A 72,089-nucleotide genomic window follows, 5' to 3' on the forward strand; every position below is an offset into this window, starting at 1 on the left:
TTTCAGGGACACCCTGTATTGAGTAATCTACTCTCGGATAAAACAAACCCATATAATTTTTTATATTTTCTCATGGATTACAACATATTGGAGATGCACGCTGTATTTGATGGTGGACATTAAGGTTATTAATAATTTTAAACTGTTGCGATTTGGTCATTCACAGCATCTTGCGAATGGCATTGCTCATTTCATAGCGAACGTGTAAAATAATTCAAATATCACAGATATATTTGGTAGGTCCTGTGGTTCTTGAGTTATGTTGTAAAGAGGGCTTGAAACAACAACACTTTTGTAAAACGTACATAACTCATTAACAACAATAAATTAAGCAAGTTTTCAAGGTATAGGATTTGTAGAATAATGTTTTGCAAAACATCAAGGTGTTATTTTTCAATAATATATGGATCTAGATAATGAAAATTGATTTTTTTAGTTGCTTCGACCAACAATACCTCGTCTACCCTTAAAACACGTGCACTCACCACTATCTTATCATAGTATTCATGCTATTTTTTCATGATAATGTACTTGTAAGTAGTTGCCAATTTCTTATATGATAAGTTCTGATAATAACTTAAGCCTAGTGATGTCTCTTAGATGATGAGTTTCAACATACGCTTACCTGTATCTTCATATTGCTTTCAATAAACACGGAAATACTGTAAGAATCGAATTGGTTTTACTAAGGTGACTTGTACATGATCAATTTCATATCCTGTTGAACTGCAGAGTGCAAATAATTATTTCAAAATGATAATCAATTTATAATTATGATCAAATACGGGAAAACCCCAATAAACTTCCGACTAGTCGCTTTGGAGTTTATAGCTTAATCGCAAATTATTAGCTAATGAGGCGAGTCGTTTTCTCCAGTACAAAAAGTATTGCTTTATCTCATTGGTAGTTATTTCTGGCGTGCCAAGTATAAATAACAGCCTTATTGATAGTTCTTATTTGTTCTGCCAAGTCTTTTTGTTCTGTTAAAGACTTAGCAATACAAAACATATGGTATCAAATTATATATGATAAAGTTCATTCTGAAGTAGGGTCCGATTAATAATCATTATGTACACAGTCTAAATGCCAAATTCTGTCCAACCTTTCAGATATAGTAAGTCCTCTGACTGATCTGCTAAGAAATATAAATGCAAAACTCATTTGGTCAGAGCAATTTGAAAATGCTTTTCACAAAGTCAAAACAATACTCATGAGTTAACCAGTGCTAGCTGCGCCTGATTGTCAGAAAGTTACCGTTGTTGCCAGTGACATAGGCTGTGGAGGTGTTGTGATGCAAGAGCACTGCAAAAACAAGTGTTAATAGATTAACACTATTTGAGCAACACTTTTTAAACATGTTAAACCGTTAATGTGTTAAAATATTAACATTTGTGTTAAAATATTAACAATTATGTGTTAAAATATTAACACTTTTACACTTTTATTAACACATTAAACTATGATTAAAATGATGATGTTCATTTTTAAATGCTTTAACACGTTAACACCACTTTCCAAAAACAAGTGTTAATATATTAAGTGTTACTTTTTAAACACGTTAAACCGTTAATGTGTTCAAATATTAACATTTGTGTTTATATTTTAACACACATTGTTAATATTTTAACATAAATGTTAATATATTAACGGTTAACATGTTTAAAAAGTGTTGCTCAAATAGTGTTAATCTATTAACACTTGTTTTTGCAGTGAGAGTGAAGATCAAATTGATCACCCTATTTGTTACTTTTCAAGGAAGTTTAACAAGCACCAGATAAATTACTCCACAATTGAAAAGGAGTGTCTGGAATTGCTACTAGTAGGCAAAGATAAGCTGGATCAGCGTATTACTAAGGACATCTCCAACACGGAAAATGAAACGTCTAAAACTGTAATTATTGGAACTTCAAATTCAAATATATCAGTCTTGATGACCTATTCAAAGAGTACAAAGACTTCAGTTATCACCCTTTCATATATATTTATGATAAGACCGGTATAATAGTATATGGTGTTGTTATGTTGAGTGTGTTGATCTATTTCGATATACCTATAAGTTCCGTTCTCCACTGCAATTTTCTTCAAAACGAAAGGGCGCCTCGCCTGTTCACCGGGAGAGGCAAGGATAGTATCGGTACAACTGTTCATTGTTCTTCACATCTTAAAATCAGTCATCTGCTAGGCACACCTGTCGAAAAATATCAAAAAGGAAAAATCTTCATAGCAAAATTGTTGTGAAGATAATTTATTTGCATAATTAAATACTGATATTTGTGTAGTACTACACCCCTAGCTAATTATTTGCCCTTTTTGGCATTTTTCTCAAAAATTATAGCGCGTTGGTGACAAGTAAGATATGTATATTATAGGGGCAAGAACTTCAACTACTGCACTGGAAATTCAGTAACTCAAGGCAAGTAGTTATTGATCAAATATTGGTTTTCCCTCATTTTTGACTATAACTCCACAACTGTTGCCTGTGTTGAAATAAAAACTTCCAGTGCAGTAGTTGTAGTCCATGCCCCTATAATATACATATCTTCCTTGTCACCAATACGCTATAATTTTTTAGAAAAACGCAAAAATGAAAAATTATAAATTTGCCAGGGGTGTAGTACCACCTTAGGCCATGATACCCGTTCATCAAGTGAACGGTGTATTGAACCGCGCATCAATTGAACGCCATGGAGGGAGCTATTGTCCGTGCTTTGATAAATGAATCACTTCTGGTTGGCTCTAAAACCCGTACAGAAGTAGACTTCTCCGTCAACTTGCCCATTTTGCATACTCTGGCTCACACCACATTTCGCCATACTGCATTTTAGAAACGCTTAATTGTAATTTTAATTGTAATTATTGCACGGGTCACGGCAACCCTGTGACCTTTCCGGAAAAAGCCGAGTGGCAGGTTTTTCAAATAAATATTTTCTGTATATGAATATTAACTGTACATCTATCATAATAATTTGCGTCACAATTGATCTAGTATAGAAGGTAGAGAATTTATTTCAATCTTTTTTTGGAATTAAGTGAAAATGAATTCTGTAAAAACTGTAATTTTTTATGTAATTTTCACATTAGACATTACTGTTTTGTTGTTATGATAATCTAATCTTTTGATTAAGTAAACAAAATGCGGGGTCTAATGTGGATTTTGGACGCAAACTGGAACAATCCAATGCCTTGTCAAAAGCATTTACTTCAAAATGGAGTTCGGATCAGGTGGATGTCAGTTCATAAGAGCAATGTCGGGGATTATAGATCACAATTTTTCAATCGATGGGGAGAGATGAGGTCCCACCAGGTCCGACCGAGTCTCCTACACAGGTTACGCTCCCTGTGGAGGGGCGGAACCAAACTGGCTGATGTGGAGACTAAGCCTGCGTCGGTCTGATACTCGTCTATCCTCGTCTTTGACCATGCGCAGATCTGGCTGGTCAGGAAGATATTTAATATCCCGAATTTATAATATGCCTACCAGTTCCACCGTATAACCGATTTGCTAGAGAATATTTGTTACCATGTTTGATAAATTCGTATTAATCGTATAATAAAATGTGGCCAAATGTATATTTGTGTACATAGTGTGTGGATCCACTCTTCTACGGACTTGGCTACTAAGCATGTCGGGAAGGATATGGCGGTATGCTGACCTGGGTCAATATGTTCTGGGCAGATGAGGTCCCACCAATTGCCTACGACCTTGTGTGCGATCATGTGTGACAGGCTATTCCCGATAATAATAGAGGTTCCCTGTTCGGATGCAGTTCGTAATACAACTTCCGTCAACTTGCGGGAAACCACATGCACAGCAGAGCACGTGGCCGATATCAAAATCGATTTTATGTATTGTAGCTTATTGTGTATGTAGGCCCAGGCGGCGGATGACATGATCGAGCCGGCAACTCGTGAAACCGCCCGGCCGTATGGCATTTTCCATATACTCAGTTAGTTTTGTGGGGTTCATTATCGAACCCCAACGGTATAGCTTGTATTTATATTATTTATCATCATAGGCCTATTTGTTTGTGATATTTCAAGCGTTTTAAAATTTCAAAATAATCCCATTCAATTACACGGTTGACGATGAAAATTTACTGAATTTAGGGACTGCACGTCATACACCACCTGTGTAGGCCTATTCATACATGTAGGACCCTCGTATTAATTGTCTCTATGCGCTTGAGAATTCAACAATATAAAAAATATAATACACATATATCTTTTAAGCAGATGAAATTCTAAGATGATCACCGTGTCTATAACACAATGCATATGTGAACTTTCTTTATCTGTGTCAATAATAGAGTATTGATTTCAAGAATTGAATACATTTTGAGTTTGTTCTTTACCAGTGAGCGATCTAGCTATCGATTTCTAGCCAATCAGATAGGACTCCTTTTCTTGCGTTCGGTGAAATACCAATCACCCGTCGCTCACCAACGGAGTATGGAGCTGTATGGAGAAAATATTTATAATATAGGGTGTTGACACACACCCCTGTACACACTGAAGTTGATTCGGAAAATAACATCATGAATCATTAGCACCTCAGCTGCTGAACAAGTCGCGTAGTTATTATTGTCTGTCCAATTAACTTAGACACCCAGTTTTTGTTACTTATTTGAAAAAATATCCACTTTCAAAGAAAGTCATGAAAGAAAAGTGTTAACATTCGCCGAGACCTAACGGGATTTGTGTGTTTCCAAATCATTGAGTGAGAGTTTACCAGAAATTCTATTGAAATTGGAAGGTTTTTCTCAACACTTTCAAAATAATCCGGTAGAAGTTGGGTACCACTATTTTGGACGGTCTCATTATACAGATATGTAGGTATTGTGATTTTGGATAGTGAATGGATGAATAGTAAATTAATTATACTCCTCACCAAAAACATTTTATAAAAATGAAAAATATAATTCAGTTCATAAAATGCAGACAGTGTTTCTAATAGGCATATTTATTCTTAGTGTATTAACTCAGTGATCCCAGCTGTCCCTCAACCAATTACAACAATTCGGCGCGGTATTTGAATCTTGTTCTGTGCATGCTTTTGGCTTGGCCCAATAATTCCAAGAAAATACAAATTGTATGCCCTATGAATGTTCTGATGTTATTGTTGAGGAGTATAATTCACAATACACTCCAGACGCATAGTAACTTGCCCTATCATTTGTTATAATGCACCAACTGACATCTTTTGAGTTATAGAGGTTGTGCATGAAATTATTGATTGGCTCCAAACAAAGGATTTGAACCGATGTCCTTCACCGAAATCATGGCACAGTGCAGTCCATTCAATCAAATATTGTCATCAACTTACTAGTATTTGATCGTAGTGTATTTGTTATGCGTGTGAGACGACCTCTCGCAGTAGATTGCAAACATGCTTTTGTTGAATGCATTTGACTAGACCGCCATTATTGTGAATTAGTAAAAGGATCAAAGAAAAAAGGGTGGCATCACTGATCAATATGCAAGATTACAATGTTCAAACACCCCTTACTGTAAATAGATTATCCCATCAAAAGTGTCAAGTCATTAGGAATATTCGGCTGGACCCAGATATCTTGCTGTAAATCGGTCAAAATTGAATAAAAGTAGACAAGGAAGAATATTTTTTCATCGCTTTACTAATAATTTCTGTTAGGTCTGACCGTGTTTAGCAACTTTTCTTTCATGACTTTTTGCCAAAGTAAAAACTTCTCGAAATATATCCTAAAAACCGGGTGTCTAAGTTATTTGGACAGACAAATAGCGCCAATATGTCTTGAAAGGTGTGTGTGGGTGTGTGTTGGGGGGCAGGGGCAATCGGCCTGAATTGTCAAAACGTTGCTGAAAAGATCAACAAAAAAAAGGGTCATTTTACATGTTCCCCCTGGGATTGACGCCCATGCGCGTAGTTACTCAAGTATGCACCAGTTCTTTCTTACGCGATAACCAATGGCGCCAGCAAGTGCCGAAGAGACAGTATAGGTTGAGATCACTGAAACAGATCTTGACTAGTTGTTCTCATGATATACTATTATATTTGACATGAATAGGCCTGAACCTAATTCTGAAAGATATTATTTTTGTCATGAGTATTGTGCTTTCAAAAAATATGAAACTCTTGAAACATTTCTTCTTGGTTTTTTACAGGTGCTGCACTGTGCAGGTGCTGTGCACACCGAGCGCCACGAGACTGAAGAAAGTGTCATTTTGGATTTTGAATGTGCTTGCTAAAATCAAGTGTTTTGATAGCCAATACTTATTTGGTAGCTGTACTCCCGGGTCTGTACTTAGTATAGCAAATTAGCAGTTATTGGATATATCAGATACAGTTTGAACGCGTTTCTACATAAATAACAGCAAAATAAAACCAACTTAGACGTTATAAAATATCGCTAGTGATCAAACGTTTCTAGCATTTACATAATCGCTACCAACGTTCAGTCGTGGCTACTAACGAAGTGTCAAAGTTGCTTGGAGTTCAACAGTTGCAATTTGACGCTAGGGCATACTATCTGGTTTCTGGTAACCACTTTTCTCTGATAAGCAACTTAAGTAACGTCACAATAAAAGACACTACGGTCATTGTTGTCTCGGTTCCTCCGTCAATAAACAATTACGTCTTTTCTGATTGGCTGACATTAACTCGGTAAAAAGCAATCAAGGGGTGAGCTTCAGCGCATTCAACAGTTGATGGACAGCCTGCGGTGATATAAATCAACACCATGTGCGGGAGTACGCGCTGCGAGTCGCTGACATGAAAGGCGATATCACACGATTGGGGACTCAGGGGTAGTCTCGGTACCAGCCGGTTTCTGCTCCTCCGTCACCGGCTGGTACCGAGACTACCTCAGGGGATGCAAGCTAGCGTATATTTTGCTTTGCGGCGTTTACAAAATACGATCACATCCATTAACCAATCAGCGATCATCATTTCACGGGTTGTGTTGTGACGCCACACGGTTTGTTTGGTGACCTAGGAGCACAAATCGGCTGGTACCGAGACTACCCCTGAGTCCCCAATCGTGTGATATCGCCTTTCATGTCAGCGACTCGCAGCAATTGCTATATGATAGGGACATAGAAAAATGTAAACACTTACCCGTCCAACATCTATGTTAACAAGCCGTGTCATGCAAAGAAGATACATTCGCCTCTCGTCTGGTAACGTATGGTCCTCATCTGCAAGTTTCAAGACGTGCAAAGAATTGCCATAACACATAGTACCCAGGTCATGTGGAGGTTGATGGGGACACAGGATACCACAAACAAACCACAGTCTTGGAAATTCTTTTCTCTGTATGAATTGCATCTGCTCCCAGAAATGTCGGAAAAAGTCTTCCACCTTGTATTCCGAATCTGCAATAGTAACTGCAACTTCAAGGACAAGTTGGGCGGGACTTGGGCGTATTGTGAGCAGACGAAATGTAAGTGTTTGCTGAAATGATGTAAAGACTCCGCCTTCTCTCCAGATGGTTGATTTATACTTCCCAGATAGATGTGCCATAAGACGGTGTAGAAACATTAATTGTTGCTGATCACCGAAGTCGACGTAAAATCTGTTTTTCCAATTCGTATTGGGAATATGTCGAATTTCTTTTGGGATTGTTGTTGGTAGTTGGCTAGGAACTATATAGCTTACGTCATTATCTGATGTGATAGTGTCAGCGCATATCAGATGCTTTGCTGATAGAAAACGGATGACGTTCATTACGAACTGATCATTCGCGATACAGAGATGTTCCTTTAAGAAATCGAAGTACAGTTGACCTTCATTCCGTAAGATATTTCTCTGCAAAGACATGCGGCCACTATAAGCTTCTGAAAATGAGGTCAGCGAATGGGTAACGTTGACTAAGAATTCTGGATCTATAAAGACCAAGTGCTTTAAATCGTCATTTGTATCGTCATACATTATCTCTCCTGAATCGTTCAAAGTTTTCATCATCTGTCTTATTTCATTCTTACTTACATAGTTTTTGACTACATTTTGTACTTCGTCTATGGTCATTATACGCCGTGTCAGAGGTACCTCATTCAGTGAGAGCTTCTCACGAAGTTTGTAAACAAAAGATAAAAATTGTCTCCATCGTATCGGATACTCTTCCTTCGGAACCACTAGCATTGCCTTTTGGATTGCATTCCTAAGCTGTGACACATCATCAGTGTCTGTTGATGAAGTGTTATCGATAGAAAAAAAAGGTATTTCACCATTGCCATATATCTTACATTCATATCGGCGAATAAAATGTTCAAGAATGGGTTTTATATGATTATCCGCTCTTTGGCAAATCTCTAGATCATCTTGCGTCTTATCAAGATGAGTTCCAACGAGTAAAATTGGTCCGTTTGTGTGTAATTGAACCGAGTTTAACCAAAACCGTAAGCGCTCATCCGCTTGCACACTACTTGTTTCTCCTTTATATGATGATAAGTCGAACACTAATAGATAAATGTCCTTAGTGGTCATAAATGTATGGTGACTATCGTAATAAAACTCTTGCCCAGCAAAGTCTAGGAGATTCAGCTTAAAGGGTAACCTAGGAGATGTTTGCCCATCTCGGACAGCATCTTGGAATAATTTAAGTTCTTTGAGCACTGAACATGACATATGTTGGTAGAAGAAATACTGGTTGATTTCCAACAAAATGAAAAGAATTCCGCAACAAAGTCGAGATAAAACGGTGACATTAGTGTTCGTTATGTTCTCTGTATCGAGCTCCATAATACACGAAAGAATTGGTATTCGGAAGTTGAGCGTATAAACATCATGAAGAACCCAATACGCTGTCACAGCTGCGGTAATTGGCGCTATAGTATCGATGACAAATTCCAACTTAAATCTGATCTTAAAATTTCTAAAACAAGTCAACGAAACGCCAATGATGATTCCGTACAGGCAGTTTTGCATATAGCTAGGTATTAGCAATGTAGCAACACCGATGGAAATCTGAAGGATAAGTAACCATAGTAAAAGCCGCCTGTTTTCGTCTAACTTTACGCCCAAATAGTTGAATATGGAATGTGTATTCATGTGAGAGAGCTCAAAACCGAGGAAATAGGAAACGTAGGCTAAGTATGAGTTGAAAACATCATAGGGTTCAAATGAACATTTCAATCTAATAAACTTCAGGTCTTCCATGATATTTTCTCTAGGAAGACAAGTTATTAACATGAATGTAGAAAGTGTACTTAGTAAGTAGTTGAAGTAATTTGGGTCTTCAGATGTCACGTAGATGTATGTTGAAAGTAGTAGGGTAAAGTATGTGACAAATATGCAATAATTGGAAGTGTTATCCGAACAAGTTTGTGTACAACCCAAAGTACTCACAAATGTTTCAGATAGCACATAAATTAAGGGAAATTTTGCCAGAGATAAACCAATATGATATACTGAAACATTCCGCGTTAAAATGGAGATCGCCATAAATAATGTCATCACGATATAGAATGCTGCGTCAGCGCCTAGATATCTATGTAAGCTAAACACAAACATACCGACGAGAATATATATAACCGTTTCAAGAACATGTGCACTTGTTGTAGTTCGTTTAAATTTCTTTTCATAATTTGGATCCAGTAATGTTGTTGCTAACCGCCAAGCAGCTGTCACGTTAAATTCATCTGAATTTGTTTCATCTAAGTCGTTCCAAGTTTCTCCATCAACTCGGCTCACTTCACATAACTCGCTATCAATTCCAATAGTGTGTGGCTCGTTAGGATCAAAAGTCTTCCCTCGAAGTTTTTTGGAAAGACTTGTTTTTCCAACTTCTTCATCGCCAAGGATGTTGATTTTGAAGGAGGTACAAGGGGCGGAGCCATCTTGAATGACAGTTCCTAGTAGATCCGTGTACTCCCATTTCCATTTTGAGAGTGACGTCACTACACCTTGTAGTCTCCCAGCGTTGTTAACAGACTGTGTATCCTAGATAGGAAAGAGAGAAACAGAGACATACTGCAGTTACTGTCCGTTTTCCTATACACAATACACAGTGCTCTCACCATTGACGCGCGACCTTTACAAATAGTCTATGTTAGAAGTATATTGCATTTGCCTAGTTAACATCACTGTGTGAAAAATAACCGGCCAATATTTAAACTGTTCTCCAAACTTCTAGCAAATATATTTTTCTAACATGACCTAAAATTACAGCTAGGTTAGATGTTCAGAAGGGGTCGCACTTTCGTAGAATATGAGTGAGGGCAAAGCATAGCTAGCTCATAGCTAGCCAACTCCCCGTGTTAATTGAATGGAGATTTGACCGAAAATATTGAGCTATATTGGTAACGGACCGCTCCGTTCTGAAGGATGCCACAAAAAAACGGTACAAGCTACATTTAAACTATTCTATGAAATTCTAGAAAATATAGTTTTGTAACATGTCCTAAATTTTTAGCTAATTTAGGTGTTTGGAGAGGGTCGCACTTTGTGTTTTAGGAAGGATATGTAAACGACAGATAACACCAAAAATATGAAGAAATTATTTCCAAACCGTGTTAAGTCAACAATCATTATGTTGCTCATTTTCAAGAATGCTGGTTAACAAAAAGCAGGCCATTGTCTCATTTCGTGAACAAAGGTCCACGTACCATTGTTTCCTTTCGTTTCCTTTATAATCGGTTACCCAACTGAAGCTATAATATCAGCTTTATTGCGATATCGCACATGTAAAACAGACACATGTGCACAACCAGAGAAGATCCGATTTAATCAGTTGAGCTGTTTCAATGAGTGTTATCTTGGTTTAATAGCTTTTAATGGGGTTTAAGTCCTGCAAAGGTCGAGATGAATTCTACTGTAGACATGACTGCATCATGACAAAGGGATTGGGAAATTGAATGTTAATATTATATTTTATTGTATTTTCTGCACGATACGTTTTGAACAAACACACTTTTGCATGATTACATCTAAGGGTTTCTGCTAGTCTTATATCTCTCATGACAAAGCTTAAATTAAATTAAATTGAATTAAATTACTCGGGCGCATCACAGGTGTATGGATTTAAAGGGAGTCTCCGGCAATCATAACATTATGCCTTATATTATGCCGCATTTGGCTATTCTAGTTTAAAGGATGACTCCGGTAAGCACAGCATTATGCTTCATATGTAAGAAAAATAATTATCAAGCACGAATCACATGGTTTTATTTAAAACAAACTCATGTTGACCATAAAAACGAATAAAAACAGTCGGCTCTCAATACGCGATATTCAAAATTCCCGCACCGAAATTGTCTAAGTGCAATGACGTAATGGTAATTTGTGTTCAATTGTCGTCAGCCTTCATTGTAATACTGGGACGTCATTGCACTCGACAATTTCGGCGCCCGGGAATTTTGAATATCGCGTGTTGAGAGACGGATGTGTTTATTCGTCTTTATGGTCACTATGAGTTTGTTTTGAATAAAACCACATGATTCGTGCTTGATAATTATTTTTCTTACATATGAGGCATAATGTTGTGCTTGCCGGAATCATCCTTTACACTAGAATAGCCAAATGCGTTTGTCCAGAAGTGGGTAAGTGCAATATAGCTGCCATGTATCTACTTTAGGCACTGAACAGCCGATTTGGGATGAGATTTCGAAAAACTACCCGACTTTAAACAAAACTTGACGAAAAGCAAAATTATGAAAAACTGAAGTTCATCAATAAACCAAAATGGCCAGTGGCGTAGATTTCATTTTGAAGTGTAGTGAATCCAGCACCTTTTGACCACAGAATAAGGTTATGGTACAAATGCGCGCCAAAAAAAATTGCTCTATTATTGAAAGCTAAACTGGTGAAATATGGTGCAAAGTGGAATAAATTCGCGCACAGCGCGCAAAAATGGCACCTTTTAGAACGAATAACAGCTAATCTTTACAGGTATGTCAGTATATCAAACAATTTAAATGTCGGAAATTAAAAGCAATATTCTTACCATATTAGAAGTGATTCTACTAAACAGGTCCCTGCATGAGTAGCAAGTATTTTGCCCCAGCTCAACATCACAAAAGGAAGTGATCTTTGAACAGTATTCAGGACTTGAATTCTAGGTGACCTTGTACAAATATGACAAAATCAGAGTAAAAAGGGACTGTACAAAAACTATTTTCCCCGAAGGAGGTTGGTGATTGAGATTTGGTGTGTATAATATCTGAAATTCGTGTTTGGCACAAGTCAAGTTTAAGGTTAGTATCAATTGAGAGGATTATATTGGACACGAGAAAAGAGCGCCGATATTTTTAGTCAATCGATACTCTTGACTCATAATTACCACAACCAATCAGCACTCTACACTCCCATCAGTTGAGGTCACACGTTCACGAGCCGAGCCGTGCGAAAATCTAATCTTTTCAATTTCACAATACATTATTTACCGATAAGTGACTCATTTCGGAATGCAATCGTGCATTATGAAAAGAAAAAAGTTTTTCCGAGGTTTCAAATGGTCTCGAATCTGCGATCCGTTACTTATGAATCCAGGTATTTACTGCTAGGCTACAAAGGCGTAAAATGTAAAACTCGTAATGCTGTGTTGAGCCTTTTGTTTATATAAAAACAACCCATTTTAAAAAAGGTGGAATAGTCGTCTTACGTAATAATTAGCACGAACGTTTAGAGAAGGTGTCAAATAATGAAGACACTGATACAATGATGACAGTCTGCAAATCGTCACCCTCATAACCAAAGTGCCTAAGTCATTATTACATGTTTCTCATTTGCAATTTTGATTTTCTGAGTAATAAACCCATAATTAATAAGATTTCAAGCTGCATTCTTCATTAACTTATGGAATACATCAAAAGAGATTAATTCCACAAGTTAATGAAGAATGCGGCTAGAAATTTGATTAGTTATGGGTTTATTACTAAGAAAATCAAAATTGCAAATGAGAAACATGTAATAATGACTTAGGCACTTTTGGTTATGAGGGTGACGAAATACTAGTATGTGCGCAATGTTTGTTTATGTGTTTTTTACCTTTGACCTTACAATTTAGACTGCATGATATTATCATTCAAAATCATCAAAAGATATTTCAACAGTATATGGCCTTAATCTTTCTCTGGAGAATTTTGTAAATGTATGTGAAATAGTAAAAAAAGGTCAAGTTCATCCGAGGGGAATTGAGTACAGATTGTCGTGAAACTTGGTGGATGCGATCACCATTTGGCACAAAAATAAAGGTTATTTGAGGTCGACTGAGTATGTAATAATTATATTGTTGGATTATGAAAATGTTCAAGGTCAAATGACCATTGATTGTCGGATTGTTATAAACGTGGTGCATGTAATCACAATTAAGGTTCAAAACCATCAAGGTCATATCAAGGTTTTGTTACACTAGCAACTATTTTCCACAACTGACTGGAATATAAAAGTCACCACTCAGTCTTCCCATAAGCTCGCGCCTATCATTATCGCTGACTCTGGTCTACCACTGCCACACATCTTCATTACCCAGTCCCTAAATATGTTGGGAAAACGTCAGGTGCTAGGACAGCACTATATTTACAGTTGACTCTGTTTAATCAACGACAGGAATAATACTATGACATTCTTTGTTTCTTTGTTTCTTTATTTGTCTGTCTTTTAATAGTGATCACTATCGAAGTACGTACATTAAATTGCAGTTGATATTTCCCATATGGGGAGCAAAGTCAGTGAGTCCGGTCAATCCAAGTTAATTTAGTTCATTGAATTTACAACCGTATGACAAAACAGGCGAAAATAGTAACTTTTTGCACAAGATTTGCAATTTAAAGTGACGCCAGTGTATGGACAAAATAAGTGTGCTTTTTCATTTGATTATATAAAATTTGACAAATATTGTAAGGAACACCTGAGGTGTTGACTTTTAAAACCTACATTTTGGTCACAAAATGTGCTTGGATAGGTAGTTTTCAACAGATTTACCACATTCGCCTTGCTATAACATTGAATTGCGTTATCTGTTGACCTAGTGACGAAAAGGGTTTTTAGGGGGAAGTGTTAGTTTTCGTTTGATATTTAAAAAGATCTGATTGGATGAAGGCAACACTCGAGGTTTCGACAAAAACCAATTACAGAGGCCCATTTTCCAGCTAGAATCTCCACAGCTCATACGATGTTATGCGCTCAACCGTGTAGTGTAATCAAAGACCGTGGTGGAGACAATTCACTGCTTGCTGTTCTCTGCTTGAAAGCTCTTGGACGAAAATGTGTGCTCAGGTGTATCGAGGTGGAAACTGTGCGCAAATGGTTTATAAGAGAATCGTTTTTGATATGATTGGGAGAGAAGGTTTTTGGCAAGCCAAATAAGGGCGAGGCAAGAGTTTTTCGAATTCAATCCGTAAATATAATTAATGCACGACACCTTTTATACGAACTTTTCATGAAATGCTGCTGACACGCTAAACTAATGAATTTAAGGAAATTGTGGTATGAGTTCAATCCTGAGGATGTAGTGAAGTTGCCACAACAGAGTGCATATACTTTTTAATGAGTAATGTAATAGGGGTTCTGAGCGATAGCCTGGCAACAGAGGATTTTGTGCCGGGCAACACTGATTTCCTGTTGCTGTATTGGTGACTTTAAGTAAATTCCACAGACAAGGATACTAATGCATGATGATCACGCCATTTACGAGCGGTTGTGATGTCTTACGTATTGGTGCTTGTTTTGTTTGAAGAGGTATTCTCTCGTGTACAATACCTTTATTCCAATACGGTACGCAGTGTCAACACCCTGTATTATAAATATTTTTCCGTACAGCTGAATACTCCGCTGAAATCAATATTCTATTATTGACACAGATAAAGAAAGTTTACATATGCATTGTGTTATAGGACTTGCACCTGGAACTTAACTGAATGGGCTAAACGTGTTCCTTTATACCTATAAAGTATAATTGTAATTCTCAAAATTAAATATATCACAATTTTTACTTTGGATTTCAAAATCTTTACTTATAAAATGCAGTAAAAGATATCCACAGCAAGCTGAAAGGCCCCGCTAATTAGTGTATTGCTTTTCGAGTGAGTGTACTGGAAACAAAACCTGAAAAGAAATCGATTTTTCTTGTAATAGAAACATCATATGGGGTACTAGAGCATGCACAAATCGTAATAATGTGTAGAATATAGAAACTCTTGTGGTATCTCATATGATAGTCATGGTATGCTTAGCCTGAGTCGCTCGGCCTATCTCGAACAAAATCGCCATGCGTAGCTGTTGAAAAACGAGAGGATTCGCTGTACTATCCCGGCAATTTTTGACACGAAGATATAGGGATGGTGGCGGTACTTTATTTTCTCTGCACCTTAGTTATTTCCAATGGCCAAACGGCTGTCTGCCACGTACATATCTCTGTCTGTATACGCGTATGTTGATTTCTTCTTATTTCCTTGCATACTTCTAAAAAAGCTTATTCCCAAAATTTCAGTTGATTCCGATTTTGCGTTTGCGAGTTATGCATAATTATGTGTATTACACTGCTCCATAGACAATGTGTTGTAATTTCGTTCTGGTATATCAGAACGAAATTTAAATTTCACGATATCTTTGCTAAACGAGTTAATCTGCAAGAAATATTTGGTACATAAACATTATGTAGCCATAGGTTTCCAGTGATATAAAAATCTCAACTTTTTTTAGACAAGTGGGGGGATGATGTTGTGGGTCACGAAATGCCCTTTTAATTGAATAGCAAAATAATTATTACACATAGGGGGATTCCGAATTTGTAAAAATTTTTATCAAAAACAATATTTTGCCGGGTTGAAGTTGAACAAAAGAGACAATTTTGCTGCACAATAGTCTCGTGTTGTTTACCGTCGATAAAACGTGCGAAGCCCTAAACAAAGCGAATTACTGGAACGAAAAAGCTAAACTGAAAACGCGACGTTAAATTCCATAGGCTGAGATATAGTCCGACGTTATTGTGGGCGTTTTTCGTTGCAACAAATAACGTCACGTTTAAAATTATTCCCAGTGATTTTCGGTTATCCGTTGAGACATTCAGGCCTTTCCGCTCAAGTGATCAATTTTGTTTGAGACTTTGTTCGTCTTATTGAGTCTTCTGCAACAAAAGACGCTGCTGAACATTGTCCCAGCTCCAGAAGACGCTACGGAAAATTAGTTGCTACGTATGTTACGAAGTCAAAACGCCCACAATACGTCGGACAATATTCCAGCCCTAACATATCTGGTAGAATGCCGACCCTGTTGTTATATAGGAGATGAGAGCTACTGATTTCATTGGCCTGGGTTCATTGGGTAGTTGCCCCAGATATTGGTTGCAGAACGATCATCTTATCATTGTCTTCCTTAAAGTGTTCAGCAGATGTAGTCTCATTGAAATTGTCACTATCTCGCCTTGGAACACTAACGACCTGGAACAGCAAGGAAAAGGAGTAATGTAGAAAAATAAGCAGAACAGGAACGGCGTTTTCATTATATTATACGGTGCATCGCATATATGTCAAACTATTCTTTTCATGAACCTTTATTACCAGGGGAATACGTTGGTGGGGTGTTTAACACAATGAAGCTAAGCACTTAAATGTCTGAGTAAAAGAAAAGGCCATGACCTTCTGCCGCAAAACGGCTAGTCGGATTTTTTTGTTTTCTTAAGCTTTTAAAATCGGCACAAACCTCTATTACGTAATTCGTCATTATTTCCGCCAGCACGTAACATGTCATATGATCTGTGCCATGCATATTATATCCGTCTCGCCTTTTATAACACCACTCTGCGCGATGTGGGTAGGCTACTGTATTTACATTTACGACATGTTTTCGTGTCGGCCAATTTCGTTATATAAAGGGTTGCTTTATTTGCCCCGTAACCTAAAAAACGGCTAAAAATTTGGATTATTAGTTGCTCCGAGAATTACACATATCACCTTACCTGCATGTACTAAATGCTGATGCTGATGCTTGTACGTGGTATATTCCAGTTGAAATCCATACACCCCCTATGGAAGACATGACATTAATCTCCCACACAGGGATTGTAGATTTCAAACGGAGTCAACCATTTCAGGTAACCCCATGTGAAATTTATACTCCCTATATGGGAGATTAAGGTCATGTCTTCCATAGGGGGTGTATGTACTTAAACTGAAATAGAGCATTGTTCAAAAAATAATCTCACGTGTATGAATTGGTGTAATTTCTCTCTCAGTTAGTTTTCAACCTGTGATAATACGCTGTCGAAGTTACGTCATAATCGGATTAACTACCATAGCAATAGATGTATTTGAATAGATCGCCATGCACTACAAACAGGTTGCACTCATCACCTGCGTATGTCTGCAATCCCAGATTGAATACAATACCGTTCTTTTCAAAGATACTAATCTTATAGTTGCGAGTGATTAACATTTCTTTGACATCTATGATTCAATGCATAGCGTTGTAGTGCAGGGCAATCTATTCAAAAATTATTGTATTCATCTACTGTTATGGTAGTTAATCCTGTTAGATCATCACTTGGACAGCGTATACTTACTCTTATAATTATAGCGAACAATATTGATAGTACACAACTAACTATACCATAGCATCCAAACGTTGCCGCACCTCCTAAGTATTCCACTAGATAGCCACTTAGGACATATCCCAGCCCCACCCCTAAGCCAAAATACAGAGCAGAACACAGGCCACATACAGTGACAAACAGATTGGCTGGAACTGAACTACTCATGTACGATACCAACACATTCCACGTCTGACAGAACGCAAACCCTGGGATGAAAGAGGAAACAATAAAAACGAATCTTTGATACAACCACATTTAAAATTTAGGATTAAAGTAGCAACATTTCAAGAATGTTTATATGAAAATCATTAAAATGTTACTTGTTACTTTCTTCCTTAAAACTTGTAATGTGTGTATAGGGGTGGGTGGGGTGTGGGTTAGCGTATGCATACGGGTGGGGTGGTTGTTACTGGTTGTAGTATAGGTGCGGATGTGTAAGCAAGTGTTTATTCGTTATCATTAACATTTAGATTTTGTTATTATTTTGTATTATGTGTGGAAATCCATAAACGAGAAAGTCATCACTCAGTGTAGCAGTGTAGTGAAACATAAGCGGTAGGGCCTACATCATAGGTGCGAGAGGAGGTGTGTGGGGTGTGTTGCTAAGCAGTGTGGGTTGAGTGTGTGTTGGTGCATGCATTATGTGCGTGGGTGGGTTGTGTATGGTGCGTATAGGGTGGGTGTGTGTTTTGTGAGGAGTGTGTAGTGCATATTACTGGTTTTTTAGATTTCTCTACATATTCATATTTTATGACGGCTTTTTGCTTGTCGTTAGTTTTATTAATTCATTTGTGATCTGTTCTTTCTTTTATTTAGCTTACTATAATTTCTTTTATCGTATTATCTACCCAGCAATCACGAAACGTTTTTAAAACATTTTAAACAGGTTACATTTTGGGTTTCTATTGTGGTAAAACATTTTAATAACATTAAATACCGTATCGGGTTATAAAAAGGTCATAAAACGTTTTAAACGGTTTTGTATAAAAACTCACTGCAATTAAGTTAGAATATTTGCATTCAGTTATCAAAAATGTTTTTTAATGTTATGTAAACGTTTTATACCCTTTATATATTCGTTATAATAACTCAAGATTTCAATATTTTCCGGCAACCTTTTCTAACCTTTTGCGAATGATGTCGAAAACGTATTGTGTTTGCTGGTTTCTTTGTATTTTGTTTACATTTAGTCCAAAAAATGCCTACCATTTAGAAATTCAAATGGCGCTATCCACCACGGATTTGTAATTAAGTAAATCCACAGAAAGCGTACAGTATAAATAAGAAATCCCAAAGTAAAGCTGTTCCAATAGCCCAGATATTTTACGGATAAACTGCTGACATAACCTGCTGGTATGTCAGATAGAGCCTCAAAAAGCACGACGAAACCTAGAAGAGAGTGCGATGCACCTGTTGAAAGAAACGGAACATGAGACTCGGTCCCAGCCGATTTGTGCACCTTCGGCTTTTTTAGTGACAAGGGGCACAACTCGGTTGGGACCGAGACTAACGGAACATAAGAACTTGTGATGCAGATTTGTGCACCTTCGCTTTTTTTTTAGCGACAAGGGACAAAACTCGGCTGGGACCAAAACTAACGGAATTTAAGAACACATTTGTGATGTGACCCGATTGTTAAGAAACTCAAGAAATATGTTGGCAAACCTCCTGTTGAGATAAAGACTTTAAGAAATACCTAATATAAAAAATGACTGAATTCCTGAAATTCAGCTTTTCTTTTCGGTTGAGGAATCATTACTAGTGGAATAGCCTGATAGCGAATAGTTTGTGAGCTGCGGTTTTCAGCATGTTCAACATTCATACTTTTCCAATAAGAACCTTGGTTTCACATACCAAAATTATTATTACCTATGTTTTCAAGGTGCCAAAATAGGAATCCCCACACGGCTCCATTGCAAATGCCGAAGAAAAGTATGGCAGATATAATGATGCTATAATGCGGCGTTAATAAAATTCTCAGGTCCTTCCATTGCATCCTTGCGTCAATGTACTGAAAGTAAAGGAAGCACAAATAAATCACGAAGAATGGAATTGGCAGCAATATTGACAATCTCGTATATGATTATATCAGGGTTATATCACCCATAACAGCCCTGTTACCATAGTTTACGGCTTACTCCGTGATTACTCCGCGAGGTCGCCAGATTGCTCAATTTTTAAGTTAATATTGTGACCCTAAACATCAGAACTGGTTTACAAAATTAATATTAAACGTTTCGATTCCAGTCCAATCAATCCATGTACAATGTGGAAAAATTATTTATCTTAAACATCAATTGGAATTAAATTAATTGTCAATTTTCCAAGTACATTCATGCACATATACACAATACACATCCAACAGATTTTCCATTAGCTTAATCATTGTAATTATTACCACTAATTATGCACATCTGGATAATTATATCCATGTTTTATTTTATATTTTAAAACTCCTTTAAATCTCTTATCAAATCCCAAATTCCTGTATGGTAAGGCCCTCTCTATTCATTTGTCTCAGATGCAGTAGCCCAAGCCTGGCACAAGAAGTATGTACACTGTATGCTCATATGTGGCTGGCAGAAAAGTCCGGGGGGCACATCAAAAAATTTGGTGGGTATGCTCCCCGGAATTTTGAGGTGGTGGGTCTTTGGGAGCTGACGGCGTACCGGTAAAAGGGGTCTTTCGGAGCTGCGAACCGGGCTGTGAACAAGTAAAATGGGGTCTTTTGGAGCTGCGAAAAGTCAAAATCAAGGGTCTTTCTTGGCTTTTTGGTTGAAAATCGCCTGAAAAAACAAGAAATATGATGAATGAGCAATTTTGGGTCTTTTAGAGCTGAAATGATCAAAATCAAGGGTCTTTCGAGCTTCATTTTGGTCAAATATAGGGGTCTTTCGAGCTGCAGAAACCCAAAAGGGGTCTTTCCGGGGAGCATACCCGTATGGTCATTTGTGTTGAGTGCCCCCCGGGGAAAAGTCACACCAGTCACATTATCATTAGTTATACATGTGTGCAGCATACAAGTAGTGGAGTGTATTTGAATGGAAAATATCAAAATGATTAGTAGAAGCTAAAATAATGATATTTTAACATGATAACTTGAAATTCACCACAAAAGAAAACATCTTTGCTGGGTCTTTTTCTGTATTGATCAGTCATTGTGTGAATGAGACATGTATATGTAGAATACATGTCATGGGTATGGGTGGCAGTGTGCACAGGTTGCTACATTGTAAATTTAGATCTACATGTGCAGCATTCATGTTCATTTTGTGTAGCCAGGGCTGGATTTATCTTTTTCAGGGCCCTGGACCAGGCTAAAATAAATTTAAGGGCATTTGCTATAGCTTTCCATTTACTCCCCATCCAACCCCATCCATGATGTAGGCCTAGTGGGCCTAACCTATTTGTTTTAATTATGAATTTATGATCAGAGGACTCATAGTGGGATTCATGAGTGGAGTTAACATGCATTTGGGAAGTGAGAGTATTCTATTCTCACTTTCCTGCATTTTTGTGTAACCATGTGCTGTATGGTACCCGTACCCATGGGTACGGGTACGGGTCCCTGACCATGAGTACGGGTACCCCAGGCCATGGGTACGGGTACGGGTCCCAGGTCATGGGTACGGGTACAGGTACGGGTCCCAGTCCATGAGTACAGGTACGGGTACGGGTACGAAGTCAAACTACGGCATGAGTACGGGTACGGGTACGGGTCCGAAGCCACGGGTACGAGTACGGGTACGGGTACGGAAATTGGGACTCGAGTACGGGTACGGGTACGAGTACGGGTACGGGTACTACAAGTCTGTGATGAAGTCGTCAAGCCTACTTCAAAACGTCTTGATGAGCGTACATTTCAATACCACGAGCTCCATCATCAGCAGTCTGAAGAAACAATGGGAAAATCTGACCAAAGCTGGCAGACTAAGTCACAGAGGGAAAACAACCGCAGTGCAGAATTGCACAAGCTCAAACGCAACAGTGATTATTCTGTTGATGAAGTGCATGACATCATGTGGAAACGTTCTCAAGTTCCACAATCTAGGCATTACAATAATGAAACTCAAGAGTTAAATGGAAAGTATTTGCAAGGTCATAAAAGTCTTCAATCGGACAGAAGTTGGCAGTATATGCCTAGCAATGTCCTTGTAGTATTTATTGAGATCATGATATTTGGTAGTCTATTTGAAATTGGATACACGCCATCTAATGCACTTGCTGATGCATCTGCTATGGCAGCTTTACAAGGTGCAGGGAGAGAGGTATCTGAATATGGTAAAACTCGTGGATATGGCAATCTAGGTTGGGATCTTGGGTAAGTACATTTTGATCAGCTCGTAATCGGCGGGCCTTATAGCATTGCGGATTAATATCAATATATTTTATTTGGAGAATTGTCTTGTGACATCTCGCCAGAAATATTACAAATTATTAATTGAAGTCCTGTATTTTGTCTATTTTATTTAACACTCAAAATATAGACCAGGCAAATCAACTATATATATCACTCTTTTTTTTTTGTCTTTCAAAGCCCGTGAGGGTCTTTATTTTTTTTTTAACTCACAAACATTACATAAAATGCAAATACAATAATATCATAAAGTAAATACAATGTACCTTAATATTTCTATTTGCATACAAAATGAAATAAAACACACAAGTTTACAAACAACCATCAAACACGATACCAAAATTATTACAAACAACTTATTTTCTGACATCTTTTGGACAGAACTCATCTTAATATTAATAATAGTTCCCATTTCTTTACATGATAACCATAAGTATCTTTTTTATTTGCAATTTCCTTCTCTACTTTTTCAATGAAAAAAACCCAGTGTTTAAAATCATTAAAGATAGGGTTAATTTCTTGAACTCTACATTTATAAATAAATCTTTTTGTCAATAATAGAATCAAAAACAAAAAAGTGGCATATTTGTCATCATAAATACCAAAACATACTTCCCGATAGGTAATATTCACGGTAATATTTAATTCTCTCAACCAGCCAAAATATCATTCCACATTGCTTTGGCAAATTTACATGACCACATCAGATGCTTCATGGTTTCTTCTTCCTCCTTACAAAAGGAGCATTTATACTCATTAATTAAGCCAATTTTATAGAGAAACTTATTTGTTGGAAGGATTCTATGAATAAAACGAAATTGTAAATACCGTGTTTTGGTATCCAATGTACATCTATATGGCATAGCATAAATCAAATTCCAATTCATATCATTGACCTCAAATTCAACCTTCCACTTCTGTTGTGCTTTAGGGACTGGGTGATGAGCTGTATGACAAAGTAATTGATATGCAAATGAGGTAACTTTCTTTGCATTCTTGATTTGGGACATCAGCTGTAGCTCACGGTTGTGTTTACTTTCTAACAGCTGACTTTTAAAGGCTTTTGAAATAATATCTATCACACTCAGATACTTTAAGAAATTACAATTGATATCATATTTATCTTTGAAATTTTCATATGACATCCAATGCCCATCAATAATTAAATCAGATACAAAATTGACACCTTTACTACTCCAGGACTTGAAATATAAAGTTTTTCGGTTAATTCTTATGTTACAATTGTACCATAAAACTTCATCTGTTTTTTCATGATCCATATTCCTTAATTTAAACCAAGATTTCAACACATCACACAAAAAGGTGTTACAAATTTTGTCATAGCTGAAGTTAATATGACTTTTGGGATTACACAACCAAATCCAATCCCCACCAACTTTTAACAATTCATTTGAAAACAAATATTTCCAACTACTTTTATTCTCATCATCTAAAAACCTTTTAACCCAAGCACATTTTAAGGCATCAATGAAGTTATAAATATTAGTCATATTCATACCACCATCCTCTTTTTTACAGTACAACACATTTCTATTAACTTTGTCTGGCTTACCATTCCAAATAAATTTAAATAAAATTTGCTCAATCTTTTTAATGAATGTATTCGGTGGAGTTGGTAAGACGGAAAAGAGAAGTAAGTCAGCTGTGACAAAGCTAAAGACTTAATTATAGTGATTCGGCCTATTGGAGTAAGATCACGCTGAGACCATATATCAAGAATTGTACTTAACTGTTTTAACTGAGGCTCAAAATTAATGTTAATAAGCTCATCCTTGTTGAGTGAAATCATAATACCAAGAAATTTTACAGGACCTTTTGTATATTGATAGGTCTTATCTGGAAGCGTATGATCATTATCATTCTGTAATGAGCCAATCTTCAAAATAACAGATTTGGAAGCATTCAATTTTAAACCAGAAATTGAGCCAAAATTTTCAATAACATTAATAGCATTCATAAGGGATTCATTTGAACCATCTAAGACAAGAGTGGTATCATCAGCAAATTGTGAAATTTTTACACAGTTACCATCACCAATTTGGATACCTTTAATGTTGTCGTTGGATCTGATGGCAATACCCATCAGTTCCGCGCATAAAATAAAAATATAGCAGCTCAATGGGCATCCTTGACGAACGCCACGGGACAACTGAAAATATTTTGAAACATAACCATTATTTATTACACAGCTGCTTATTTGTGTATAAAATAATTTAATCCATCTTTTCAAATCATTACCAAAGCCAAAATAATCAAGGCACTTTTGCACATAATTCCACTCTAATTTATCATACGCTTTCTCAAAATCAATAAAGAAAAGTGTGCCTGGTATATCATTTGTATCAGTATGCTCAATAATGTCTAGAATTACTCTGACATTTTCACCGATGTATCTGTCTGGCAAAAACCCTGTTTGGTCACTTGAAATTACAGAGCTCAAAACCTTTTTCAATCTATTTGCTATTACCTTAGCAGCAATTTTATAGTCTACATTTAAGAGAGAAATCGGCCTCCAATTCTTCAACAAAAGTTCATCTTTACCATCTTTTGGAATCAGTGAAATGATACCCCTTCTTTGGCTAACAGATAATTGCCCCAAATTAAAAGAATAATTAAAGGATTTGACTAAAACAGACCCAATTTGGTTCCAAAACACTTTATAAAATTCAATGGGGTACCCATCAGACCCTGGGCTTTTCCCATTAGGCATAGATTTGATAGCGTTCATACACTCACCATATGAAATAATACCTTCACACATTTTTGAATCCTGGTTGGACACTTTGGGAATATCATTTTCAGTGATTCCAATTTTATGAAGAATATTTTCATTACCATGTTCATTACAACTAGCATATAAATTAGAATAAAAATTAACTTCTTCTTCTAAAATTGCATCGTTACCAGTTATGACGCTACCATCTGTCCCCTGCAATTTACTGATACATTTTTTTGAGTAATGACGTTTTTCAAGATTCAGAAAGTATTTGGAATTTTTCTCTCCATCTTCTACCCATCTAGCTTTACTACGTATCATAGCTCCTTTGGCTCTGTAGCTATACACTGATTCCAGTTCTCTTTTCTTAATATTTAAATCAGCAAGAGTATCTGGGTCGTTTGTTTGATAATACAATATTTCTAGCCTTGTAATATCCTTTTCAAGATCATCCTGGTGTTTTTTACGATCTTTTGCTTTCCTTACAGAGTATCTTATGGTATCACCTCTAACAACGCATTTAATTGTTTCCCACAAAATCTGAGGATTGGCATCCTTGTTCTCATTAACAATGTTCTCAATACTTTCTTTGACAATATTTACATAATTAATGTCACTTAAGGGCTGGGGTAGCAACGTTGGTCAGGGTAGCCCCTGTCGAAAAGTAAAGATGACCTACACTCATTATCATGTGTGATAACTACCATGGGTCAGTACATGCCATGTATACTCTTTTTTTACTAACTTTTATATCTGGTCAGATTTTTGGGACAAATTAGTGAAAAACCGGTTTTTTGCACATTTTTCATTAAAGAGAAATGTCAGAAACAATCGCTGTTGGACAGTTGTTATACATACATACACACAAAATTTCAGTATGGTTTTAGCATCTGCGAATTTTCCATTTAAATATTACAGTTGAATTTGTCTTCCCATTTTAGTGTTTTCTGTCGGTTTTATGTATGTACTCGCATTAAGAATCATTTTTCACAATGGCATGCTCAAAATTTTGTTTTGACCGTCGGCATTTCGTGCAAACATTATGCACATTACAACCGAATTTTATTCAAGTCACTCTCCGTGTATATTTTGGTTGCTACCGAAGTTTGCAAGTGATAAAACAACTGGTACAAGGGACAACTTGGACTTATTTAGTTCTTCGTAAATCTTCTTCGTAATTATTTGGGTGACAAATGTCGGTTTTTGGGGTCCATTTGGTAATTCACATTTTCTTACTCACCGTGCTGCACCTATGAAACTTGACGCACATTTCTCCTTCTTTAGCATACTGCCATAACGTCCCATTTTGGAACTAATCTTTATTGAAAATTACCAAACATTTCCTTTGAATTTGCACGATTTCGGCACACCATCCATTTTAATAGCTGACTAGCCTGAGTCCCTCGGCCCGACCTCGAAACAATTCAAAATCACCTGCAAGCACAACCCGATGACCATGCGTAAGCAGTTGAAGGACTGGTGGATCAATTTTAAACAGCTGATCATGTACCTGACCGGTCACATGCTTGGTCAGCTGATCCAATTTGCAATTTAGTCTCGTAATCTCATATACACTGTTTGTACCCGTACAAATCAACTGAAGAAAAAGTGCATTGTAAAATCGAATGTCTGTGTGAAATTTATATACTGTAACGAGGTTGGATCAGCTGTTGGTTTGTTTACTTCTGCTCCGATCTTATATCAGATGAGATGTTCGTTCAGTGAAAATTATAACTTCTATGCAGTATGTCATCATGATGTGAAGTGACATGATATTTTACCTTTTTTGAACCTAGTATAAACCACGTCACGGCACGGCATGCATGTTGTTATATTGTAAGCTTTCTAAAATTAGTAAACTGCAACTTCCTGGTTTTGTAATTGTATATCGATTCAGACATGGGCATGACTCATTTCACATGCCCTGTATAGTGTATTGGATATTGCATGAGTGTCAACACATTTTGCAACAAACAAGGCTTCACAGTTAAAGCCATATTATAACATTTTCATACAAAATAGATTAGCATTTCTTGGCCATAAAATGTTACTTTTACTGTCAGATATGTGGCCATCCACCACGAAGTGCCACGGCTCTAGATCATGTTCTGTTTATTGCAGATTTTGAAAGAATTCACTTTCAGCTTTAAAATGACACCTCAACCAGCTTCATCTGACATCTGGAAGTGATGTTATGGTTCATCAAAGGTCAAATTCCTACTATATTATTAAATCCATATACTGTTTTTGATTGTATCTCAAAATGGAAAATGCTGACTTTACGACCAGTTTGTGGTGGATGGGCACATATATCCCCTTTTATTTTTGATCCGAACAACTCACGACAAAGCAAAGAAAATTTACTTCCAGCGCATATGTCACCAATACGTTCCACTCGTTCGGTCATGTTATGGTACGACCCTTTGTGTAGATCACCATCCCGAACACCGTGTACGTACTATGTGTAATGACCATCGTGCATCCGTTCGGCTAATAATTCCATCGAAATAATAGAAAACGCCGGTTCCATCGTTTTATTCAAAATCTTGGATTTTTGACAAAACTACACAGCACCTAGAGTCTTGATTTTTGCAGGGTATATTGGTTTAAGGGGGTACTACACCCCTGGCAAATTTTGTGCCTATTTTTGCATTTTTCTCAAAAATAATAGCGCATTGGTGAGAAGTAAGATGTATATTATAGGGGCAAGGACTACAACTACTGCACTGAAAATTCAGCAACTCAAGACAAGTAGTTATTGATTTATTGATCAAATATTGGTTTCCCTCATTTTTGACTGTAACTCCAAAACTGTTGTCTGTGCAGAAATAAAATTTACAGTGCAATAGTTGTACTCCTTGCCCCTATAATATACATATCTTACTTGTCACCAATGCGCTATAATTTTGAGAAAAATGCAAAAATAGGCACAAAATTGGGCAGGTGTAACCTATTAATAAAGTACAATATAATTGTGTAAAAACAAATTTTAACAAAATCAGCGAGGGTGTCATTCTCAGTATGTTATAATATTTCTTTAAAGGAGGATTTCGTGATCCTAGCATTTGACATTTTTCAGTATATATCCACGAAAAAATATTCAGTTGATTCGGATTTATTTATGAGTTATGCATGATTATGTGAATTACACTGTTCCATAGGCCACTGTTGTAATTTCGTTCTGGTATACCAGATGGAAAATCAAATGTGACGATATTTTTGTTAATCGAATTAATCTGCCAGAAATTTTTGGTACATAAACATTATGTAGCCAGAGGTTTCCAGTGGTATAAAAATCTCAACTTTTTGGAAACAAGTGGGGGATGAGGCTGTGGATCACGACATGCCCTTAAACAATTAGATACACCATCTGCATTGGTCATCCACCATTCATGTCCGCAATATCAATATAGGCCTATAGGACACATGGATGTGGGATGGGGATCTCAGCATGTTGTCATTGGCAACTCCATGTCTGAGCCATGCGCACTTCAATTCGGCCTACCACAGGGATCGGTGTTGGGGCCGCAGTGGTTTATGATCTTTGCTCATCCATTTGCTGACATAGTCAGAAGGCACTATCTGCAATTTTTTCTTTACGCAGATAACACTCAAGATTTATTTTGCCTACAAACCATGTGATTCTTCTAAAAGTATTTCTCAATTTTTAAGCTGGCATTGAGGAAATCAGACTGTGGATGTGTGAAAACTTTCTTAAACTTAATGACACCAAAATAACATTTCTCATTATCAGCTCAAAGCATCAGAAATCTAAATTTCCATCATTAATAATAATATCATCGGTGATTCACAAATTCCACCTTCTTGTGATGCACGCATTCTGCATGGGTGCTGGGATCTGGGTGTCATCTTTGACTCTGACATGTCTCATAAATTGCACGTTTTGTCGTCTCTCAAAGCTGATTATTACAAGACACTGAAGCCAATGCTTGAATAGCCCATGGGATACCAGTACCACTAGCCAAGCCAGAATGAAACAAATCCTATCATAGTACTTTTGCTCCAACAAGGAAACCTCTTCACAAATGTGCTATGTACAAGTAGACATGGGATCGGGCATGGGATACCATTCCTGGCGCACCTGTAAAAAATTGGTGGTGTGTATTTCACTAAACTTTTAACACTTTGACGAAGGCTTCATCAATCATTCACAACTTTATTCAATGCCTTTTTACTAGATGTAAGATTACAAAGGGTGAATGGTCCCTGTAGAAAATTCTTATCTATAAGGCACTGCTTATTGCTTTTAGACACTCAAATATTGGGCACACAGTATTGGGCATTATCACATACATATGTATTCAGATACTCTAACACTTCCGTAGTTTTATTTTCAAGTAAGAGAGTTAATTCCAAGTGCCCAATAATAATCTCATGAATGTTCACATGCAGATTTTAAAGGTCTGCAGCTGCTATCTGCAAATATAATTTTGTAATTTGAAATGTTTGAGCATGAGTTTTGTTTGCTTAGTAAGAGTGGGATTAAAAGTTAAACATGACCTAAACAAAAATGTCTGAAATTATTGTATTGCTGTATGTGCTATCTTCTTTTCATAGCCCAGCTATAGAACACCAACAGGGTATTTTATAACCACTCCTAAGAAAACACATGCACATGCTGCAGAAATGATGCTCCTTTATATTATCAATCATTGGGATTGCCTTTTAACCCATACTACTCTATTTGTCTCAATATTTGAGTGCAAATTGTGAGTGCAAACACCACTCGGACCCTCCTTAAATGTATTGTTTGAGTTCATTTTATCACGTCAATGAATTAACATCATTGTTATCAGGCGTGTAGCTGTAGGTTATCGGAACAGTGCAACCGGCTATGGGAGGGATACCAAATTTTCCCCAGGAAATTTACCTTTCTAACCAGGATATGAGTTACAAACATGCCACTAGCAACATGCATTTAACACTAGGTCTTAGGTAAAGTTTGGGTGTGTAAAATTCAAAAACCTGGGTGTGTAAATTTAAGATTTGTGTACAAAGTATAGACCACGCGTGGGCAAAAACTGGTGTGTATTTTCAAATTTAAACACAGTCTTCCTACATGGCTGGCTGCATAGTTCATACATGTAAGCCCTTGATTTGATGTAACATATATATATCAATAGTCCATCACCACACTAGGTACACACAAAATTGTGATTTTTTTTTACTTAAAATAATTTTGACTTGGACACTCGAGTCACTTTCGTGTACCGACGATCTGTGATGTACGTACTGATGGTCCATGATTAGGGGGGAGCACTGGAATTGTTACAATGGACCATATGGAACAGAATAGTTACTGGTTATACAATAAATATTGATTGATCTATATTAGGAAACAGTGAATTCCATTACCCCCAAGTTTCACTGTAGAATACAGGCATACAATTTGCCCTTGGACATCAGTTGTGGGAAATCTACCTAGGCCCAAACTCTCCAGACCACCTTGGGGCAATAGTCTGTACAATAATATTTCTATCATGAGCAACTAATAGATTGTATTTGTACTATAATCAGGCCTGGAAACAATGGGGAATTCAAGAATCGCATTCCTAAGGAATTGGTAATCTAGAGGGAAACTGTGCTTTTTTTGGATAAAAAATACATATATAATGGTGGGACATCCTGATATTTTGATCCTGATATAGCATAAACTGGGAATAATACAATGAAGACACTTGATCACAACCTTGAACTTATCATAATCTTTTAATATAATTCATCACCATTTGTAATAAATATACATTTGTTGAACATGATTACTGATATTATTAAAATTACTGACATTATTTCTGTACATATCATATCCTTATGAACATGGCAGAGTGCCAAATGACAGTTCATCATAATATAAATTGTCCCCCTTTAACATGTGAATTACAATTGGAAACAGATTCCTGTAAGGCCAAAAAAAAAAAAATATGGGCCCGAATCGACCCAGATTTTCCATTTTGGCGGATATTTTTTATTTGGGCGCCAAAATTTATTGATTTTCACTGACAATTTTTGAAAGTATTCAGAACATTTTCAAAATATGTTTGCCAAAGAAATAGAACAAATTAATTCTTGCCAAATGTTCCAAGCTTTTGGTGATATTTGGGTCATTTTAGCCTCTTGGAAAAGCAGTGACACTAGATACCGAATGTTGTATGAAATAAATAAAGCTTAAAAAAATATTAATGAATTAATTAACAAAAATAAAAATCCTGACCAAACCTTTCATACTTGAGAAGTCCATCCACCAGTAAAACATGAGGTTTTTTTCATCCCTAATGGTTACATGTTTGTAAAGGGACACACCATTTGATACTCGGGGGTAGGAAGTTGGAGTCGGGGAAGAAAAACTTCCTACCCCCACCCTGAGAACCTAATGGTGCGTCCCTAATGTACATATCCCATGAGTAGGGGTTCTCAGATAATGCTTGGTACACATGCCCTTTCCAGAAACCTATTCAAGATTATAAGACAGTTTGATTCTGATAACCCTTAGGAGTCATCACGGGACTAGCATGGATACCAAAACAAAATCCAATTTGCCAGCAAAGTGGTTACATTTTTGGTAACTGGATCACACATCTTTTGGAATTGGTAGTACATGCCATAGACTTTGTGTTTTGATAATTTCGATCGTGGTGCAGAACTCAAAAGTGTGATCCAGTTGGCATAGTGATAATCGGATTACACATCACTTAAGCTTGACACCATTTTGAAGAGACTGTTTCCTTATATATCGGGGGAAAATATCATTTTATGTCTCAAAGCTTGCACAGATCTAGAAATCAAGTGAAGAGTGCTATTTCCCCCCAACTCAAACTAATCAGAATAAGTTACATGAATTCTTATAATGCGCAAAAACTTTTCGATAATTGAAAGTGTCATTTTAGAAGTTCACAACATATTTTCCAACAAATGCTTCAAACATTTTGACCTACGTTTTTGAGAAAAGAAATGCGCACTGCAAGATGAATGTGGCAGCTTTGAGTGTGTGGCAGCTTTGAGACATACTTCTTTTAAGCCTTAACTTACATCACATGTAGGTAATTTACTCTACTTCAAAAGGGATATTTGATGGCTACAAAACATAAAATTTTGATCTTAAAAGTGGATGGTCTATGGAAACTGAACATCCCTTGGTGAACAAGACTCCTATTCAATAAGGAGTCTTGTCAAGAACCACTGCAGTCCCACCCAAACCTTTTCTAACTGACAGCCTATTGTTAATAACCCCAATAGAAACTCTCTCTGATTAATACCCAGGGGGCCACTCAAGTTCCACAGTGTACACATCCATTACCAAAGATTTTCAAAACATACCCTTTAAAAACAGGATTTGTCCTTTTGAGCAAAATACACCCCTTAACAGGAATTTAGCTCGGTTGTGCAACAAATTTTCCCCCTAAACCAGTGAGATTGTACCTGAAAGATACCCTTAGGAGTATTTGTTAGTAAAGATATCTCCCTTACAGGTTTATTATAAATTAAACCCTAGTACATGTTTTTGTTTATAATTTTCTAATATTTATGTTACGGTTTATGTTCCTTATGCAAAACATGCCATGGAAACTTTCTGCATCTTTCTGGGCACTTGTGTATATTTTGAAACTGCAGTTGCTCCCTGTGAATTAATATAAGAGCTAAAACTGTTTGTTTGTATTATTTCTTTATTTAAACTGGGACACAATTACATGTAATCAGTTAAATACCACAATAAATCATCTGTTCATCCTTGAGGTCACCTAAAATACTGTAAAATACATGTATGGGCTTCTCACTGATACTAGTACCAAAATCTCCAATCTGAATGAAGAAAAAGAGGGCCTTTAAACTGATTACAGACACATTATCTCAATTATCAGTTATCACTTGCTTGTTCATGTAATATGAAAAAACTATCAACATTTGGTTTAAATTGGATTTGCAGAGACCAAAGGCTGTGAATGTGATACATACCCATACACCTGTGAGCATTGCTATATTGTTTCATACTGCATACAGGAACAAACAAGGGATATACTCATTTTTATAGTAGATAGCTTTACTGATCATCATTGATAAAATATGCCAACATTACAAAACAGCAAAGTTGGAATTAAACTTACTGTCAATCAAACTCAGAAACAGTTTATGATTTGTCATCATATAGTTTAGTGTTTCACTTTCACACATATAAGTTCATCTTCAAAGTTAGGTTTTATGCACAAATCAATTGTAGTCCCGGGGCCGGGATAGCGAGGACCTACCGGGGATGTAATTTTGGAAACTGTTACAAACATGTTACAGTCCCCGCTTAGTCCCCGCAGGGCGGGGCACTATTTCTGTGTACATCCTGGGGTACATCCCTGGCCAAGTCCCGGCCCCTAGCCCCGGGCACCATGTTCGAAGTCCCCCCGAGTGTTCCCCCCGCATACGACCCAGCACGGTTGTGAGTACTCTTCTATTACATCCGGGTACACTCCGGTGTAGATCCCGCCTGTTTCAGAGGAATTACATCCCCGTACACTCCCCCACTATGTCCTCGCACTGCGGGGACACTTTGAGCTGCAGGCATGAGACTGAACTTTCCTAAAAAAAACTGAAAATGCGCGTGAAATTGGGCAAAAAGTACCAAAAACAGGCTGAAATTAAATAAAGTTGCGGAAATTTTGACTATAAAAAAAACTGAATTCAGTTTTTAAACTGAAAATTCTCATGCCTGGAGCTGTTACATCCCCGGCCAAGTCCCGGCTCGGACCCCGCTATTGCCAGGCCCCTGGAGGGCCAGGCCCCTGGAGGGCCAGGACTACAATTGATTTGTGCATTAGTAACTAGAAACTTCTTTTGCTTGGGTGAAGTGTCTGTAATTCCATTTCTCCAGGCACCAGATGAATCAACCTCACTTTGGTCTGTTTTTAAACCTTATCAAAGGCTGTGGTGAGTTTAATGATCGTCACATGCCAAATAGTTGATTAATTTCTGACTTCTATTATAAATACATGTTTGTTGAAGCTCCTAAAATAAAATGGTTAATTCAAACCACGCAATACACACAAAATGCCCTTGTCAGCATGCTACATGCACAGAGGAGCATGCACTGTGCTGAGTATGCTCTGTGCAATACAAAAATACACTCATTAATATGGCAATTACTTGACTATCAACAATAGCATTGATATAACTACTAATGATAATACAGAATGCCTACAAAGGGATATATACAAGGTATAACAAAATAAGTTTACCATTAACTTTTGGTTGTTAAGTTGACCAGGTGTGTAGCCAGATATATGTGGCTGCTAAGGGGCTGTTATTTTCTTTGGGCAGGGAGGGGTCATGATTATGTTGGTGACCAGAGTCAATTTTATGAACCCCCTCCATCGTGGGCTGAACATTTTGTGGCACCCCCTCCCCAATTTTAGGCAGAATATTTTTATGACCACCCTTCTGCACGCATACCAGAAACAAATTTTCCCAAAAAGTCAAGAAATGTGTGCTTGATGGAAAGGTGACCACAGTACGGAAACATTTGTCGTTGTAACTAAAGATGGTGCAAAATGTGTGGTGGAGAGTGTAAATATGCATGTAGGGCAGTCCGGCACCCAAAATGTTTAATAGTCACATGCCCTTACACTCGGTTTCAGAGAAGTATGGCAGCTTGCTCAGATTGATGCGAGCACCCGTTAATGAGGGACATAATGCAGAGCTTTGTTTGTGCCAACCAACATTTTGATGCGTAATTGGCCAATCAGATTACCGCATCTGTTGTTATGATTGTCAGATGATTGAATCAGCTAATCAGAACCCTAGTTCTGTGTTTACACGTGCACACTCTCAAAATGTAAACAAGTGCTGTTCTTCTTTCACAGAAACTGTAGTAATTTTATAACCTTCCTATTTTTGGTATGTCCCTATTTTTGGTGTAAAAAAATTTGACCCTCACTATTCTTTGGTATACAATTTTTATGACCCCAAGTATATTCTTGAACCTTTCTGAAGAAAATGACAGCCCATAAATTCACAAAACAGTTGCCTTAATGTAAAGGTCATTCAGCATGTTTAAGCCAACCTGAAGCATTCAACCTTGTTCACCTCAACCACTTATATTGTCATTATTGGAGGTCAAGCTTCACCTCAGCTTACTTTCACCTTTTGCTCACAAATGTAAAGTCAACTTTCACTTTATAAAACATGCATCAAAAAGGTTTTCCATTGTCTCACTATTCATGCGTTCAATTTGTCACCACCATCAGTTCACAATGATGCCTGATGAAAGCAAAAGCCAAGTTTAACCTTGATCATATGAATGCTTAAAGTTCAAGCTGCTCCTAGTAGCTCATTTGACAAATCCAAACTTAATCATTGTAAAGCGGAATCCAAGAAGAAGAAGAAGAAAGTGGTGAAGCTTGGTGTGGCTTTAAGAAAGTAGCTCCAAGTTTTGTGGGATAGCAACCCCTGTAAATGTATTCCTTACTTTTAAGATGCCGGCTTTTGTAACAGTATCCACATCCAGTTTTGAAGCAAGTGTGAAGTGTGCGTGCTGTGGACAGAACAAAAATACAATTATTATTGACATATACCTCTGTGAAATTCCTAAAACACTATTTCCAAATCAATGTGTAAATTGTCAACAAGAAATCAAGGGCTCAGCAACACAACCAGGGCTCGAAATAAGGGGAGCCCAAGGGCCCTTGGCCCCCAAAAATCAGTGAGGGCCCACAAAAGACACATCCGGTGGGCCCAAATTGCCCTCAAAATTTGTGACAATTTGCTCACTTTTTTGTGGGGTTCATAGGTTAAAACCAATGGCCCAAATTCGGGCCCACACAAATCTGTGAGGGCCCTCAAACATTTAAGTTCAAGGGCCTAAATGGCCCTCAGAAATTCTGGCTTATTTCGAGGCCTGAACACAACATCTTAACTCAAAATAGCATACCTGCCAACCCTAAGACCTCACAAATAGGGACAAATGTGAGAAAAAAATCTGAAAATAGGGACATTCCTGAATTTTCTATACCTTACTGCAGTCATATTTTTGCAAAAATAGGGACACATGGTAAAATTGCTCTCTTTTATGCTATTTGTTTCTGTAAGTATAGGGACAGTCCCTATTAAATAGGGACAGTTGGCAGGTATGAAATAACTAGTTTGAGTGTACTGTGTAAATACAAACCAATATGATTTTGTGTCCATTAAAAGTAGGCACTGACAGCTTAATTTTCATATCATTATCAAAATCTCATTTTCACCACAAATGGAGTTAAGATACTGTGGCGCTTTAATTGGGAGGGGTGCCACCCCAGCCCCACCTTTCCTGGTTCCGAAAACTGATTTTGCTTCTAGTTATTTGTATTAACTGCAATCCACAAAATTACCAAGTGTTAATTATGGTATTTACCTATATAATTCCACGTTTTACCCCTGGCCGTATGTACACCATGCTTGCACTCATCGTGAACTTGGGATGTAATATTTTGCACACAAGAGAAAAAAGCCATATCCCAGTAAGGGCCAAAATTTATCTCAGTTTTGATAAGCAACCATGGCAATCAGAGACATGCAGTGGCATAGCTAGGGGCAGGGTGACACATGCCCTGGGCGCCAGGTTTTGAAATGATGATAGATTAAAAAGGTGTTGATGAAAATATAAACTTTCTCAAATTACATAAACCAAATGAAATACCGGTACCTGTTATTAATGTTTCTTTTTGTAGTGTATCTATTGAGGTACAAGCTGTGAAAAGTTTGTATCCTTGCCCTGGGCACCACAACCCCATACATGTAGCTACGCCACTGGACATGCAACATAAAAAGAAATATATACTGGAATAACTGTTCTTACCTACAATGGCTTTCTAGTGTCAGTGGTGTGTGCCATTCATGGTCTTGTTTGATCACATCTAAACCTGTTCTGCCCCACTGTAAACATCATCCATTCTACATAGTTTTGCAAACTATTTATGTCTTCTCCATATCCAGTATACTTGGAAACATATTGACCACTGCCATATGCCTGGAGTAAGCTCTGCCATCTGGAAGTAGTAAAACAGTAAAACAATTCTGTATAATTATAACACTTACTGCCAAAATTGTGGGCTGTCATTTTCTTCGGAAGGGGGACTCAAATATCTGGGGTCAAAAATTTTAGCCTTTTTAGGGGGGTAAGGTGTACTGGTAGTGGTGGTCATAAAATTTTGTTGCCGAGATAGAGGGGGTCGCAATTGTATTGATGCCGACTTTTTGTAAATGTGGGGCCCCATTTCCAAAGAAAATGACAGGCCCCTAAAAGATTGAATGGAAGTTTAAAATGTTCCTCAAATTTATTTAGCTGCCAAGGTCATACAAGTAGCCCACTGTATTCACCATAATTAGTTCACCTCCCCTAATAACCACACCTAAAGAAACTTTTGAATGACAACCGTACAACTAAATTGATCAAATGTGTGAATAAAATCACCTTCTAAACAGTGGTGGCACTAGGGGGGACATAGGGCACTTTCCCAAAATATATTTTTCTTGCCCCTCCCTCCACTTTTAACTCAAATATTCCAAACATTTTCCACTTTTTGTGGTAATTTTGTGCAAACTTTGTTGATTTTGATTTAATAGTGATTTGATTTGGATGAATTGTATATTTTAGAGCAAATTGCCTAGTTTGAAATAGTTGAAGTGCAATTTTAACAACATTTTTTATGTGATCGCCTGTCGTGATCAGCTGTGTTTACTTCTGAACATCCATTGCTTTACACTGTGTCATGCTTCATCATTTGATTGCCTTGAGTAACTTGCAATGGATCGCTATTATCACAATGGTAATTTTTTCCCAGGATTTCATTTGGCTGTTCCATCCCCAAGGTTCTAATTCTGTAAAGGTTCATCCCTCAGAGGGTCCCTCCTTTCCTCAAGCACTGTTGGAAAAGACCGAAAACTACTAACAATGCTAATTTTACATTCCCCCCCCATCAATTCATGAAAATGTTATTCTCTCAGTCGATGTTGTTCCATCCAGTGCTCTACCCCATTTCTCAGTCTGTCAAAAGAGACACCTTGTGAAATCCCTATTGGTTTGTACAGGGCCTTTCAGTTCAATTTTCTCCATGTAAAAAGCTCCAATTTGCTCAAATTGTAAATATTAGGAATTTATTCCCTGATATTAGAAATCAAACTGTTTGAATTGTTTTACCAAGAGGTACTACATGTAGTTATTTTGTGACATGTTTTGTGATTCCCACCATTGGGTACAACATAGTTATCCATGTCCAACTTAGTTTCGTCAGCACAGACTGTATTATCATACTGACATTTTTTTTTATAGAATACCGATACTCTACTAGTCTTCACTAAATCAATAGTTGGACTATAAGCAGTCATGAAACACGTAGCGGAAGAGCATCGGACAAAGTGTCATAACAATGCAAAAACTGTCCCACAATGCATTGCAAACTTCCAATGCTGATTGGGCTTATTGTAAAATGTACACAATAAATTCCCACTGTAGCACGATAGACACCCATATGATAAAGGCCCGGATCAAGGCCTGACGGTGGGATATTTCTCACTTAGATCCATTCTTCCCATTGGTTGCTTAATTGGCGATATTTAGCTGTTCCATCTCACCCCTCGGACACGAAGGGGACGATGACCTTAGTCTTTCAGCTTACATGAATGGGAATTAAACCAGATTTTCCCCTTGTTTTCCTGAATTTCTCCATTCAGTGATTTGCTCATCCGGACGATCGTAAAAAAATCTTAATTCAGATTTTGGTACCTTTGTTAATTGTCATAGATAAAAATGTAAACATAGCCTCCGAGTGGTTCAGCTGAAAGCCATGTATTTTAAGACAATACGGTATATACATTTTACACGGATCTGTAATTCTAAATTATAGCGACATGTATTTGAATGGGGCTTCCACAGCCTTCCAGCAATGCCGTTTTCTTCATTTTTGCCAAATTTGTCATTTCAAAAATACCACATGATAAGGGGCTGGCATTTTCTTCGAAGGGGGGTCCCAAATATGTCGGTGACCAGAGTCAATTTTTTATGACCCCCTATCGCGGGCAATTTTTTTATGACCCCTATCGCGGGTCAAAATTTTTTATGACCCCCACCTTCCAACTACACAGACTGAAGAAAAATTATTTGTCGCTGGAACTATGACACAGAGAAAGTGTGCGGAGCCCGTTCGAAGAAAATGCCAGTCCCTAATTTGAATGACTTATCCTTGACTTTTAAGCAATTTATAAATCATTTTCATTTTTGTAAACGCTGGGATCACTGAATGGGTCTTAACAACATTTCCCTCTCCTGGTTCAACAAAAAAAAATTTGTGTTCCCCCTCAAGATCCCAAAAAAATTTTGGGTACCTCGATCCTCAAAATGACCATCCCCCCTGTCGTAAATAACGAACGCTCCCTATAAGTAGGTATGAGAGGCAAACCTTAGTTAACACATTTGCTTGTCAGCCAAATTCGCCTAGACCAGGGCCCAAACACAATAGATAGAAATGTAAAAGAACAGCTAGGTCAAGGAAACCTACATGTATAAATATGTTGTCTATACTTCACTTGACCCAAATGATTTTTTATGGTGATGATGAGACACTCACACATGTAATGATAGCAGTTCCACATAGAAAAGCTGCTATCATCATGAGACTAAGATCTAGAAACACCACAGAAATGCTGTTTTGTTAGCTGAAGCCCCGGCTGAATCTTTTTGATGAAAGTCAATCTTTGACAATATGTAACTTTGCTACGGAAAGTCATCCGAAAGTGCTATGACAAAAGGTTTCAGTTTTGGCTTTCTTTACTCAATGGCTTTAATTTGATATATAAAATGATGCAGTTTGATGGCAAATTTTAATTCACCTTTCATACCTACTACATCATACATGTATAATTAGCATGCTATGATGCTATAAATACATGTACTATAAGTTATAGGTATGCTAGGTGAATTCAAATTTGCCATCAAACTGCATCATTTTATATATCAAATTAAAGCCCTTGAGTAAACAAAGCCAAAACTGAAACCCTTTTTTCATAGCACTTTCCGTAAAGTAAAATTACATCTTGTCAAAGATTGACTTTCATCAAAAAGATTCAGCTAGCAAAATTCCCAAAGCGGCATTTCGGGGTGTTTCTAGATCTTAGTCATGGAAGTCTTATCAGGGCCGCGACACTCCGGCACTTGTTGGAAGACATGAAGTACAGCAGACAGTTACATGTACAATGTGATTTTCTCATTTATAATTAGGATTACGTCATTGCCAGAATGCCAGAGCTTGTTTCATTTGTTCATTAGAATGATTGACAGCGGTGGGCGGACTTATACTCTAAAAATGTGATTCTCTAATAAATTATAGGTCACTAGGTCAATTCGGACCGTCTCTTTCTCAGATCTCTATGTAGGACTCTATGGTATCTTCTCATTACACGTTCAGTAGTAAGACTTGGCGGCGGCGACGCTTGCAATGCATGTCTTCAACTGCTGTATAGCATGGTATAGGCAGTTTGTACAGAGTGTCGCTTCTCTATCTCTTTTTCTCGGGTCTTATGCTGGTTTCATACTACCCTGCCGCTTGCCGCTGAGCGGCGTGGCGCACGCGCATTGCAGACAAATGGACACAATAAAGGCTTGTCATTGGTTGAAACGTCCTGCGACAAGCGGCAGGAAAGTATGCTGGAGGCTTTAGTCTCATTTATAGCAGCTTTTTTTAATGGAACTGCTATCAAAATCCCTCTAAAATTCCATGTGCGATTGTCTTATCACCATAAAAAATCATATATTTGGGTCAAGTGAAGTATAGAAAACATATTTATGTAGGTTTCCCTCCTCGGCCAGTTGTTTTAAATTTCTATGTAAATTTGCATTGACATTTTCGGCGAATTTGGCTGACTAGCAATGTGTTAACTAAGGTTTAGGTATGCTAGGTGAATTCAAATTTGCCATCAAACTGCATCATTTTATATATCAAATTAAAGCCCTTGAGTAAACAAAGCCAAAACTGAAAACATTTTTTTCATAGCACTTTCCGTAGCAAAGTTACATCTTGTCAAAGACTGACTTTCATCAAAAAGATTCAGCTAGCAAAATTCCCCAAAACGGCATTTCGGGGTGTTTCTAGATCTTAGTCTCATGGCGATAGCAGCTTTTTTAATGGAACTGCTATCAAAATCCTCTAAAATTCCATGTCTTGGTGACTTATCACCATAAAAATCATATATTTGGGTCAAGTGAAGTATAGAAAACATATTTATGTAGGTTTCTTTCTTCGGGCACAAGTTTTAAATTTCTATGTAAAAATGCATTGACATTGTCGGCGAATTTGGCTGACCAGCAAATGTGTTAACTAAGGTTTGCCTGGGTTACCTATAAGGTTTGCCTGGGATACCTACGGTACTATAAGCTTAACTGAAAACACGTCACACTTTGATATTTGTAGAAGTACTTACTTCAAAAGGATATAGGCCTAGCTGCTAAAGACGCCTCTTTCTTTCTCCGTGATCGAAAAGTAATATTGGTGGATGAATTTCACTAGAATTTAGACAGAATAGCCGATGATGCTTTACGGGTATCAGTACGTACAGCCACAGCACAGCTGAATTTTTGCTTATAGTCTCTACATCAGCGACAAGCAGAGGGAGCACGAGGGAGCGTAACCAAACTGGTTGCAGAGGAGACTATGTATAGAAAGCCAATGCTGCCATAAATTTCGTTTTTAATTGAAAGAGATGAAATTCCCCTCAAATTCGCATTTCAAAAAGAAATTTATAATTTTATCTGGCTGACCTGATAGTTTATGATCCACTTAAACAAAATAAGGCAAAAAATTTTTTTGGAAAAATTATTGGAGGGGTCTTGGACCTAGCCCATTCTACTTCCCTTAACAAGGAAACATTAAACTTCCAAATACCACGACCTGGTTTTTCATAATTATCATTGAGTTTTACAGAAACCAAACTGTGATCAGTTCTATAACCATGTGAAATTGCACTATTTTCTATACATCCTCTCAGTGTTTTACTAATTAAAAAATAATCTAAACGACACATGATTGGTGGATTTGTGTTCGACTTCCAAGTAAAACTTTTACTATTAGGGTTCATTTCACGCCAAATGTCAATTAGACACCTTTTTTCCATTAACTTCAGAATTTCAGTGCGAGCTTTAAAATTAGTTTGCATTCTACCACCTTTTTTATCCAAAGTTATATTTAACACGCAATTAAAATCGCCACCAAATATAATTGAATCACACTGGAATTGATTAAGATGGTCATCAATTGCTCTAAAAAATTCAGGACAATCATCGTTTGGTGCATAAATATTAACCAGGGTGAATGTTTTACCAGATACATCAATATCAATAATAATAAAACGACCATTCGGGTCACATAAGGTTTTCATAATTGTAAAATCAAAATTACTATGAAACAGGATACCAGTGCCTTTACTGTTGGAGCTTCCATGGCTCCATAGTGCTTTGCACCCCATTCATTTGACCAGCATTTTATATCATTTGCAACACTGTGAGTCTCTTGCAAAAAATAAACAGAGAATTTCTTTTCTCGTAGCCATAAAAATGTTTCACGTCTCTTTTTTCTGTCCCGTAGACCTTTAGCATTCAACATACATACTGTGAGTTCAGTCATTGAGTTGATTTAAGTATTATTCTGATATGCATAAAATTGTTCACTATTGATTGCACCACATATAAACATGAAACATAAAAAAGTCCATTAGGACTACAAAAAAACATTAACTTCCTTGTGTACCGCATAATTACAGCTGTACCGATATGATATTCAATACGGTACTGTATACTCAAGGGATTTAGACCACTTCAAGGAAAACTTTTTTGTTTCTTTTAAACAAAATTAAAAGGAAGTGGTCAGAAAATTATCTTGTTCTGGATGTAAACAAAACACATGTCACTGTTTCTCTATGCCATATATTATGAAATCAAGTTTTGCAGTCTAAATGTCAAATTTCGCTTGCTTTTATTACACAGCTGGTTCCATCTTGGTTCACTACCCGTAGACTTGCTGGGTAATTCACATATACCTTTCTATTTGCGTCTTCTTTGAGCAGCTCTCCTCTTTTCTTCCACAGCTTCTTTCTTTCTTCTTGTAGTCTTTGGCTCAGATCTTCTGCTACAATCACCGTAGCATTGGGAAAAGGATGATCTTTTAAGTTTGAGGCAGCATTTAGTGTTTTTTGTTTTTGTGTATAACGTAGGAAAGCTACGTGGATAGGTCTAGGTTTATCTCTAGGGCGGTCTAATCTAGTAGGCGTTCGATGTGCTCTCTCGATGTCAACATCTTCTTCTAATCTCAAGTGTTCCTTTATGAATTTTTTTTACAAAGTTAACACATTTCTGACCTTGATTACCAGTAGCATTTCCTTCTGCTTTCTCCGGAACATTGAACAATATCAAGTTGTTTCTGCGTGATCTATTTTCTAGGTTATCCACCAGTGTTGTCAGTCTATCGAATTCAGCTGTGTTGACTTTTAAGTCCAGTTCTTTATCATAATATTCCTGACTCTGTTCAAGATCCCGAATTGTTTTCTTCATATTGCCAATGTCCTTCTCAATATTTCCCAGCCGTTCATTAATCGTATCTAGCATATCAAGCTTATCCATGATTACATTAAGTTTCTCAGAATCATCCATGAGAGGCCGTGGTTTGGGCCTTACGAGAGCACTGGTCATGCTGGTATCGTTCGGCTGTGACAGGTTGTGGAATTCTGCTACTTCTTCCATGCCTTCTTCTGTCGAAGAGATGCGACGAAACTTTTCACCAGGTTTTCTGGTAAATTCGTTTAATTTACTTTGCTTTGTTTTCTGCCTCGGCATTATTGCATTCTTCTATCTTGATTCAACCATGTTTTAAATAAATTATGACTGCATAACCGACTGCATTCGGTTAAAATTAGCCAGAGAAAAATCGTTCGAAAGCTACGCCATTTTGTGACATGCGCAGAACCATATATATCACTCTTAACGTGGGTCTACTTTTCGGAGTAATGATAAAATCCTAATGATTCCCGGCGATTACAAGGATTGGAATTTTAGGCCTGAAATGATTTAGGGAGTATGAAAAAAAAACCATGGTATCGTCTGTATACATTCCTCGAGGCAGTAATTTAGATTTTGTTTTTATTGTATCTCTAAACATTATAGGTTTATACATAGGTAGATATTTTCAGAAAGGAAATTACGCAAGTAATCTAACCAGTATGCTTCGATTATATAAATACGTATTTATAAATACGCACGTGACCCATGTTCGCGACATACTAAGACCAGCAAGCGTGACCAAATCTTCATGCCATTGACCACTAATATAAGTAAGGATACGAACTCTTTAGATAAATATCATCAAACTTTTAGTATTAATTAAATAGCAAAATTATTACACATGGGGGTTTCTGAATTTGTAATATGTTATCACAAACAACTTTTTGTAAGTATTTGCCAACGGAAAAAATATTTATCCACGGAAACGTTATATAATCACAAGGTTGAACAAAATAGACAATATTGCTGCACAGTAGTCTAGTGTCTAGTGTACTAACTACAAGCTGTTATGGCAGCGCGGCAGGGGTCACTTGCGTATTTATAAATACGTATTATTAAATATAGTCGAAACTTACTGATAACAGATTCCTTCAAAAATGAGCAGTTCTTGTATTGAAAAAATCAACAACAAAAAAAGATTTTACTTTACTGCCTCGAGGAAGGCATACAGAATATAATAAAATTCTTGAAAACTGCTATATTTTACTCAAAACTTTGAATAAAAATGTTTGGTGATGGGGCTCAATGTGATATGTTACAATCGAGATACCCACCTTCAAATAAAAGATTTATATTTCAGCGCTTTTACTACAGGCATGCTGCTTCAGTTTTCCCGCTATAATGTCAACCAATGTGGAGTGTCGTTAACTAATGCTAATTACGTCATCATCCTTATACCATTTGGCTTGCTTATGATTGGCTCATTAGTATTTGCATCACAATTACAATTCTCGGTAAGTAAAGTAAAAATACGATTTCCTGTAAAGCATTTCAAACATTTTAAACAAGAGGACAAAATACAAGATTGAACACAATAATATTCGAGTGAGAATTAGGATGTTCAAATCAGACATATCTATACATGAAGAGATTGTTTCCAAACCGTGTTAAGTCCACAACCACATGTTTCTCATTTACTTGTGTGATACCGTCACAATTACTTTGATAAGTTTGATATTGGCAACAGTGCGTTGTACCATCAACAAGCCATTATTTACCACACCAATGCTGCATAACAATATGCAGACTATTGTTCTCAGTTGGGAACCAAAGGCCTCACACAGTATTGTTACTGTGCATCCATCCACTGTTTGCTTTGTAATGGTGCATCCAACTGAAATTACTATTCCTATAGCATCACAACCAGTTGCAATATCGCACAGGTGAATCAGAAACATGTGTTTGTGGACTTAACATGGTTTAAAAACAAGCTCTTAATGTGTCGAAACGTTTAATATTAATTTTGTAAACCAGTTCTGATGTTTAGGGTCACAATATTAACTTTAAAAATGAGCCATCTGGCGACGTCGCGGAGTAATCACGGAGTAAGCCGTAAACTATCGTAACAGGGCTGTTATGGGTGATATAACCCTGATATAATCATATACAGGATTGTCAATATTGCTGCCAATTCCATTCTTCGTGATTTATTTGTGCTTCCTTTACTTTCAGTACATTGACGCAAGGATGCAATGGAAGGACCTGAGAATTTTATTAACGCCGCATTATAGCATCATTATATCTGCCATACTTTTCTTCGGCATTTGCAATGGAGCCGTGTGGGGATTCCTATTTTGGCACCTTGAAAACATAGGTAATAATAACTTTGGTATGTGAAACCACGGTTCTTATTGGAAAAGTATGAATGTACATGCTGAAAACCTTATTACTGTAAAACGCAGCTCACAAACTCTCCACTAGTAATGATTCCTCAACCAAAAAGAATCTGAATTTCAGGAATTCAGGAATTCAGTCATTTTACATGTTAGGTATTTCTTAAAGTCTTTATCGCAACAGTAGGTTTGTCAACATATTTCTTGAGTTTCTTAACAATCGGGTCACATCACAAATGTACGTGTTCTTAAATTCCGTTAGACTCGGTCCCAGCCAAGTTGTGCTCCTTGTCGCTAAAAAGCAATACCCTGCACAAATCGTTAGGACTGACTCATATTCCATTTTTTCAACAGGTGCATCGCTCTCTTCTAACCTTTCGTCGTGCTTTTTGAGGCTCTATCTGACATACCAGCAGGTTATGTCAGTAGTTTATCCGTAAAATATCTGGGCTATTGGAACAGCTTCACTTTGGGATTTCTTATTTATACTGTACGCTTTCTGTGGATTTACTTAATTACAAATCCGTGGTGGATAGCGCCATTTGAATTTCTAAATGGTAGGCATTTTTTGGACTAAATGTAAACAAAATACAAAGAAACCAGCAAACACAATACGTTTTCGACATCATTCGCAAAAGGTTAGAAAAGGTTGCCGGAAAATATTGAAATCTTGAGTTATTATAACGAATATATAAAGGGTATAAAACGTTTACATAACATTAAAAACATTTTTTAGATAACTGAATGCAAAATTCTAACTTGATTGCAGTGAGTTTTTATACAAAACCGTTTAAAACGTTTTATGACCTTTTATAACCAAGATACATATTTAATGTTATTAAAATGTTTTACCACAATAGAAACCCAAAATGTAACCTGTTTAAAATGTTTTAAAAACGTTTCGTGATTGCTGGAGTAGAATAATACGATAAAAGAAATTATAGTAAGCTAAATAAAACAAAGAAAAGATCACAAATGAATTAATAAAACTTAGCATTTATTATTCATACTTTCCAATAGAACCGTGGTTTCACATACCAAAGTTATTATTACCTATGTTTTCAAGGTGCCAAAATAGGAATCCCCACACGGCTCCATTGCAAATGCCGAAGAAAAGTATCCCAGTGGGCACACCCGACGTTGAAATCACGTTGAAATCAGGTTGACGTTTCGACGTTGAAATCACGTTGTATTTGCAAATCGACTCTAACTTGATTTCAACCCGATTTCAACGTTGATTCAACGTCGAAATTTCAACCTAATTTCAACCTGAATTTCATGTTGTATTAAACGCCGAAATTTCAACCTGAATTTAATCCGATTTTAACCTGATATTTATTTAAATATAATTATTATATAGTAATAAATTTATACGTACCCACTTGTAGAACCTCACCGCTGTGGTCCGTCTGGGAGAATATTATCATGAATTCATGATTATAGGCTAGGATTGGTATCGCCCTGGGTAACTGGTATCGCCGTCGTTGTCGGTGCAGAGGGCCGGTGCAGTCGGCACCCATACGCGGGATGCAACCGGGTGTGGAGTCGTGGTGAGCCGCGCGCAGTGGTCGGTGCAGAGGGACGGTGCAGTCGGCATCCATACGCGGGAGTCTACCGGGTGTGGTGTCGGTTGGCCGCCGTGCAGTGGAGTATGTGTCGGAGTCGGAGGCCGGTGCAGTCGGCACCGCAACGCGGGAGGCAATCGGGTGCGCGGCGGTCATGTTTTGACCAAAATCACATTTTGACCAAAATCACATTTTGACCAAAAATCACATTTTGACCAAAAATCACATTTTGACCAAAATCACATTTTGACCAAAAATCACATTTTGACCAAAAATCACATTTTTGACCAAAAATCACATTTTGACCAAAAATAAACATTTTGGACCAAAAAACACATTTTGGACCAAAAATCAAAAATCACATTTTTGACCAAAAAATCACATTTTTGACCAAAAATCACAATTTTACCAAAAATCGCATTTTTGACCAAAAATCACATTTTTGAACAAATATCACATTTTTGACCGAAAATCACATTTTTGAACAAATATCACATTTTTGACCAAAAATCACATTTTTGAACAAATAACACATTTTGACCGAAAATCCTATTTTGACCAAAAATTAAATTTTGACCAAAAATCACATTTTTGACCAAACATCACATTTTTGACCAAAAATCACCTTTTTGCCCAAAAATCACATTTTTTTTTTCAAGATGGCCATCACTGAGTAAACATGCAACTTGGGCAATCTTCTTAGTATTCGATTTTGCTAATTTCTCACCTTTTTATCGTAAAAGCCTCAATTTGATGATTTGACCTATTTTAACCTTCAAATCCTAAATAGCTTTCCAAAGATTTTACGTGCAAAGTAAGCGTCGCGTTTTAGGCCATAAGTCGAGTTACCTTGAACTTTGAAATTTATTTTTGATATCATCATCATATAAATTTTTCAACGTCGTCGTAGAACCTGCAAGTTGAGTTGCCCAGCAAACACAAAACATTTTACATATAACGTTTTATTGTTGGTTTATATAAAGGGTATAAAAACGTTTTAATAACGTTCTAAAACACTTTTGAAAAATAGATGCACGATATATTAACATGTTATTATAGAGTTGACAAAGCATTTTTTGTACCTTTATAATGCAAGTAATAGTCATAAATGGCAACTGCCTTAGCTGAAAACAACAACAAACACATGTACATACAGGACACTTCTTTCACCTATTATTGGTATAAAATCAACCAGGAATATTATAGTGCTCTAGCTGCAGAACAAGGTAATCCATTATTTTTTTTTTTTGGTATAGCCACGTTCATAGTGGCTGCCGCCTTAGCTGGAAAACACCAAAAACACTTAAATAGTTTTGTGTGTCTTAAAAAAACATGCATGTTCTAAAGACACAAAACTAGAAACAGTTCTCTCAATATTTTTTTATTAATCAAAAATATGGGTCAAAAATTTTGACCAAAATTTGGGATATTTTAAGGTCCTTATTCAAGAAATTGAGAAAATTGTTTCTAATTTTATTTTGTGTCTTTAGAACATAATATGCAATTTTAAGGGATCTGGAATGAATATTTTTTTTTTATTTGAAAGCACATCAGACATACCGAATTGCATTCTGAATACGGAGAATGTCTTTCTGATATCAAATAATTTTCATTTTTTTAAATTCACGATATAATACAAATTTTATGACAAATTATTAAAATTTGATATTTTTCACATTTTTGATATATAACAGTCCTCGAAGTAAATTTTATAAATCTAATGATATATTCCTAAAGTGTATGTAGCTGGGAGGAAAAGCCGACGATCAATTGAAAAATTTGACCTTTCATATTGAAGATATAGATTTTTTTCCCAAAAGACCTAATTTTTTTGGTGTTTTGGGGAAAAAATCATCAGATTTATGAAGTTTACTTCGAGTACTGTTAAATATTAAAAATATCAGTTTTTAATGATTTGCTCAAATGTGTATTACATTGCGAATTTAAAAAAAAATTAAAATTTTTTAATATCAGAAGGACATTCTTCGTATTCAGAATGCAACGATATGTCTGATGTGCTCTAATGTCCCACAATAAATACTGTCCAAACGTGCATACTCCATCCCTTAATAGAGTTTGAATTCAGGGTAAGTTATGGTTTCATATTTTGAAACATATTCTCCTACACATCGCAAATCCAAAATAAAATCAGCTCCGTCCTTTTGATTTTCAAGTTACGTTACCATGGTTACATGTATCATACTTTGATACAATTTGTATATAAACGCATCCTGAACACTTATATCCCGTCTTCAACACTGTTAACGTTTGGCTAAGTGACATGCATGTTTAGATACATGTATGTAACAAGTAACAACATCATAGGACTTCCTACCATGGAGATGTGTGTCACACATCGAAAATTCAAGGTTGCTTGGAATTTTGGGCTGAAAGTCATTTTAAACTTTTAGAAATTAGATATGTAAGCTTTTTATTTGTGATTTGTGATGTTTAGGAGTTGGAGTTGCCAAAAATACCTATCGTTTCGTGAAAATGTGGAAAACAATATTTTCTTTTATTCCTAAGCACTTCGTCTCCGGCAATCATAACATCATGCCTTATAAATTTATGTTAGAAAAATAATAATCAAGCACGAATCACATGGTCGCCATGAGTTTGTTTTAGATAAAACCACGTGATTCGTGGTTGATAATTACTTTTCTTACATATAATAGGGCATAATGTTGTGATAGGCGGAGCCTTCCTTTAAAACGTGTGTATTTGTTTAAAAAGTGTTAGAGCTGGACATTTAGAGCCTAAATACATTAGATTTAGTTATGGTTCTCAAAAGAACTCGTGAATTTTCAGAAAGCTGTTTGTGTTAAAGTGCGAGGGTTATCCATAGGCCTATGTACTAGGAGGACACTTTAGAACTTGACCCTTTTGGAACCTTTTAAGAATGTACTGGATGCAATGTGCCCATTATACTTAATGTTAATATAGGGTTTCCCCTGGCTTGCGTAAAAATCTTGAGTAAAAATCTCAAGTTTTTCTTCTTTTCACGTTACAACTTACTTAAAACTTCTGATACCATGTAAGATATCTTTAACATAATTATGGTTTCTAAGTCCTGACTTTTACACGTATAACTAAACTTGAAATTGTTGACAGATTATACAACTGAATACTTCTATTTTTCTCATCGAAGAACTTCACAGAACTTTCTTAGACTGATGATCAGATCATATACAGATAGTGTGATCAATAGCTTTGGAAGTGTTCTGCGTTTGCAATCCACCCTTCAACGTATTCAAAGGATCCTTGTCGTGCTCAGTTTAAGCTGAAGGAGATAAGCATCGAAAACGTCAACCCTATCAGTAGGCTTATATCGCATTGATGATGTCATCAATACCAATATTAAGAAAATCTAGACCAGAATCTGTATTTGCTTGCTTAGTTCTTTCTATGTCAAGACACATATCAAGGCAATAACAGCTGTTATCATTAAGCTGATGGGTTTGCACATTTTTTGACCAAAAATCACATTTTGACCAAAACACTTTTTGAAGCTGGTCCATTTCACAGTTCCTGGAATGTGAGGCGTGAGTCATTCCATCTGCGGGCTATATGGAATGAATGATGACTAACAACTTAAGTTAGATCTTGAACGGATGAGTAGTATGTGGCAGCAACTGCTCAACAATGGACTTGATTCAGTGTAGGAGTTGGTCCATGCCATGCCGTGCCAGTTTACTCCATCTTTGATTTGACCGTGCTCTTATGTATTAAAATTATGGCTCTCTCAAGTTGTCAGTTCATCCGAAATCTTTGGCTGCATCTAAACTTTCTAAGTTAAGTCAATTTTCTTGATGCTTTATACATTGTACATTGTCATGGACTATAGTCTGTCTATTGCATGGCCAATCTTGTTTTGATTCCATTGTCACGTGGCACAACAACAGGTCAGCTGTAACGACAAAAATAACAATTTAGGGATTTAAAAATACAATTATTTCCATAATTTACACATACAAAAACATTATATTTGACATAGACTTACAGTACGATTAATATGCTTAATGTAAAATAGGCATAGGCCTACTGAAGGTAGACCTGTTACTCCTGACTGTTTAGGGTAATTCTGCTGAACAATTCTTAGGGCCATTCTTGGGACCAAAAAGAGGAAAGTATAACTTATCTTTGCTCCTTTAGACACATGCTTTAGACTAGAGAAATTATTTGGGGATGTGAAATCTTCTGCCTAAAAAATCTGCCTAAAGAGTGTTCAACACTAATTGGCTCATGCTTGCACATGTTTAAAGTAGGCATACTCAGAGAACATGATATTTTTACATAGAGCAGTGATAAGTTTAATGAAAAATTAAAAATAGCCTCACTTTCTTTCTAGAGAACTGCAGATTGCACCTTAATGTTGAATCTATTTGAGGAAGATCTTTACGACCTTTAATAACTTGGAAGGTATAGGCCTATAGCTTTAAGGGTCTAAATCTCGTGAATACAAATACTGAATAAAGTTCATAATTCATTTAGCCTATTAAAAACGAAGATAAGTAGATTATTAATATTAGGGTCATATGATGTATATTTGTAATTTAACCTTTTAAAAGTCTCTCAGAAAAGATTAGATATAGGCCTACCCGTTATGTTTACTAAACGGTTGCAACTAGGCCTACCAAGGAAGCACAAACGAACATTAACATGATTAATTTTGAATAGGGATGTCCTTCTGATATATTTAATAATTTAAATTTTTGAAATTCGCGATGCAATAAAAATTTTGGGGCAAATTATTAAAAATGGCAATTTTTGACATTTAACAGTTCTCAAAGTAAACTTAATAAATCGAATGATATCTACTTGAAGTGTATGTAGCTGGGATGAAAAGCCAACTATCAATTGACAAATTTGACCTTTCATATATAGATTTTTCCCCAAAAGACCTAAATTTTGTTGGGGAACAATCTATATCTTCAATAGGAAAGGTCAAAATGTTCATATGATTGACGGCCGCTCGTCCCAGCTACATACACTTTAAGTATATCATTAGATTTATAGAATTTACTTCGAGGACTGTTTCAAAAATATCAATTTTTAATCTCGAATTTCAAAAAATTATTTGATACCGTAATAGAAGGACATTCCTCGTATTCAAATCAAAATGCAATTAGATATGTCTGATGTGCTCTCAGGTCCCACACAAAATACGTGAAAACGTTGCTATCCGAGCTCTTAAGCTCTATCTATTTGAAAAGAACTTTATTCCACAAATTCCACTAGCCTAGTCTAACTAAATATTACTGGTACTACTATTTACGCCTAGCCATATTTATAGGCCTGGGCCATGTATGCTTCATAATTCTGCGCTTATTAAAATATCATTTTGTCAGTGGGATGTGGACTTCCACGAACTTGGTATCACTATCACTCAGTTTATTATTTTTAAAAATAATTGTCATTTTGACATTGAAATTCATGTCAAATCATCAAAGACACATCTAGTCTGCCCTACCAGTAACTTAATGTCTAAAAAAAATACACTAGAGATAATGATTTGCGCTTACAGAGCGCAGACAATCGCAAGGCATGTAACTCTTTAATGACCATTTGACCTGACCTTTGACCTTAATGTTTCCCGGGCCACGAAGTTTGTTGTCACCGAAATTGAGCCCCCATATCCATTACAGAAAATGAAATTACGGTATAAGATTTGACCCCAGTTAACCTTTGACCTGACCCCTGCAAAGTGTTCCAACATATCCCCCTGGTCATTAATTTTGTTGTCACCGAGTTTGAGCCTCGTACCCCTTACAGATGTCCAAAAATTCATTTCTAAAATTTGACCCCTGCATGACCTTTGAACTCACTGACTCCTGCAAAATGTTTCCCTGGTCATGAGATTTGCTGTCACTGAGTTTGAGTCCAGAAGAAGAAATTTTAAGATTAGACCCAAGATAACCTTTGACCTGACCCCTGCAAAGTGTTCAATACATTCCCCTGGTCAGTTTGTTGTCACAGAGTTTGAGTCCCTTACCCCTTACAGAAAATGCATTTCTAAAATTTGACCTTTGACCTGACCCCTGTAAAATGTCCCCCGGCCCTGGTCATGAGATTTGTTGTCACCGAGTTTGAGCCCCATACCCATTACGGATGTCGAGATAATGCAATTGTGAGACCCCCCCCCCCTCTTAATGACCTTTGACCCCAATTCTTTGTACAACTTTTAGACATTGGCTAAGGCGATGCAGGTATGCAAGTGACGTCATTGTATTATGTAATTTGTGGAAGATGAAGCATTTTAGTGAAAATCACATTTTGGCCATAAATGACATATGACCTTTGACCCCCTGAGTTGGACACTGGCCTAGAGCATATGGCTACGATGACTCGTTATAGGTTTGACAGAAGAAAGAACGAAAGAAGAACTGACCAAAAACAGTACAATCGCAAATTGAAAATTTGCGATTGTAATGACCTAGCACATGAGCATTGCTGCATGATATGACTAGGGCTAGGCTCTAGGGGCTTAGTTTCTTAATTATACAATAAACATTTGCATTACCCCCAGGCCCGTAGCCAGCACCCCCCCAATGCCAAAGGCCCAAAAGTTCCCCTTTTTAACCCAAAAGTCCCATTTGCGAGCGCAGCGAGCGAAAAATAGAGGTTTTTATGCCTTCTGTAATCTTGGTCCGTCCAAAATGTCCAAATCCGCCCAGTCCAAAAGTTCCAAATTTTGAAAAAAGGCCACTTTTTCAAAATCAATACCCCCCCCAATCAATCCAGACTACGGGCCTGATTGCCCCCAGCAAATATTCCAAACTGGCATGACTGGGTCTTGTACAAGTACAAGTCATTAAGCATGTCAACTTCAAGGCACTGTTTCGTGTCTCGAATGGTGCATTCATGATTGTACAGCATGCATGGCATGTGCAGCAGGCATGTAATTTAACTGCTCAGTAAGCTTAACTATTTTAACATATCCTGATGATACAAAATGGAAAACCAAGTTGAAATATAAATCCAGCAATGTGTCCAAAAGTCAAGTAGACCTTTAAAGAAAATTTAAATGTTTACTAACCTGTTTTATTTGCAAATTTAGGCCTCAAGTTTATGTTCGTCACACGTACGCGTACAACTCCTTTTGCTTACTGATGTACATTGGGCAATATCCGTTCTGGAAAAGTGTTGGGCGAAAGCGATACTACTACAATTTTAATCCAAAATTTTTTAAACTTTTGAATGTCCAAACATGGTGATCTAGGATTAGAAACATGTTTATAGGTAAAAATGCGACCAGAACTAACGAATATCCAAAAATTTGAAATTGTTTTTCAACATGTTTCATAGGCCTAGGCCGACTAGCCTACAACTCTAGCGTGATGCAGAATGCACTGCTTGCCTATCCAGATCCAAATCCAGATCCTACATCAAGTTCAAACAAACGGACACATTCAAGGCATTATGTCATTGATTGATGCGCCGTCCCGCTCGTGGCAGTGGCATCAGTTTTGCACTCGCGTGTGCGTAGGCCTACCCATAAACACTTGTGTGCGTACTCACAAACACTTGTGCACGCGCGTACGTATACCTTCAATAATTTGCAAATGTGCGTGCGTACCTATAAACACTTGTGAACGCGAGTGTGCACTTGCAAACACTTGCGAACTCGCATGCGTACCCGTAATAACTTTCGCGTACCCATAAACACTTGCGAACGGGCATGCGTACTCGAAAACACTTGCAAACTCGATTGCGTAACGTACGCGCGTGCGTACCCGCAATAACTTTCGAACACAAGTGCGTACCCATCAACACTTGCGCATGCGTGTGCGTACCCGTAAACACTTGCGCATACGCTTGCGTACTTGCAAACACTTGCGAACGTGCATGCGTACGCATAAACACTTGAGAACGAGTGTATTCACGCAAACACTTGCGAACGTGCATGCGTATACTCCCAAACACTTGAGAACGTGCGTTTGTACTTGCAAACACTTGTGTATGCATTATGTGTATACTTGCAAACACTTGCGAACGCGCGTGCGTACCCGCAATAACTTGCAAACGCTTGTGCGTACCTATAAAGACTTGAAGATGTGCATGCGTACCCATAAACAATTGCGCACGCGCATGCGTATTCGCAAACACTTGCGAACGTGCGTGCGTACCGGCAATGTACGCAAGCGTACCCATGAACACTTGTAAACATGAGTGCGTACTCGCAAACATTTGCGAACGCTTGTTAACACAATTGTGCACGCGTGTACATACCCACCCACAATATCTTGCAAACGTGCGGTATAGGCCTACCTATAAACACTTGCCGTCCCCCATGAACAAAAATTAGAGAGGGCGTGCCCCCCTAACTCTCCCCTGCTTTCTCCGACTATGATCGACAACATAGGCCTATGATGCGGCCGGCCCACCCACTCCCACACCCGGTTGCCTCCCGCGTATGGGTGCCGACCTCGATATGCCGACCTTGTAGCTACTACACCGGCTATGCCGCCGTGGCGATACCCGGGCAATTCCCCGGGGCGATATGATCGGGTTAGTAAAATAGTTTGAAGATATGCGAATAGGCATATTAGGGACCGCTCACAAACACTTGTTAGGGGGGCTGATGCAAAAAAAAATCATCGCGAAAGTTTTCCGCCCCCTTTCAGATCTCTAAAAATTCAGCCTCCCCCTTTGACATGAAAATTATGGGTCAATCCCATAGAAAATCATATAAACTCAATTTTCCTGGGAAAATTTTTGGTCATTTTTTCAATGCCCCTCCTCTACCCCTAGAAGGGTCAAAACTAAAGCTCCTCCCCACCCTTTTGCATCAGCCCCCCCTAACAAGTGTTTGTGAACGTCTCTTGCACCAACTTCACCATGTTGTAGGAATTCCCATATCAACATCAGCCCGCCAATTGAGCGGCGACGGGGCCGTATAGCATACCCCGTACCACCCGGTGTTTTCGCGTAAGTATTTGAGGTAGTGCACGCCGCGCGCGACACTTGAAGAAGGGAACGGAAGTTCGGTTTAAATCGTTAGATCATGCGGCCTGGATATATAGAAAAACTTGGCTAACATTTCAATGCTATCGACCTTTAAACATGTATTATACTAGGCATATGCATATTTCGTCCTAATAATATTTTATGTAACGTCATTAAGTTGTGCATTGAAACATTGGTTGAAATCAGGTTGAAATTTCAACGTTGTATCAACGTTGAAGTTTCAACCTGATTTCAACCTCCTAATTTTGCATTGAAAGTTTGTTGAAACATGGTTGAAATCAGGTTGAAATTTCAACGTTGTATCGACGTTGAAATTTCAACCTGATTTCAACCAATCTCTAGGTTGAAATCGGGTTGAAATCAGGTTAGGTTATATTTCGACGTTGTATCAACGTTGATACAACGTCGAAATCCTAATCTGTGCCCACTGGGTATGGCAGATATAATGATGCTATAATGCGGCGTTAATAAAATTCTCAGGTCCTTCCATTGCATCCTTGCGTCAATGTACTGAAAGTAAAGGAAGCACAAATAAATCACGAAGAATGGAATTGGCAGCAATATTGACAATCTCGTATATGATTATATCAGGGTTATATCACCCATAACAGCCCTGTTACGATAGTTTACGGCTTACTCCGTGATTACTCCGCGACGTCGCCAGATGGCTCATTTTTAAAGTTAATATTGTGACCCTAAACATCAGAACTGGTTTACAAAATTAATATTAAACGTTTCAACACATCAAGAGCTTGTTTTTAAACCATGTTCAGTCCACAAACACATGTTTCTAATTCACCTGTGCGATATTGCAACTGGTTGTGATGCTATAGGAATAGTAATTTCAGTTGGATGTACCATTACAAAGCAAACAGTGGATGGATGCACAGTAACAATACTGTGTGAGGCCTTTGGTTCCCAAATGAGAACAATAGTCTGCATATTGTTATGCAGCATTGGTGTGGTAAATAATGGCTTGTTGATGGTACAACGCACTGTTGCCAATATCAAACTTATCAAAGTAATTGTGACGGTATCACACAAGTAAATGAGAAACATGTGGTTGTGGACTTAACACGGTTTGGAAACAATCTCTTCATGTATAGATATGTCTGATTTGAACATCCTAATTCTCACTCGAATATTATTGTGTTCAATCTTGTATTTTGTCCTCTTGTTTAAAATGTTTGAAATGCTTTACAGGAAATCGTATTTTTACTTTACTTACCGAGAATTGTAATTGTGATGCAAATACTAATGAGCCAATCATAAGCAAGCCAAATGGTATAATGATGATGACGTAATTAGCATTAGTTAACGACACTCCACATTGGATGACATTATAGCGGGAAAACTGAAGCAGCATGCCTGTAGTAAAAGCGCTGAAATATAAGTCTTTTATTTGAAGGTGGGTATCTCATTGTAACACATCACATTGAGACCCATCACCAAATATTTTTATTCAAAGTTTTGAGTAGAATATAGCAGTTTTCAAGAATTATATTATATTCTGTATGCCTTCCTCGAGACAGTAAAGTAATTTTTTGTGACTTCCTCAAGAACTGCTCATTTTTTGAATGAATCTGTTATCAGTATGTTTCGACTATATTTATAAATACGTATTTATAAATACGCACGTGACCCTTTCCGCGCTGCCATAACAGCTTGTAGCTAGTAAGTCTCGCAGTGACCTTCTACACAACGGGTGATCTTCCTGAGCATTTGAATGCAAAGGCGCGAGGCGGTAAACAACACTAGAGTACTGTGCAGCAATATTGTCTATTTTGTTCAACCTTGTGATTATATAACGTTTCCGTGGATACATATTTTTTTCCGTTGGCAAATACTTACAAAAAGTTGTTTTTGATAACATATTACAAATTCGGAATCCCCCATGTGTAATAATTTTGCTATTTAGTTAATACTAAAAGTTTGATGATATTTATCTAAAGAGTTCGTATCCTTACTTATATAGTGTCAATGGCATGAGGATTTGGTCACGCTTGCTGGTCTTAGTATGCCGTGAACATGGGTCACGTGCGTATTTATAAATACGTATTTATATAATCGAAGCTTACTGGTTAGATTACTTGCGTAGTTTCCTTTCTGAAAATATCTACCTATGTATAAACCTATAATGTTTAGAGATACAATCAAAACAAAATCTAAATTACTGCCTCGAGGAATGTATACAGACGATACCAGGTTGTTTTTGTTTTTTTCATACTGCCTAAATGACACATTTCAGGCCTAAAATTCCACTGGGGTTTATGAGAAAAATATGATACCAAAACCGGCATTTTGATATATTGATGGGATAAAAAAACCCACCTAAACTTTGATCAGCTTGTAATCGCCGGGAATCATTAGGATTTTATCATTACTCCGAAAAGTAGACCCACGTTAAGAGTGATATAGTTGATTTGCCTGGTCTATATTTTGCGTGTTAAATAAAATAGACAAAATACAGGACTTCAATTAATAATTTGTAATATTTCTGGCGAGATGTCACAAGACAATTCTCCAAATAAAATATTTTGATATTAATCTGCAATGCTATAAGGCCTGCCGATTACGAGCTGATCAAACTGTACTTACCCAAGATCCCAACCTAGATTGCCATATCCACGAGTTTTACCATATTCAGATACCTCTCTCCCTGCACCTTGTAAAGCTGCCATAGCAGATGCATCAGCAAGTGCATTAGATGGTGTGTATCCAATTTCAAATAGACTACCAAACATCAGGATCTCAATAAATACCACAAGGACATTGCTAGGCATATACTGCCAACTTCTGTCCGATTGAAGACTTTTATGACCTTGCAAATACTTTCTATTTAACTCTTGAGTTTCATTATTGTAATGCCTTGATTGCGGAACTTGAGAACGTTTCCACATGATGTCATGCACTTCATCAACAGAATAATCACTGTTGCGTTTGAGCTTGTGCAATTCTGCACTGCGGTTGTTTTCCCTCTGTGACTTAGTCTGCCAGCTTTGGTAAGATTTTCCCATTGTTTCTTCAGACTGCTGATGATGGAGCTCGTGGTATTGAAATGTACGCTCATCAAGACGTTTTGAAGTAGGCTTGACGACTTCATCATCGGGATATAGATATTGTTGTCTCATGGACCTGTTCAACTGTTCATATTCACCGACAAATCGGTAAAGTTCACGTACTTCCTTCAGGAGTAGGTCATCTTCGGCTACCATAGTTACTAAAGCTTATACACTCTGCTGCGATCAAAACTCAAATGTGGTAAATGACGTCAATATTATACGATGCTAGATTGGCTCGGTGCAAACAACTCTATTGTTTGAGTGGACGGTTGCGAAATATCCCTCCCAGAGAAAAGATATATGAAAAACAGTTACCATTATATCAATTAGCATGATTAGCAACCTATCATCAATCAAGATTCACACGCTGATATTTTGGCCCAGCGTAGTGATTTTATAGTACGCTAAGCACAGGCACAACGCCTAGATGTTGATCCGCAAGCCTCAGCACACTTTACAGGTTGTCGCTGACCACTACAGCCCGCATCATTCCATAAACAATTTAACACCCACTCAGGGACTGTGCAGCTTCAAGAGTGCACATCCTTAACATTCCACAACTGACCTTCGCAACCAGGATCAGCTCAATTTTTACACGAGAGCGTACTATTAACCACCGCCACTGCTATTATACAACAGCAATAATTTTCTATAAATTATCAAAATGGTCTGAGTAGGTAACAGAATGTACAAGGTTCGTTATTCGAACACAATTAATTTCAAAGTAAATCATAACACATATTCATAACCTCATTAATAAACGCGATGCGTGCGATCCAATCATATTTTATTATTTGTGAAAACGCGAACGCAAATCGAGGTCATTAATATCTCACAATTGACCGCAAAATGCGTAATTGTTCCAATGTCGCACACAATTGACTTCTGCGTGCGCCGTATTGTGCGTCCAACGAACTGCGCGCGCGCTGGCTGCCGTATTTGGATTGCGCGCTACCATATTTGCACAGATTCTGATACGCACTTTTGTTATTGGTCGTTTTGTTTTAGCCTGATCGATTTTGGGAAAGGGAAGATGTAAAAGTTGTTTATTTTTACAAACTTTTGAGGAAAATTTTGTGTTATTTTGTAAAGTTAAAAGATCAAAGTGACGGTTATGAATGAGGTTAATAACTTTGCATCGGTTATATGTCGGGCATTGTGAAAAATCTAAACATTTTGCTTTGGACCTCGGAATATCCTCGGGGCTGCGCCCTCGGGATATTCCTCGGTTCCAAAGGCAAAATGTTTAGATTTTTCACAATGCCCTCCAAATAACCGATGCGCAGTTATTAACCTCTAAGTAATGTGTCATTGTGGATAACATTCCTGTTACTAGTATGTAGAGTATGCCATAATGACAACTGATAATAAATTCAAAACATGCAAATGCACACAAGCAGTGGATCGCTAATGACATTGTCTTAGAATCATGCTACACATACATTGTCTTTATTAATGGTAGAATTATGCTACACATACTTTTGCACGTGCGTGCACCGTTAGTACTTTATGATCTGATTTACATACAATAAACATTTTTACTACTTTATCGTACGTCTGATTTAATATTTACAATTTAAACGTATATTTTCCAAGATTATTAATAATTGATTGTGTTTGTTTACTGTAACCAAAGGGGTTTCCCCTAAAACATATCATAACAAACCAATTTTTGCATAATTACTTCCAAGGGTTTTCCCTTGTCTCATATCTCTCATGATATAGCTTTAAATTGTAAATAAAAATCAAATTAAATTAAATTACTCAAGGCACATCACAAGTGCAGCTGCTATAATTGTATTTTTTCTCTACAATATTTATAAATACGTTTTATCTTTATTCTGGTGATATTTTCTTCATTTTTATCTGTTTTTCATTCCGTTATAATATTATATACTAGTAATACACTACGGTGTATTCGAGCATTGTCGAGTTCAAATTTTTATAGTGCCATCCCGCCATGTAAATGCTGCGGCTTTAGTCATTTAAACAATTAAAGTATGGTTTTATCTTACGATTTTTTGAGGGGTGTATAGGTCTCAAATTTTTATTTAAGCTATAACATGCCTCTCTTTTAGTCCACAGAAAGGCCAAAATATCTCTAAAAATATTTTGTTTTGTTGTGATTTAGTGGTGTGCGCCCTTTACAAGTAGCGTCATCACGTTTACCATAAACTCTGCTATTATCTAGCTAGAGGGCGCAGTATATGTTAATGTTATAAAAAATTCGGACTATAGAACCTTTTTACTGATTCGGACTAAAGAACACGGTATCCGTTTCGGACTATAGAACCGTTTTGCAATTTCGGACTAGAGAACCTTTTTTTAAATTCGGATTATAGAGTCTATTTATATGTTCGGACTATAGAATCCTTTATTAAATTCGGACTATAGAGCCTTTTTTCATATTCGGACTAGAGAACCTTTTTTAAAATTCAGACTATAGAACCTTCGAAATAAAGAACCGTCGGAATTAAGAACCTTTTTAAAAAAATTCGGACTAGAGAACCTCTTTTAAAATTCGGATTAAAGAACCTTCGGATTGTAGAAGCGTCGGATTATAGAGCAGTCCCCATTTATACTACATGCAGAAGAAAATATGTTATACAGAAGAAGCAATAAAAAGATCAACAATTATTGACAGCAATGGTTGTTCTAAAATGTATTTTGTGGCCTTATGAGTATATTAATTGTCGTCTGTAATTCGCCGTATAATAAATGCAAAAGCGACGCGCGCCTGCATCGCAATTCGCGGATTTAGGGTTTCTCTATCGGAAGTCAATTTGTGCCGAAATTCCTTCCCACAATGCAATATGCGTATTGCATAACAAAGGAGATGGATTAACCTCTGAACTGTATCTTATTGACTTCCGGTAGAGAAACCCTAAATCCGCGTATTCGGCGATTGTCCATCGCTTTCCAAAAGCGGTGCATCGCAATCGCTCAGCGATCGTGTATAAATTCAGCTTCATTGACCATGACTGTGAGCAACACAGCTGTGTACGTGAGGTGGGTTATTGCCAATATAAAAAAAGAAGATTCTGTCGGCAAACATCGCGATTGACGTAGTCATCCACGATAACCTATTCTGTAGTCATGGTAGTAGAAGGAGAAAATAATAAAAATTGCACATAACTTTCAATATTATTTTCAAGTGATTAGATTATTTCTCAATAGAATTGGATTCCACAACATTATCACCGATAATCACAACGAACTTTGCACGATGAGGACCAGCATTAATTTTGACACTCAAGGTCAAGTGACCTTCTGTTATATAGGACATGAGAGCTAGTGATTTGATTGGGATATTGGTTGCAGAACGAGCATCTAATCATTGTCTTCCTTAAAGTGTTCAGCAGATGTAGTTTCATTGAAATTTGCACATTCTCACCTTGGAACACTAACGACCTGAAACAGCAAGGAAACAGAACAGGAACGACGTCTTCATTACATTATACAGTGCTTCGCAGATATGTCAAACTATACTTTTTCTGAACCTTCATAACCTGAGGAATAAGTTGGTGTGGTGTCTAACACAATGAATCTAAGCACATAGAAATTTATTCTCTGTGTAAAAGGCCATGACCTTCTGCCGCAAAACGGCTAGTCGGACTCTGCGGATTTAAGTTTGCATTCTACGGTACTGTATTTACTTTTACGACATGTTTTGGTGTCGGCCAATTTCGTTATGAAACAACGTGTTGCTTTATTTGACATGTAACATTTCGGCTAAAAACTGGGATTACTAGTTGCTCGGAAAATACACATATCTCTTCAATTGCATGTACTAAACGTTGATGCTTGTACGTGCGGCTATTCCAGTTGAAATCCATACACCCCCTATGGAAGACATGACATTAATCTCCCACACAGAGATTGTAGATTTCAAACGGAGTCAACCATTTCAGGTAACCCCATTTGAAATTCACACTCCCTTTGTGGGAGATTAAGGTCATGACTTCTATAGGGGTGTATGAATTTCGACTGACATAGCCCATTGTGCGTAATTTCTCACTCAACTCCATGGGTAGGAAAAACCTCCTATTTTGGCCCTTGAACATGTTTAAAGCAAAATTGTGAATAGGTTACATAGGAAATTTTGCTTTAAACATGTTCAAAGGCACCATCTAAGTATTCCACCAGATAGCCACTGAGGACATACCCCAGCCCCACCCCTAAGCCAAAATACAGAGCAGAACATAGACCACATACAGTGACAAACAGATTAGCTGGAACCGAGTTACTCATGTATGATACCAACACATTCCACGTCTGACAGAACGCAAACCCTAGGGTAAAAGAGGAACGAAATTTTGATACAATCACATTTTGAATTTAGGATTAAAGTAGTAACAATTCAAGTTCAATATTTCAAATGGGGTTTTATGAATGTTTATATGAATTCATTAAAATGTTATGTTACTTGTTACTTTCCACCTTGAAACTGGTAATTTGTGTTTATGTGTGGGTGGGGTGTGTGGTTAGCGTATGCATGTGGGTGGGGTGGTTGTGACTGGTTGTAGTATAGGTGCGGGTGTGTAAGTGTTCATTTGTTATCACTAACATTAATCCAGAAACGGGAAAGCCACGGATTTGTAATGAAGTAAATCCACAGAAAGTGTACAGTATAAATAAGAAATCCCAAAGTGAAGCTGTTCCAATAGCCCAGATATTTTACGGATACGCTGCTAATATAACCTGCCGGTATGTCAGATAGAGCCTCAAAAAGCACGACGAAACCTAGAAGAGAATGCGATGCACCTGTTGAAAGAAACGGAACATGAGACTCGGTCCCAGCAGATTTGTGCACCTTCGTCTTTTTTTAGTGACAAGGGGCACAACTCGGCTGGGACCGAGACTAGTGGAACATAAGAACTCATTTGTGATGCGACCCGATTGTAAAGAAAATCAAAAAAACACGTTGGCAAAGCTACTGTTGAGATAAAGATTTTAAGAAATACCGGAATTCCTGAAATTTAACTTTTGTTTTTTGTTGAGAAATCATTACTACTTGCAAACGTGCAAGGAAAAGTGAAATAGCCTGTTAGCGGGAAGTTTGTGAAATGCGATTTACAGTAATAAGGTTCTGAGTAGTCCTACACCTTAAACATCATTTTCCGAGGCACGGAAGAACACCAAATTGGTGTCGGGTGACCTTTGACATTCTTTTGTGGCGAGTGACATGGTCTTTCAATTCACGCCGAATGTCCTTGACAGGCTTGACTATGCTTCAGTGGTCATGAAAGAATTCAAAAGATAACCTCTACCCCAATAATCCCAAGCTATTGTCTGAAACTGCACCTCGGAAGATGTATGGTAAGAACTCAGTCCTCAAATGATAGTCATATAACGACCAAAAGATAAGTGACTGACTATCATTGAGGACTGAGTCTAGCTTCTGAGCATTTTCAGTATTCATACTTTTCCAACAAGAATTATTATTACCTATTTTTTCAAGGTACCAAAATAAGAATCCCCACACGGCTGATTTCATAAACAGAATAATCACCGTTACGATTAGGCTTGTGCAATTCTGCACTGCGGTTGTTTTCCCTCTGTGACTTATTTTGTAAGTTTCGGTCAAATTTTCCCGTTGTTTCTTCAGACTGCTGATGATGAAACCCGTGGTATTGAAATGCACGCTCATCAAGACGTTTTGAAGTAGGCATGTCGACTTGCAACTCATCATCGGGATATCGATATCTCATGGACCTGTTAAACATCCTTTCGTCATATTGATCGATAAATCGGTAAAGTTCACCACTTTGGTCATACCCACAGCAATGCTTCAAGATGGTAGAATTGCTATATTTTTCACATACTAATTGCGGTGGTGTAGTGATCGTCACCAGTCTTAACCCACTTGCTAGCATTATAACAAGAAATCCCATTAAAAGTGTACGCCGATGGCCTAATCTTTCCGACGCTACGCCAGCTGTTGCTACTGGTAAAGCTCCACAGAGTGGCTTGAAAGCACTCGCGATACCTATCATACTTGGTGAGAGTCCTAATTGTTTCATTTGAAGAGGTACAAATGAATTCATGCTTGTCGCAACACCCATTAAGCAGAGGTAAAATCCTTTATAATTAAGCATAGGTCTGTCAATTTGGAAGCTGCTTTTCCACCAGGAAGTAGCGTCAATTTTGTTGTCGGCTCCATCGAAGCTTTTCTTCAGCAGTTGGTCACGTTCGGCTACCATTGTTACGTAAACTTACGCATACTGCTGCGATGCAAACCCGGTTAAGAAATTCAAATGGGGTTAATGCCGGGTTAATGACGTCAATATTATACGATGTTAGATTGTGTATGTGCAAACAACTTTTTTGGGTGGACAGTTGCGGAAGATCCCAGAGGAAGGATATATGAAAAACAGTCAGGCATATATCAATTAGCAACCCATTGATGGTTGTCATACAGGACACAGTTATCAAGGTTCACACGCTGATGATTATACACCAACGTCAATTTTCTATAAATTATCAGAATGGTCTGAGTAGCGAACAGAAAGTTCGTTATTTGAAGTCAAATAATTTGAAAGGAAAGCAAAATACATAATATGTGTCACATATGGAAAACTCATTCATATTCATGTTCCTGTTACTATATTGAGTATGTCATAATAAATTTAAACCATGCAAACGCACAAAAGCTGTAAATCGCTGATGAAAATATTCTTTTTAATGGTAGGATTATGCTATAAATACTTTTGCACGTGCACCGTTAGAACTTTATGATCTAATTTACATACAATGAACATTAATGTGCTACTCTATCGTACGTCTGATAATAAGATGAACATTTACGATTAAAACGTATATTGTGCACGTCTTCCTATAGCACTTTAATACAAATTAATACTGTGAGGCAACAAATATGGAGATTGTATGCCATAAATCACTATTCCTGGAGGTTGGACACGAATATGGCGTATGAACGAGGAATTGAATACCTGAGTGGAAGAAGGGCCCAACTTTACAAAAATGAGTAAGACCCAGCATTTTATTGCCAGCAGACTGATCTTCCGTGTGTGTGAAAGATAAACCAAAATCCACTCTCTAAATAGTCTTTCACGTACACTTAATCATGGTTTTCATGGAAGGAAGGCCCAACTCCATGGAGTTGGGCCCTTCTTCCACAAATATAGGGTTAAAGAGGAGTTTTGTTCATCCATGAAATCTGCTTTTCACTACAATAAATGTTCTTGCTAACATATTACATGAGTTCTACTTGTGCAATTAATGGTGATTACGTAATTTCTGTAGCTATTTATAACACAGAACTGGCACTTGCAGTATTATTATTAGTGGAAGAAGGGCCCAACTCCAACTCGTATTAAGACCTGTACCGCTGCCATGGAAACATCAAATATAATTTCGAATGTATGTACTATTGTATGTTTATGTATTAAAGGTCCTCTGAAGATGAAAACGTTCTGTCTATAAAACTTTTCCAAATATTCAGTTTTTCCTTAATATCTCAAGGAGTTGGGCCCTTATTCCACTCAGGTATTCAATTTATAATATTAGCCCGGGAATGATACATTATCAAATATAGAAAAAAACATTGTTTCTTGAAGATGTAGACATATTTTCTGTATCCATATACCATGACGGGGGAGGTGATAAGCACCTTTCACAGTTGTTTGGTGTATTTTTCAAATGTAGAAATAGGGCCATTATTAACTAAATGTGAACACTGATGACGGTTTTTTTATCTTAGATCTTTGTTGCATATTTATATAGGTAGAAACTTGAATAACATTTTATAGAAACAAATTATCATGGAATGAAAGGATTAAGTCATATTTTTGGCCAAATTAAATGTACACAAATGGCGCCCTCAGTTTTCAGACAAATATACAGTTGGTATTGGTATTGTCGAAGCCTAGAATTGCGAATTATTATGTTTGTTAGAAAATATAATAAATACGAGTAATCACATTAAACATTGCTTGTGTACTTAAATACCTCTCTTATCTTCACAGTTGATGTTGGGAAATAGTTTCTTTGCAATTATCTTGTTGAATATGCTTTTTACCAGTTTTGAAAAATTGTCTTGATAAACCTAAAATAAGACTTGTAATGATAACTCGCAACTGGACTTTTCAAAAAATTTAATTGCCCGACTCAGAATTTCAAATTTCCCAATAGAGGCAGTGACTTGATTAATTAATCTATTTATTTATTTTTATTTATAACAATTTCAATATTGAAAACACAATAAATTGAAGGATTGTCCTTACATTAAAATCAAAACAATACTAGAAAATACATATAATCAAGACAGAATAAAATAAAACAAAAAACAATTATGGCGAACTGGTTAGAGGAATGAATGGCCAATTTGAAGGCCTGGAGGGAAGAAGCATTGACAATAGCCTCAGGGAGATATATAATTCCAGATATAAAATGGAGGAGGCAAACGGATAAAATGATCTCTGGGATAGTGAAAGCCGGCGGAAAGGAACTTGAACAGCGCGGGAATTGAGGTTTCGTAGACCGGGTCTGGGGTGAGGCTGGAAAGGGTTAGGAGAAGAACAAAGATTGGTAAAGATTTTAAATAAGTGACACAGAGAAGCAACATCACGACGCTTACTAAGAAGAGGCAGGTCGGAATCCAAGAGAAGGTCCTCATGGGAGAGGTTCCAAAACTGAAGAATGACACGACAGGCGAATCTTTGAGTAGACTCAAGGCGTTTGGTAAGGGTTATGTTCAGAGGATGCCAAGTAGTACAACCATACTCCAGAATGGGGCGAACCAAGGCCAAGTACAAAGAGCGACGGATGCTGAAGGGGCGGACTGGAAAGATCTATGAATGAAGCCGATGATTTTGCGAGCTTTGACTCTAGGCGATTAAGGTAATGCTAAAACTCTACCATGAATTGACTTGAATCGTTACAATTCTCCTATTATACATAAACAATTTAAAAAAAGGGATATTTAATGATCTACATCCCCATCCCTTCACTTTCCTAAACAAGAGTTAAGATGCGTGTTCTACCGATAACCTCTGGTTACATAATGTGTACACAAATTATTGTGGGACATGAGAGCACATCAGACATATCGAATTGCATTCTGAATACGAAGAGTGTCTTTCTGATATCATATAATTTTCATTTTTGAAATTCACTATATAATGCAAATGTTATATTATTAAAATTTGATATTTTTCACATCTTTGACATATAACAGTCCTCAAAGTAAATTTGATAAATCTAATGACATATTCTTAAAGTGTATGTAGCTGGGAGGAAAAGCCGACGATCAATTGAAAATTTTGACCTTTCATATTGAAGATATGGATTTTTTCCCAAAAATACCTAAATTTTTTGGTGTTTGGGGGAAAAATCCATATCTTCAATACGAAAGGTCAAAATGTTTAATTGATCGTCGGCTTTTCATCCCACCTACATACACTTTAAGTATAAATTATCAGATTTATAAAGTTTACTTCGAGTACTGTTAAATATCACAAATTTTTTTAATCATTTGCTATAAAATGTGTATTACATTGCAAATTTCAAAAAATCAAAATTATTTGATATCAGAAGGACATTCTTCGTATTCAGAATGCAATTCGATATGTCTGATGTGCTCTAATGTCCCACAATAAAATGCTGTCTAAACGTTCATACCCCATCCCTTAACAGAACGAAAATACTACCCAGTGGCTTATGGAGTGTATGCAATGCAATACACGTAATTATGCATAAATCGCAGTGCCGCCGAGCGCCATTACGGGCCCACGGGCAAAATGATCACAAGGGCCCCTTTTTTACGGGCCACTTGAGATCTCTTTTCTTTGCTTTTATGGACCCATTAAGGTATGCTTTCTTTATTTTTACGGGCCCCCTAGGATCCCGGGCCCGGGGGTAACGCACCCTTTATCTCCCTTGTCGGCGGCACTGGAACTCGCAAAATCTGAATCAGCATGTAGTTTTGGGAATAAGCTTTCTTGTGGATATGTGCTGAATCATACCATAAAAAGAGGATGTTGTAATCTTTAAACCGCTATAGCGCTGTAAATTTAACATGAAACTAAACCGAAGATACAATCAATCATGCTTTCATATCAGAGATGAGAGGACTTCGGGATGCATAGGAGTCTTATTCTAGCATGATAGCATCAGTCGAGTTGTAAGATGAATTGATAAAATAATTTCATGAGCATTTAAAGGCTTGTCGTAAAAATATGCTATACAGAAGAAGCAATTACAAAAATCAAATTCACCAGCTACAAACGTCTCTTATTGATCATGAAATAATATAAGCAGCGCAGATGTGTACGTGAGATAGGTTATGACAAATATAGAAAAGAAGACTCTATCGGCAAACATCGGCATCGACGTAGCCATCCACGATAGCCTTTTCTGTAGTGGAAGGAGAAAAGAATAAAAAAATGCACATAACTTTCATTATTATTTTCAGGAGGTTAGATTTTTTTCTTAACAGAATCGGATTCCATAAAACATTATCACCAATAACATAATCACAAAGTACAAGGTGAGAATCAGCATTAATTTTGACACTCAAGTTCGAATGACCTTCTTGTATCACCCATCATTCTTTGGCCGCGGAGCAGGCGACCACAAGATATCTCTATGGACCGTGCGGGCATCTGTTCTGCTTGGTACGTAAAGAGTGTGTCTTCTAGCAGGCTACGGGAGATGAAGGATGTGCATAGGAATCTGAGTTACTGATTCCTTACTAGTAGACATTTGAGACATGATCTCCCCGTTTAAAAAAGGCGCAGTGATTTATATAATAGTGCGTTAAGCACAGGTACAACGCCTAGACGTTGATCCACAAGCCTCAGCACACTTTACAGGTTGTTGCTGATTACTACGGCCCCATTCCATAAACCATTTAACAACAATTCAGGGACTTTGCTGCTACAAAAGCGCACACCCTTGACATTCCACAAATAAATTTCGCAACCAGGATCAGCTTCCCGAGTTTCGTACTGGTTACAACGAGACAATTAGCAGTAAGTTCCTTGTAAAGGGGAATTTCAAGCTAACTCAATTTCGTACTAGGCACCGCCGGGGTTCGAACCCGCAACCTCTCTCACCATAGTCGAACGCCTTATCGATTGACTACATAATATTATGTTTAATATTTAGCATAATATTGAAGTTTTACAGACATGACACAATTAATTTCTCACCTTTTTTGGTTCATTGCTACCACTATCAACAGTTTCGCTCTTCATTTCATCTCGGGCATCATCTTTCTCCTCATCATTCTCTGGTATCTTGCTCACCTCTATTGACTCTATGTATTGATTGTTGCAGCGTACAACTGTATGACACATGCTTTCACAAAAACGTTGATGTTCGTTTTTATCATCTCGTGATGGCCAGTGGTATAAAGTGAGAACAACAACGGATCCAAGTACAGTGTAGCCGACGAGACCAAAATTGAGCAAGAGATAAAACACCAGTAGTGGGGGACCAGAGTCTGTACCACCACGGGGTAGGGCTTCGGTTAATACCAACTACAGAAAGGAGAGCGAAAATAAGCGACTGATGATAACATGTTCTTACATTGCTGTAACAATGGGTTTTTTTCCAAGTTCCAGCTTTTAGTTCTGATTTTTGTCACATTTTTGTCATAGCTAAGCTTCTACCCTAAAAACCGCAAAATTTAAGAAAGCATTTTTGGGTTCCCTTGTAGACTTTTACGTAATGTCCTGACTGCAGCTTTTCCTGATCAAAGTCAGCTGATCAAAGTAGTTATAAGAAGTATCTAAGTTTCTCAGTGCAATATTTGCGAGTAGAGGGGGCAGCCAGGTACAGCTACAAGTGCGGTTATACTGTCCTGTACTTGTTCAAATAATCTTAGGAATGATGTTCAACTATAAAAGATGGTCTATTCAAGAATATTTCGACTATGTTAGATTTCTGCATCTTTCTCTTAAAACGATCTACTCATATTTTGAATAGGAACTTGTCAAATTTGACATGGTAAACTATACAGATGGGGACATAACAGATTTATCTTCAAAATAATTCGAATATTCTCATCCAAATTACAAGAAACTCGTCAAATTTGACAAAATTGCCTTGTTAACATTGAATAGGTTCTTTGAGAGGGGGACTTAACAGAATCTTATCAAAATGAAATGGGTAATCTTGTCAAATAATAATCTTGTCAATTTGAATAGTTACTTTTTAAAATATAACGGAAACTATTCTTTTTAATAAGATTGATAAGTGATAATATACCTAATCAAAATGAACAGTATATCTCATCAAAAACGGGATCAAAATAAATGAGTAGGGTTTCTATTCCAAAAAACCAATAGTACGAAGTTAGAGTGTAACTTCATGCATGTATAATGGAGCGACAAGTTAAGTTCTAAAAGACTGATTGCTGATTGCTGAATACTGGCTGGCTGATGATCAATCTTTTAAACTCGTCTCATATTTAGTTCTCTCAGGCTTACTATTCGTCTCTTTGCACAATATTGCGAACGGTGTGCGAATAATGTGTTCAAGCTAAAGTATTTAAGCTGATTTTATACAGTTTTGACCAATCAGTTGCAAAAAGCAGCAAGATGTGTACCAATCCATCAATCAAAAATTAATCGTCGCTCAGCGACTGACAATGAATTCGATCGATTCACAATACGATGCGCCTCCAGCGGTTGTTGGAAAGAGGCCAAAATACGCAGTGCATCATGGGAAAATGTTGACATCCAAAAGCCCGCGTAATAAGAATACAAAACAGGAACGTGTGTCACTGTGTGTTTAAATGTCAATGTCATACATAAATATCCTATGGTAACTTGAACGGCAATGTCGACCCTGCATGTCAAAAATTGGACTGGCAAGAGCAACCGCTGGCGGCGCATCGTATTGCGAATCGCGAAAATTCACCTGAAACACCGTCAATCCAAGCATGATAGAAATACAATACGACAGCTTTTCTCCGCTGTTCGGAGGCAACCAAAACACGAATCCAGACAGCAAGGT

At 37.2% G+C, this 72,089-nt stretch overlaps 1 long non-coding RNA gene across 1 annotated transcript; it reads left to right on the forward strand.

The window, feature by feature from the left end:
• The first annotated feature begins 21,690 nt into the window (after nucleotides 1-21,690).
• LOC140139451 (uncharacterized) lies at nucleotides 21,691-45,440 on the forward strand. The gene is made up of 3 exons (XR_011857125.1): nucleotides 21,691-21,825; nucleotides 44,479-44,632; nucleotides 45,351-45,440. It is a non-coding gene; the product is annotated as an uncharacterized lncRNA (long non-coding RNA).
• Nucleotides 45,441-72,089: the final 26,649 nt, after the last annotated feature.

The sequence above is a fragment of the Amphiura filiformis genome, chromosome 18, assembly GCF_039555335.1.
Source record: "Amphiura filiformis chromosome 18, Afil_fr2py, whole genome shotgun sequence".
NCBI lineage: Eukaryota > Metazoa > Echinodermata > Ophiuroidea > Amphilepidida > Amphiuridae > Amphiura > Amphiura filiformis.